The sequence below is a fragment of the Miniopterus schreibersii genome (genome assembly GCF_964146895.1).
Source record: "Miniopterus schreibersii genome assembly, chromosome: 9".
In the NCBI taxonomy this organism is placed as follows: Eukaryota; Metazoa; Chordata; class Mammalia; order Chiroptera; family Miniopteridae; genus Miniopterus; species Miniopterus schreibersii.
In genome coordinates this window covers 68,941,796-69,013,884 of record NC_138118.1, presented here as the reverse complement: position 1 = coordinate 69,013,884, position 72,089 = coordinate 68,941,796, and the positions used below count along the sequence as shown (strand labels likewise).

Here is a 72,089-nt window from a genome sequence, read left to right as displayed (position 1 = left end):
TGCTATTGTATTAACCTGGATATTATTTAACAGAAAAGGAGGAAAGGAAAGGCTAGATATAGGCCATTTATACAGCTTTGTAAAAAAGCTGCATTTAACATTCTCCAAGTCTGTTCTGCTGATTGATGGGGGAAGAGACTAGACAAAGTCAGTTTAGACGTATGTCCAGTGAAGGTCTAAGTGACCTGGGAAGGTACCTGTCTGCCCACCAATCACACCGGAAAGCAAGTCAGTGGCCAGAATGGGTGCAGGACACCTAAATATTTAATCTTCCGAACAAATCAAGCTCCCTCGCCTTTCTTCTCCCTCTCATGTGCCAGGTTCCTGGCTCTCCTGTGGCACCGGATACACTCCCCTGTGTTCATATGGCACATGGCCGTGCTGGACTCCACACATTGACTAGTAGACTTGAATTAGCTTGGATGCTGAACTATACTCAGCTGCAACATGGAACAGAAGCCCTGGACACTGGCCCTGCTTCTGGCTCTGCTGAACTCCCAGCTGCCCCTCTTTCAGGACTGGCTTGGGGGAAATGGGACTCCATGCCAATAAAGCCACCTTCCACATCCCATTCTCCCATGGGGGATTCTGAAAATGCTTATTTCAGCAGCGCCCCAAGAACCTCCACCTCATTCCCATGAGCGACAGGGGAGTTTAATTTTCCAGTAACACTTCCATGTACAATCTTTTACAGGGAGTCAGTGATCAGCTCCTTTCCAGTGCCTTTTTTTTTTTTTTTTTTAAACCAAGTCAATGAATTATTGAGCAACACTCTGGATCCACAAGAAGGGCTCGTTTAATCCATCCCATTCTGTTTCTGTTCAGGTCATTCAGAAAATAGACTTTTCTCACTTAACCCATGTGATTTTCAGATGTTCTTAGTGTTTCTGCAATTCTTATGCAGAGTTTTAGATTTAGCAATTATTTCCAAATACCATAGCCAAGCCATTTTTTAAAATTTGGCCTAAGATTTATTTCTCCTTATTTTTCAATGCGAATAAAAATAATGAGATCTATATTTAGAACACTACTGAATTTAAATGCATTGGGTAATATTTACAATTTAAAGCAGTTCATTTGGAGACAGTTAAATTCGGCTTCAGTTTTACAACCAGGAAAGGAGAATGGACCTCTTCTTGGTTTTACTCAGTGTTTAGTAGGAGGATGCTCAGTTAAAGGCATGTCATGATGAATGTCCCAAGAAGCAAAACTGAGACTTCCTTCTGTTCACTTTTCTTCAGCGCTACCTTGACCATAAGCATGTACATGATATGTCTGTGACTTCTACTCAGTTTTTCTGTTAAAAATAGCACTGACAAAGATTTTTAATTGTCAGTGCTCAGAGACTGGCAAGGGTGTAGTAAATGAGCACTTTCCTAATATGGCTAGTGAGAGTGTTGATTGGTTCCACATTTCTGCAGCATAATTTAATACATATTGTCAGAGGCCTTAAAAATACACACTGTTTAATATAGCCATCCTACTTCTAGGAAATTTTCCTAAGGAATTAATCTTGGATGTGCACACATATTCAGCCATTGACCTGCTTATCTCACTGCATGATTGGCATAGTGAAAAATTGGAAAATACCAACATGTCCTGCAGTTTTAGAAGAATTGATAAAAATAATTTATGTCACACATAACCACTGGATATAGCCATCCCCATGATGTTCTGGAGAAATCTTTTCTGACATGGAAAAATGTTCATGGTATTGCCAGTTCCAATTAATAGACGAACAAATACTTACTGAAAAACAAATGTGCCTGACACTGGTTATAGGCTCTGGGGATGACAGTTGACATAAACGTGGCCAGAAACATAATGCAACCACTAACCAACGAATTCCAGGTGCTGCTGAGGACTATAAAGAAGGTAAAGGGGGGTGATGTGATAGTGACTGGGAGGCTGGGAGGGCTGCTCTACAGAGGTGACATCTGAATGAGGCAGGCGCATGTAGACCTGGGAGAGAACATTCTAAGCTGAAGAAATAACAATGAAAGACCTGAAGACAAGGATGAGCTTATAATGTCTGGAAATATGTGTATCAGAATGCTAAGGAATACTAGTTATTTGCTACTGGTTGAGATTACAGATCAGTTTTTATTTTATATTTGCTTACCTGTAATGTTTTTCTATAATTGACAGAGGTTAATTTTATTAAGAAAAAGGTAATATAATAATAAAGTACTACTTTCATCTGCGTTTTTAAGTGGCAGTTGCCCAAAACGATTGCTTATAGTAACAAAGATAAAGCCTTAATCTGAAAACAAGGAGGGCGTGCTTTGCCAACTGTATAACTGAAACAGCCTCTTTCATAGGTCATTCTTATCTTGCCTTGCTGTTTTCTTTGATTGGGAAGTAATTCACTTAACTTGAGTGAAATCGTTTATAGAAGCATAAGGATAATTTAAAATCGCACGTTTGCTAAAGAAACTAGGTCTAGACTACCATGATGGCCCTGCGCAGATTGGGGCAAATTTATTTTGGTTCAAAGTTACGATAAACGAAATACAGCCCACTTAGGGTTAAAATCAAATGGGAGTGGGGCAGCAATCCATAACCTGACTTCCAATAACACAAATCCAAATTTAGATGCAAACATGCTATACATGATCTTACAGACAGCACCGATTGCCAGGCAGGAAAAATAAACCATCTGCCCTCTATTGATTCTGCAGGGAGCAACTCACTGAATCATCACATTTCTTTCCAGTGAAATAAGAACTTTGGTCTTTGGTCCATTTTCTGATAAGAGGTTAATAACTGATCCAAGGGAAAACATGCATTTGAAATCACGCTATATAGCTATTCTCAGTTTCTTTTTATTTAAATCAATTTGATTTAATCTCCAAACACTGGCTGTTTGCTGTGGCAGTGGAGAGAAATGTGATTAGAACCACACAGCTGGTTAATTCACTAAAGATGCAGAAGGTCTACGGAAAAAGGAGCTATTCCTTTGCAAATAATGAAAAGTTAACAATTCAAACTTTCTTTTGGCAAAAGGAGGAAGAGACTTTGAACTCTACCGGGCTAAATTTTTATGAGCACTTGCACCACAAAATTGAAATTAAGTATGTGTGGGATTTGGATTAAGTACACCTTTGGGGATATAGAAGGAGGAGGTTTGAATGTTTTGGAGAAAGACCAGCAGAGAAAAATCACTTTCTGCAAAATTGTGCTTTAGCTCGGCTTTGCCTAAGGGATTTTTAGGATTTATCTGATCTCTGAAGTTCTATCAGACCTCACCTTTTAATGAAAAGCAGGACAGATTTAGAGTCATAAGGGGCTCACTTGGCTGAAGCTTTAATTAAAATTGAAGGTTTGTAAGCACATTTATATTAAACATTTCAGTCCACTCAGTTTTCTTTCAGATGCATCTATTGTTACGAGAATAGTTTTTAAACTTCTCTGAAGATACTGAATCTGTGGTTTAAAGCAGTTTATAAAGCAGACAGGTCTGTGTGCTTTCTGCAGATCAGAGGACCTCACAAAGTCTTGGTAGGATGAATAATCAAGAATACCGTTCGCTTGGATTACATGTAAATCAAATAAAAATGCATCAGACTAACATCTTGAATATTAGAAGAGACAAAGCATTTGGTATTATTTTGAGTGCTAACAGGGGTCATTTCAGTTATTACATTTATAAATGAAAAAGGTTTGCCCTTCACAGAGCATGATACAAATATGATGTTCTTTGAATAATGGAAAGTTTATAGAAATCATAGAATCATTAAATAAATTGATGGTTCAGATCTATTTTTACAAAGGTTTCTGGGGAAAAGTCAGGATTCAAAAAACAATCGTTTATCAAAAAATGTAATTTATCAAAATGGAAAACAACAAAATGAAGTAGTAAATGGAATAGATTAATTAAACATCAAATACAGGTCCATGGTTGCAGATTCTGCCCTGGATGTGACAAGCACCAGTCAAATGGTGATTATTGTGTGTAGTTATTAAAACAGATAATACTGATTTTTAACTTTTTTTGCCAACGAAAAACCTATCTGCATATGACTTAACAGAGAGGCTCTGTACCGTTGCACCCTGCCATTGAACAACTGGTGACAGTTATAATTAATTAGTCTTTTGATTGTATAGCTGTAATGAAAAGTACAGATAGTATTCTTTTAAATACACATTATAAATAGAATATGTCTATGAGAAGCTCATTCTCTAAATCTCATGTTGGAAGAATCACCTCATGGAAAACCTGAAGTTGTGGACTATTTACATATTTTTATAAGTTACATATTCTTTTGAACTTTGTCTTAAAAAATGGAGTATTTTAATAACACACAAGCCAAATTGGATTTTCCTTTAGACAATCTAAATATAACAAGATGGTCTTCCCGTTGAAAAAGTTGTTCAGGCCTTGGGAGATGGTACAATAAAATATATATTTTTAATTGAGATGTAATTGACATTACATATTAGTTTCAGGTGTACAACATGATTCAATATATGGATATATTGCAAAATAACCGGCATAGTAAGTCTAGTTAACATCCATCACCACATATAATTTTTTTTCTGATGAGAACTTTTGAGGCAGGAAGAGATTAATGATAGAACTTATATGCACATATGCATAACCCATGGACACAGACAACAATGTGGTGAAAGCCTGGGGGTGGGAATGGGGTGGAGGGGGCCAATGAGGGAAAACAGACATCTGTAAATACTTTCAACAATAAAGATAAATAAAATTTTTAAAAACACAGAAGAAAATCTCAAACTCAAGATATAACATTTATTTAAAAGCTGATGAAGCTCAAATACACCATTTTAAACTGCATATTGTAAAAGTATTTTGGAACCTTTCAGTAAAACAAATGCAAGACTACAGATTTTTTTATTATTGCTTTTTAGAGAGAGGAAGGGAGAGAAAGAGAAACATGGATTGGTTGCCTCCTGTATGCACCCTAACTGGGGATTGAACCCAAAACCTAGGTATATGCCCTGACCAGGAATCGACCCCTCAACCTTTTGATGTGCTGGATGATGCTCCAACCTACTGAGCCACCCAGCCAGAGCAAAACTACAGATTTTTTTTTGAACTATCTTAACTTGTCATTGTCAGATTTATTTATTAAGGAGTTAAGGTAGATAAAGTTATTAGAACATAAAAGCAATAAAGTCTATTAGTAAAACCAAAGTAAATGATTCTGACATCTGGAATAATATCTTACCAAAAAATGTTCTATAAGTAAACTGCAATACATCTCTAAATTCTAACAGGCAGTGAATGACTAAGAGGAGAGCCCTGCCAAGCCCTTGGGACAGTCACATGCTGCCCATGACTTGTGACTTCAAAAATGCTCTAAGAACCATGACATCAGTGTTGAGCAGTGGATCAAATATTAGTAAAGTGTAGCTTGTTTTCTGTTCATGTAAAAAGTAACTTTTAAATCTAAATTCTGGTAATAACTCCCCGGCCCACTGGGTCCTTTGGTGCTTTTCCTGGGAGGCATGGACAGAACTTTAGAGACTAATGCTCTTAGGTGTTTTCATGTTTTAAAATCCTAAGATCCAAGATCAGGTTACTATAACTCTTCAGTCCATGACTAATTTATTAGGCTTTGACCCAAATAATGTTAATTATTCACCTAATATTCCTTCTGTGAATAACTCTGCCTTAATATGAATATGTTAGCAGTTTAACATACCCATATTAATGCTTTGGTCTCTGGGAAAGAAACTAAAGATGCCTGACTATTTGGTATGTAATTTGCCTAAATATTCTCCCCAGGTTTAAAGTATTTGTGGATATATATGCTAACATAATTCGTAGAAAGACATCATTAATGGAATATACTATCCATTGAATATTAACATACTAATTGCTGCATTGGAAGAAAAGGGCTTTTGGACAAATCTTAGAATTTATCATCAAACCTCCAACCTAAGAGCTGTGTTATTAAAATAGTAAAACACAGTCTGTCAGATGTGCTGCCCAACAGTTCTGAGAACCCTATAGTATGACCAATAGGACTATAGTGTTGGAGCTGAGAGACTGGCACTTATCCAGATGAACTTCGTGATTCAACTTGATATGGTTACATAAATTATATTTCTACAACTTTCCTTTTCAGTTTGCCATGGTCACTAAGATAGGCAGTGTGGATGCAAATAGAGATGTAGAGAGTGTATGAGCCTTAATGTTTGGTAGAGAGAAGGTAGGGTTGCTTCATTATTTGGTAATTTTGGGTAACTTTCTTTTAAGTTACAATTTTAAACTTGATAGTCTCTGTTCCAAGGTCCTATAGGTGCCTATTCTTGGTCCAAATTCCATGATATTTTAAACAAACTAAAAATTATACATTTCTACAGATGTACCTGATTAATTTAATGGCCATTAGATAAAATCTTTTGCCTTAAATACTTTCCAGTTTGAGTACAATTTTCATTTTGAGTGCACCTCAAAGAATTCCACACCCATCACCAGGACCATTCCTCCTTTCCTCCAATAAGTTTCCTTTTCTATGAGAGTCATAGAAAATCTCAGGTAACATGTTATTTGTAATGCTTGGCTGCAGAAGGGGTAGAACTTCAACTCTTCCCATAATATTTATCAGTTTTCATTGCTCAATGTTAAATCTACCTGTCAGTTTAAGGAGATCTATTACTTTATGCAGTTAATCCCCTAAGTGGAGAATTATTTCCTTTATAGTTTGAGGCATGATCTAGAAATTTTAAAAAAGCCCATGAAGAGGGAGATTATGCTGTACCAAGGATGCCCTGTTATATATTTTACTTTGGGAAAAATCTGAAATGTTCCTAGAAATATTAAAGAACAGTGAATATCAGCTTAGGAAACACCCTTTGAACTATAAGGCACTGATATAAAAATGAAAGTTGTGTCAATTCTAGAAATGGCAACCAAATGGAAGGTATTGCCAGGTCCTTGCAAGAGCAATCCCATGAGATGGAGAGGAAGAAAATCATCTTCTGGGGGAAAACACGTGCACATCCACATATACGTTGAGAGCTACACAAACACTAACCCTTGATAATCCACTCGTGTCTCTCCGCATATGTGGACGTCTGGAGACCTCTGAATGCTCTCATTGCTAAGTTTAGCTGTGTGTTTCCTATGGCCTGCTCATTCAGCTATTTTTTCTGTGTCAACTTACACAGAGCTCTGCTCTTTGTCTAAAACATACGGGCCACAGCTCTAGGACACAGACTGTTCACAATTCATAGGCCACATGTTCTTTTGTCTCCACCAATTGTTGTCTTGACTGAGATTCATTTTTGTCCCAAACTTGTAATTATAAATATTACAAATGAAATAAGCATAACAAAGATGAAATTGGCCATGCCTATGAAAATTCAGTTAAAAGTTTTAATGTTTTGAGAAAGGAAGTCATTAAAAAAACACTTTTGAGTTAGGTGTGGGCAAGAAACTTGTAAGAGGTTAGAGAGGAAAATATTAACATTCTATAGAGACTCTGTACATTTCTTTCTTCATAAGTGTCTCTGAGTTCTCATTCCATTTTAAAAAAAAAATGTCTAGTGGCTAATTACAAATATGACAGATACAAGAAAGACAGTGACAAGCTCCATGGGTAGCTCTATTTCTAAGGACAAGGGTATGGCTCTATAGCAAAAGATCAATTAAATGATGCATACTTGCATGTCTTAAGTTAAAAAATTTTAGGGTGTATACATCATGTTTTTAAGACTCCCTACACTTAACTGCATTTTTTTCAATTAATTATCAGTCTAGATTTTATCATAGAAAAGAGCTTCTAATGTAATTAACTTATGCTGGTCCCATTCCACAAAGTACTTGAGTCGCCTTACAAAAACCCAGATGTTCCTGTAAAAGTGCATAAAATGTTATGTATGTAAAACACACATGTTACATGAAAGTTTAAAGTCAAAGCTAAGATTCTAAGGAGAAAATAGGGAAAGGGGAGAGAGGATAATAAAGTTAGCTGTATTTGGTTCTGAGGTTTGTGCTGCATTCGTTTTGTAGCCCCCAAAGCAAAGAGAGAAATTGACCACAAAGTTCATAGCATCCAAGTTAAAATAAAAGTAATATGAAAACAGACTAGATGCTCAGGCAAAGCACAGCTTTTCCTGATATTGAGAAAAATCTGATAAATAGGGCAGTCTGGTATGGTTGGCTGGATACTAAAATATAGCTGAAATAAAATGCATTTATAAAATGCGTAAAAAACTAAAATGACTTAATTCCATGGTAGTATTTCAGTGTAAATTTCCAAGATAACCTTATACTAATAGCATTCTGGTGCAAACATCAGTGTTCTTACTCAAACCTAGGTGGTATTGACTACGGCACATGTAGGCCATGTGATAAGCCAATTGCTCCCAGGCTACGAACCTGTAAAGCATGTTACTGCACTAAACGCTGTGGGCAATTGTAACACAATCGTTAAGTATTTGTAGATCTAAACACAGAAAAGGTGCAGTAAAAATATGGTATAAAAGATTTAAAATGCTATACATTTGAATGTTGGTTGCAGGACTGGAAGCTGCAAAGTGGTTTAGGCCATTGCGTGCTGGAGCAGCGGTCAGGTTAAGGAACTTTGTGGTGGTCACAGTAGAGTGTTGAACACGGAGAGGGTGTAGAACTGAGGACTCAGTTTTGACTTCGGAGTTTTGTTTTTGGTTCCATTGCCTCATCTTGCACAACGGGCTCTCTCTGGCATTGAACTGATGGGTGAAATAAAATGTATCTATACTTTACATCATTACAATCTGAAAATATTTCCAAAGTACAAGGCAGGCTGAGTTCACACTACCATAGAAAGCTTTTACTAAAGTGGCAGTGGCACTTAATACTCGTTAAGGTAACTCCTAAGGACCTGTGTCCTTATACAAGATCGGCAAATAATTTACATCAGTGTACCCTGAAGACCGTCAGGCTAGACCTGGGAGGGCTGTAGTGCCCTCTGAATGTGGAGCACAGGCCAGTGGCTGAGTGACTGGAATGTAATCTCTACACTCAGAATTGAGGCCCTAAGGTCCAGCTCGCACAGCTCAGTGAGCATCAACCTAGGACCCAGGAGATCTCCGTTTGATTACTGGTTGGGGCACATGCCCGGGTTTCAGGCTCGATCCCCAGCATGGGGCGTGCAGGAGGCAGCCCATCAATGACTCTCATCATTGGTGTTTCTCTCTCTCTCCCTCTCCCTGAAATCAATAAAACACATCTAAAAAAAATTGAGGTGCTGTGAGTGCAAATCAATTGCCAAGCCCCACAGATATCGCTTCCATTAGAGGGGGGAAAAATTCCTTGTGAACCACATATCTTTCCATTTCTTGTAGGAAATTCAGCTCCACTAGGATCTTGTGGGACCACCGTGGTATACCCGGCCTGTCCTTGACTGAAGTGTCATTCTGCAGCATATGACAGTATAACAGTGGGAGTCCCAGGTTTATATTAGTGCACTGGGTTAAAATTCATCACTCAGTGAAGTTTTTCCAGATCTATTTTTTTTCTTTCTTTTTTTTAATATATCTTTATTAATTTCAGAGAGAGGAAAGGAGAGGGAGGGAGAGAGACAGAAACATCAATGATGACAGAGTCGTTGATTGAGCCGCAACCCGGGCATGTGCCCTGACCGGGAATCGAACCCTGATCGCCTGGATCCTAGGTCGATGCTCAACCGCTGAGCCACACCCGGCTGGGCCAGATCTATTTCTTATTTTACTTAAACAGTTGAAGTAATTAGTTGGCTCTCTTTTACTAAGTTTAGTTTGAGGTTTGTTTCAGAATTTTGATGCCCAAGCCCTCAGCTCCAGAACCTGCATATATATTACTTCCCATGATAAAAGAGACTTTTCAGATGTGATTAAGTCTAGGGTCTTGAAATGGGGAGATTAGCCTGGATTATCTGGATGGGCCCCATGTGATCACAAGAGTCCTTATAAGAGGCAGGCAGGAGATCAGATGTGTAGACAGAAGCAAGAGGTTGGAGAGGTGGAAAGGAGTCAGGAGACAAGGAATGCAGGTGGCCTCTAGAAACTGACAGTCAAGGAAATAAATTCTTCAGTTCCAGTAGGAACCAGCCTGATTTTGGATCTCTGACCTCCAGAACTGTTAGATAAGAAATTTATTTAAAGTTACTAGGTTTCTGGCAATTTGTTTCAGTAGCAATAGGAAACTAATAACATTCATGATATGTAGCTGTAACTTCCATTAGATTGGTCTTAATATTGGGGAGATGATTTTATTGCTACCCCAAGTATCTAAGTTTATTGCATCACTGTAAAAATAAGTTGCTGGTTTAGATTTCATTGATGACTTGAGAAAATATTATATATATCCATCTTTGAGAAAACTCCAAAGTGAAAATTCAGAATTAAAAGTCAGATAAAGGGATGGCTAGCCGTTTTACCCAAAGATGTTTTGTTTATCAAAGGCAAATGAATCTTAAATAATTGAGCCACACTAAAACATTTCAAAAGTGAGTTAACTCAGAAAATTGCAAATTGCTTCCAAATTTTGGGATCACATCTATTGCGTAAGAAAATCAAGGAAATAAGTGATTGATAAATAAAAGTAAATAAAACAGAAATTTTAAACATGAATGTAATTTTATTTGAGCACAGAACTCTAAAATGGGCTTGGTATTATTAGCCTTAATGGTTTTCCTTATATTTCAATAGTGCCCAAATGTACTGAGTTGTAAAAGTTAAGTATGATAAGTTATGCAGAAGTACCTGAATTAGTATCTGGCACATGGTAAGTGTACAAGAAATATTAGCTGAGTGAGAACAGCAGTGGTGGTTGCAGTTGTTTTTTGGAAGCCAATGGGTGTCACCCCAGCTTAGTTTAGAGACTGGCTTTTCCTTTTCTTCAGTAAAGGAGGGGGGCAAAAGGGGCCCCTTCATTCTGGCCCTTTGTCAGGGCCTCAAACTATTAATATTAGCTACCATAAATCACTTGTGTTGACACTGACACACTCTAGACCATCATATTTTAATAAAGTCATAGAATCTATGAACATGAGATGAGTTTTTAAGTACATGTGTTGTCCTTCCAAGTTCTCTTAACAGTGAGACAACAAATCTAATAACAAGTGGTTGCTCTAGTAGATCACTGTTGTTTAGCATTTGCCAAAAGGCGAATCGCTGATTAATTGCTCTTCCCACTCTCTCTGTTGTCAAAGGAGTATTAGTAAAAGGTTTTTCACTAACCCTGCAGTGAAACAGCCTCTCTGAAAACCATGTAGGGCATATTGTAAGCTGACCTACTGTCACTGAATGTCAACACAAGCTGCTCCAGAAGTTAGCTGGCTAATTAGATGGCCAAGCCGCAGTGCGTAGGGGTTGGGGAATTTATCTTGAAGTGATGTTTGTACGTTTGCACTTTACATAAGACTAAAGGCATTTCACAACCCTGGTCCCTGATTGGGGATGTGTGGGAGCCTCCATACAGCTGTGGTTTCACCTTTTCTAAGCCTGTGCGACAATGGAGAAAAGTGCTGATTCCTTCCCACTCCTCGCCACGCCAGCAAAGACTCAATCTCAACATGAGATCTGAGATTTTGCTTAACTGAAGTTTTTGCTGTTGAATTCACCATTTGTACAGAAAGCATCATGCCCAATAGTAATAATGGTCTTTCTAACCTAAATTCACTGTGTGACCCCAAAATGTAGATAAGCTCTCAGATCCCTTTCAGATCTAAAATTATGTAATTGTGTGTTTTAAACTAGCTGTCTTTTCCAAAATAGTGTCAGATTTTTAAGCAGTGGTTTCCAACCGGGGGCAAATTTCCTCCGGGGACATTTGGCAGTATCTTGGGACATTTATTGTTGTCACAACTGGTGGTGGGTGCTACTGGCATCTAGTGGGTTGCTGCAGACTGAACATGTCTCCCCCAACTTCATATATTCACATATGTCTCTCATTCACATGCCTAATGTGATGGTATTTGGAGGTGGGGCCTTTGGGAGATAATTAGGTCATGAACCCCTATGATGGGATTAGTCCCCTTATGAGAAGAGAGGGAGCTCTTGCTCCCACCAGGTGAGGATACAATGGGAAGACAGATGTGTCTGAGCCAGGAAAGGGGCCTTTACCCAGAACTCAGCCATGCTAGCACCCCTTCCAGCCTTCAGAACTGTGAGAAATAAATGCACGGTGTGTGAGCCACCCTATCTATGGTATCCTGCTCTAGCACCCAGTCCAAGACATGACTGGAGTGCAGAGATGCTGCTGAACATCCTACCCTGCGCAGGACAGCTCCCCACAACAAAGAATGGTTGGTCCAAAAACGTCAGTAGTATTGAGGTTGAGAAACCCATGAATGAGCACATGCCGTAGAGATCAATGTGGGTTTGGGAAGGGAACTTCTTATGAGCAAAAGCCAGCAGTTGTATTTCCTGGGAACGTTTTGCTAGTTGCCTGGTTGCAATTTTGCAATGTTGATGATTACTTAAGAGGAAGCAAAGTCTTCTCAGACTGAGTGGGAGACACAGATGTGAACCTTCCTAATTATGAGAAAGTTTCTCTGCCAAGGACACTCAGGAATACAATTTGTGCACTTACACAAATAGAGGACATTTAAATTATCCATCCACTCAGGTTTCCTTTTTTTCCTGAAACACAACAAATTCCATTTTCCTTAGGCATAGCAAGAGAACCCTCGATGGGAACTCCTTGCCATTCCAGGAAAGAATGAATTCTCTGTGGAAAGTCTTGCATACCTTCTGCTGGAGGCTCAGGCCACACACCTCAGGCCAGGGTGTTGCCTATAAGTGCTTGGTATTCAAAAGCATAGGCCAGCAGCTTGGGCGCCACCTGGGAGCTTGTTAGAAATGCAGAATCTTGGGCCCAGCCCAGACCTTCTAAATCAGAACCTGCATTGTAACAAGATGGGGGTGGGTGGGGAAATTGCTAGGCACGTTAAAGATAAAGAAGCCCTTCCTGATGATCTTCATTCTATGGTAATAGAGCCCTAATTTTTGCGACTGTGAGTAAACTGGACTTAACTCTTATTAAAATAGGCATTTGTTTGTGACTAGTTATGTTGTATTGGGCAACTTGGTTCATGTTTTGGGCTTCAGTATTCTCATTTGTAGAAAAAGAGTAAAGACGAGAGGATCTCTTAAGTTCTTTTAACCACTTTTAACATTGTGGGAAATATATTTGTTTTCCTCCAGTGTAAACATGATTTATAACTGTCTGAGTTGTCTTGGTGAGGGTAAACATCAGAAAAACAGGGTCTCTGGCCAGTCCATACCATAGATATACAGACCCATGTTGTCACTGATTTCTTATGCAAACTATCCCACCTCCAACCTTGAATCTGACATCAGGGGTGTGCCTCTTAGTTGGCACTCGGGTCTACTCTTTGCAGTGATGTTCTTTGCCTCCCTAGTGGCCTGAACATCATGGATTATTAACCCATTATCAAGCACCAGCCTTGTCTGTTCAAGCAGGCTCTGCCCAGGTATGCTAAGGTGGGCTCCTGTGCAATGCTTGCTTGCTCCTGGTCACCCCACTTCAGTCCCAAAGGAGAGGCTGTCCAGCTAGCGTCTTCTAGCCAATAGTATTTGAAAACAGAAAGGCTGGGTGTAGGAAGATCTTTCAGCACAACTCACAAAGATGAAAAGTGCCTGCAATTCAGCTTCCTCCAAGAGCTACCTCTGGAGAGTGATGGGGGAGGTGGTACTTTGGCTTTTTTTTTGCACAATTCAAGAGACTGCAAGATCACAACTGTGAGCCAAGTCACAGAACTGCCACGTGGGCCTCTCCCCGTGAAGTATGGGAGAGACCCTCCAAGTGATTTTTCCTCTGGAAAAGATGGAATAATTAAAGCAGAAAAGTGAAATTTATTTTTACTATAAACCAGGGCATAAAAAATAATAGTTTATTATTGTATAGGTAGCCAGTGTAAATTGCTCTGTGTTCTAGAAGTGAAATAATGTCACCTTTCTTCATTTCCCAAATCAAATTAGAACCAGGCTCAGCTGCCAACCACCAGAAGAGCAAAAAGTCCAGCATTACTTCCTCGCCCCAGGTCGTTCAGGACCTCAGAGGGCTTGTGCCTGGTTTCTCCGCAGGTGGTGAGGTGGGAGGCTTGGGTGGCGTCCAGGTTGGTGGCTCCTGTGGAGCTGGCACTGTTCCCCACACCGGCTCCACTCTCACATGTGCTGGCTGGCCCGGCAGCCCCAGACACAGTCGGCTTCCTGCAGGCCAGTGGGGCTCTCACAGATGGGCTGGTTCGCTCCCACTGTCCCAGCAGGAGGAGGCTGGACCTTAGAAATAGAGAAGAATAGCCCTTCCACCCCCACAAGAAGGAGAAAGTGTATCTTTCTTTCATTCCTTGCTAAGGAGGCACAATGCCACCTCCCCAAGCCCCTCCATGAATAAGGCACAGAGATGGGCACACACAGAAAGGCCAAATAAATGGGGGCTAATCTCTCAATGGGTCAGTCTGCTCCACTTGGAATGTTAACTTTCGAATCCTCTCCACAACTGTCCATGTGAGTCAACCGGAGAACTTCACACACACAGATCCATCTGTGGGGGAGCTAACCTGTATTTTGTCAGAGCTCCACGGGTGTTTCAGATGCTTGGCCTGGCTTGGGAATCACTGGGGAAGGAGAAAAGCATGAATTTGCAAAGCAGCCCAGGGTTGCTCTTCAGCTCTGCCTCTTACTAGCCACTAACTATCCCTATGAACTCGGGCAAATAACTCTGTTTTTCTGAGACTATTTCTTTTTTAAAATATGTGCCATGTGTTGGGGGGAAAAAACCCAGTCTGTCTTCTATCATCATGGTAAAAATTGTAAAACAATTAATACTTCAGTATTAATCTTTCAGTATTTTAGATGTACATATCCTTCAATGCTGATATTCCAATACTAGAAATTTATCAAACAGAAATCTTTCCAGAAGTGCACAAGATGTACCTATAGAGGTGATTATTTCCTCATTGTTTGTAAAACAGTAAAAAAAAATTGTAAACAAACTAAATTCCCATCAATAGGGGATAGGTTGGTGTGAGTTGTATGAATATAGTAAACCACTACCCAAATCCTAGAAAGGAAAAATTCAACTATATGTACAACAGGCAGCTGTTGGGGAGTGAGAGAGGCTTCTCCACTCTACCCTTCCGTAGCTCTTCTGGCTGGACTAGTTATAAAATAATATAATAGACAAACGTCTAGATTAGCAGGAGAGAAAAACAGGACGTGCACATGGGGGAATCTCAATATAATGAGGCTCAAAGAAATCAAACGGCATCTTTTTATACTTTTTAGATGAAGAAACAATTTTGGAAAAATTGACAGGACAAAGTTAGTGCTCATTAGAAAGGAATCTAACGTTTGGGTATTTGTTAGTGAGAAATCTAAATGAAGTTTGGGCTTGGGTAGTAAATTAGTGGACAGCATGAGGCTTGTTCACACATGCTTTTGCCTGTAGACTTTTTCATTCTTGGGATAAGGTTGTGTCTCGGTCCTTCAGGAGTGGGGAGGGCCCCTACCATGGATATTTATTTCCTGCTTTTAAGGGGGACAGAGAAGCATCAGAGAGCTCTTCGCTCTTGCTGCTGCTTAGGTGATTTTATTTCAAAATAATCAACATGCCATTCTGGGATGTCTTGAGGCAGCCTGCCCTGGGTTCCGACACAGTGGACACTATATTGACTGAAAAAGCTTTATACACACATGCTTGCACACACACACACACACACACACACACACACACACACAATACATGGAAATGATTGCATATGAGAAGAATATAAAAGTGTACATCACTACACCAGGCCATTGGTTTGGGGAGATATGTTCGTTTTTGTTTTATGCATTCCTTTACTGTGAATGTTTTGCAATAGCAAGTAACTACTTTTGCAAACATGTTCAATGTCTGAGTTTTTACATTGGACATATATTACTTCTATAAGCTAAAATGAAGGTGAAAATTTTTTAATTACATAATTATCAGCCATCCAACTACTGTTTTGTAATCAACATATTATCAAGCCTTACTCATCTTGCATAATTTATTACATCAAAGGCCTCTCTTCTTGGTCTCTGTATGAATAATTGGTTCCCTTCTAATTGACTCTCTCTGCCAGGTGATCTTCTAGGTAGGTTCCACAGCACAAAGGGCTATTGACTAATTTCATGGGGGAGTTGGTAACGAGAAAGATACAGGAGTAGGTAGGACCTCTTAGAAAACCACCATTTAACTCCATTTCCTGGATCATCTCCAACACATAAAACTGTTCCTTTGGAAATGTTCCTTTTTCTATTAATGGTTTTCATACAAGGGCAATACCCCCCAATCCCCAATGCCAAGGGGGCATTTGGCAATATCTAGAGAAATTTGGGGTTGTCACCCCTGGAGATAGGGCTATTACTGGCATCTGTTGGGTAGAGGCCAAGGATGCTGCTAAGTATCCTACAAGGGAAATTGTAACTGCTTGATGCATGTAAACCAATGATGCAACTCGCTGTAGCCTCCAGAAGACCATCCTGAAATACTAAAAGATGTTTGAACTTGGAAGTCGGGTGACTTGAGTGCCACCAGTTATTAGTGATGTCGCGTAGAACAACCTTCCGGACTCTTCCTTTTCCATAAAAACTCATCTTATAGTGTAGTAGTCGGAATCAGTTCCAGTCACGGATGTGAACTGTGCAAACAAAGCAGTGAACAAATGGATGCTGCCCTGTGTTCAGGCAAGAAAAGCATTTCTGACAGTTTTGGGTCACGTATTCCCTTTGAATGGCCTTTTTGTAGAACCTACTAGGTGATAACATCATAGTATAGGTAAAAATTTATTATTTTCTTTCATGCACATGCATTTAGATGCATAGCTGCGAAAAGCGTCTTAAATAGCTTTGTTAAAGTGCAGGACAAACACTTAAAGATGTATTACTGACACTGCTTGTGTAATATCTAACTTACTGTAGTAAAGCCCTTTCTACCCTAGGAATCACTTTTTTCCTGAAAAAAGAAAATCATTTATGAAGACCCTTCTTCAGAAGCACGTGAGGCTGTAAGCGATGTATTTCCTGGCTTCTGACACAATCTAAACATCTGGCAAAGGCAGTGTAACGAAACTGTGACTTGGCTGTGTTCCTCCACATTGGTTTGCAAAGCCACGGCGAGACTGCAGCCCATCGGGCACCACTGTCATCTCATAGAGTGGGGGGAGGATCTTTTGCAGGCCCAGATGTAGCTGGGGGTAAAGGGGGGGGGGATTTGGGAATACCGCAGACTTTCCCGGGCCTCCCTCACAGAAGGGCCAGGGAGAGGTAGAGGGCAGCTTTTGTATTCTTTAGAAATGATTATAATGGAATAAATGTTTTCTTCCCGAATGCCTCCCTTCTCTTCTTAAAATCTGTAACCACTGTATTAGTTTCCTATTGCTGCTGTAACAAGTTACCACAAACTTAGTGGCTTAAAACAATACAAATTTATCATCTCACAATATTGGAGGTCAGGAGCACTAAGACTGAGGTGTTGGCAGAGCCGTGCTCCCTCTGAAGGCTCTAGGGGACAATTAGTGCCTGTGCTTTCCAGCTTGTAGAGGCTGCCCGCATTCCTCGGCCTGTGGCCCTCCATCTCCAAAGCCAGCAGCCAAGCATATTCAAATCAAGCTCTCTCTGTGTGTGACCCCTACTTCTGTTATCACGGCCTCTTCTCTGCCTCTGACCCTCTTTCTCTAGTGTGTCACTTGAGTTTTCTTACGGCCTATGAAAATTGGTAGCAATGTCTTAAGTGTCCCTATGACCCCACCTACAAAAGAAAGGACCTTCCATCTCCACAGGCCAAAGAGACAAGGTGGCCTGTTCAGGTCACAGGCAGCCGCAGGGACGGAATCTAGATTTGCACCCGAGTGAAGAGCACTTCCAAAGAGTCGGTCTTCCAGCAGCCACCACGCAGGTGCTTTGCTGTGTTGCTTCACGCAGCTTATCTCGAGGGGCAGCAGAAAGTGAACCTTGTTAAGCAACCTCTACAAAGTATCACACACAGTTTGCTTTCGTATCTTTGGCCAAAACTGTATTAGCTACACCTGTTCCACAAGAGATGATGGAAAATGTAGTCTTTTTATCAGACTGACCCGAGAAAAGTTAGGGTTCTCTAGCTGAAGAGAGGAGATGCTGGTGGAGGTAAGGCTGCCACACACGGACAAGGTTTGTGGGGAGGCTCGTTATTTCACTTTTGTCACTTTTTCTAGCGAGACTGCTTATCAGAAAGAGTTTGGCCAGAGCTGTGGATTTAGAGTGGGCAATTCCAGAACACACGCAAAAGCAGTGCTGAAGCCCTGAAACCGAGGTCTAGGCTCATGGAGCAGGAGCAGTGGTGCTCAGGGCCTGGGGGCTGACGGGGAAGGAAGGGCTGGGGCGGGGAGGCTGGGACCAGGGGACCTCAGGCCGGCAGGAGTGAGGCGTCACCAGTGCTCAGTCTGAGCGTGGCGTCCTCAGCTGGCCTGGACAATAGGTTGTTATGGCTGATGGAGAGGAGCTATGGAAGCAAGGTCATTGGAAAGGGGGCCAGGGGATCACCCTGTCAGTGGGAAGGGCCACTGAGCTGGGGACTAAAAGCCACGATTCTCATCAACAGTAAACAGAATGAGGACTGGTGTCAGCACACGATTTACCTCCAGCTGAATAGAGGTTGTTTAGCTCTCAGGGAGGCTGCGATGTGACAATCAACAGACTTTTAAATTTAATAATGATTTTTCTTTTTATTATTTTTTATCCCTTTATCCCTCCACTTTGGTAACCATCAGCTTGCTCTCTGAGTCTATTTTGTTTTAGATTCCACATTTAAGTGTAATCATACAGTATTTGTCCTCTGACTTATTTTACTACCCTCTGGGTCCATCCATGTGACAAATGGCAGGATTTCACTCTTTTTTATTGCTGAATACTATTCCCTTGTGTATATATACGGCATCATCTTTACATTCATCTACTGCTAGACATCTAGGTTGTTTCCAGGTGTCGTCTATTATTACTAGTAATGTTGCAATGAACATAGGGATGTATCTAGTGTTTTTGTTTTCTTTGGATAAATACCCAGAAGTGGAATTGCTGGATCATATGGCAGTTCTATTTTTAATTTTTTGAGGAATCTCCATACTGTGTTCTGTAGTGGCTGCACTAATTTACAATAGTGTACAAGGGTTCCCTTTTCTCTCTATCCTTGCCAGCCCTTGTTGATTTATTGATAGCCATTCTGTCGGGTGTGTGATATCTCGTTGTGATTTTGATTTGCATTTCCCTGATGATTAGTGATGTTGAGCATCTTTTCATATGTCTGTTGGCCGTCTGTCCTCTTGGGACAAACGTCTATTCAGGTTCTCTGCCTAGGATGTTATGGGTTTTTATTTGATGGTCCTTTCTTACATTAGTAAACTGGAAGCAAGGTCACCTGCACACACTGGGAGAAAACTCAGCGAGGTATTACCTGCTCCTGGAGGTAGCTAACGTCCCTGGGTCAGTGCTGGGCAGGTTTGGCGAAAAGGGGCAGCTGACGCCATTCATGCTGCCAGAAGCCATTTGAGTGAAAGAAGAGATCAGAAATCTGATTATCTGGATTTTTACTTGAAAAAAGACTTAGTATTCATTTTTCTAAAATGCTCGAAATTAATTATAATGCTAACTCAGTATGTCTATATATTAGGTTGTTGAGAAAAATGATTGTAAAGGATAAGCATAAAACAAATACAATTGCTGCTAGAATAAAACACTTTTTCTCAGGAATTTTTCTTCAGACAATTTCAATTACAGAATTCTTGGCGAGTGTTTAGGAGTTATAAATTTAACACCAAAGGCTTATATTCCATTTGTGTGTGAGAGTGTGTAGGGCCATATTTTCTAATCTAGGCACAAAATATAACTAACATGGGTTAGGGTTAGAATCGTCCATTTCCAAAGCAGTTTAAATCGATAGTGTTACTGGAAGTTTTAATATTCAGATCAAAACCAATACATGTAGGGGCAAAACTCTATAAGAAATTTATGAATTACTGACTTAACATATCCTTAAATATTATAGTTTGCCTTTAACATAGTTATAATACTATACTATAAATACTAATATCCTTTATATGAACCAGAAAGAATTTACATTAAAACATATTAATACTTGATTATTTTATTACCATATATTATTATATACAATTTTATTTGATAACAGTAAGGATATTATAAATCATATTTTAAACAAAAATGTATGCATGGCATATGTAAAGCAGTAACATTTAGGAGCAAAGAGAAAAGCCATGAAAACATTTACCTACAAGTTAGTAATACTGAAAAACACTAGGTTTGTGCATAGTAATGACTGAAGGCGTCCTACTCCATCAGAAAACTGGTGCATTCTCAGGCACTGTCAGAACCACTTGGTGTAGGAAAAGTTCAATCAGACGCATCCAGTTCCGCAGACGTGCACACCACCTAAAATCTCTCAACACGGCAGTACCCAGAGCCTTCTCTCCTTGTTTTGGCACACTCAGCAATGCAGACAAAGGCGTGTTTGGTTTGATGTATTTTATTATTCTCAGATAAGCTTTAGTTATTTTATAGAGATAAGAATATACAATAGTGCTTTAAAAATTTTTAATTTTATAAGTGTATAATTGATCGTAGTCATATTCACAATTTAATAAGCCTATTTTCCACTAAACAATTCACCCTGTAACATAAGGGGAGACGAACAAAAATGGCTTAATGATTTATATGTAAAACTGGATTATTAATCTAGACCACTGGTCTAAATCTTTGGTGACACCTCAGGCTGGAAACAAATTATGAAATGTTTTAGGCAAATGTTGTTTTCAACACTTACATTGATTCTACAGATTCAAAATTTTGACTAGAAAATGCATACAACTGACATACATACTGTCTGAAGCCACTTTATGTACATTAACTTACAAAAACAAAAGAAAAATGTATTTTAATACTACATCTCAGCTTGGGATTCCATCATGTTTTTATACAATACATGCAAAAGACATCACGTTGAATAAAAAAATGGCAGGTGGTGGCACTTCTTTTCAATCACCTGAGGACAGTAGTTAGTAGGGAGATTAATTTGCCTTACTGATAATAAAGGTCATCCTATCATAGAAACAACCTAATGTTTGAAATTAATAAAACTGCAGTTTTCTTTTTCGTAATACCAATTTAAAAGCAGTTGCATTCACAATTTAAGACTGATAAAATATGTAAAACCCAAATTACTTATGTGCATATAAAATATGGAATATTTTTAAATGAAAAATTCAAAATATTTTACAAATAATTTTGTTCATTATAAAGCATACAATGCACCATTCATTTCATTCATAACAATACTTTGCACCAAACATTGCTATAGTCAATCTTAACACTCCTCAAATATGAGAAAAACAGTTTCCACTGTACTAAGAAGTGAAATTTGTAAAGTCAACATACTATTATCTTAAAATATTACAGATCTAAAACACTCTGTAAAAAATTTATACACAGTGAAATGGGTGCTTTGCCTTAATTTACAGAACGACTGAGAAACAAAGCTCCTGCTTGTCATCGCAGGTAGATAAACGTGGTTGCTTTACTTCAGCACTTTTCTCACACCGCACCATTCCCCTCGACCACCAGGGTGCAGGTTTAGGAGAGGTAAACGGTGGCATATCGCTTTCTTCTGAAAACACTGTGGACGTTTTAGTGCTGCTGTTTATGCATATTTATATAGTAATTAAGAAGTAATTTGAAAAGACATTTTACTTTCAAAATTTTTCAACATAAGGCACATGGCAACATTTAAAGTCTAGAAGCAACTAGATTATATAATAAATCTCTTTTCAAATCATTATTTGTTCTTTACCTGAAGAAAGTAGGTGAGTAGTGCAGTTAAAACATGCCTGGATTAATAAAGAGGACTGAGTCTAAGAAATGCAAATAATATTTGTGCATAGAATGTTATTAATCTGAAAAAGAAAAAGCGTATTTTATATAAAATATACGTCCTACAGTGTTATAGGTAGAAAAAACTGGGAGGCACTTACATTAACTTTGAGATTATCTTTCTACAAAAGCACCGAACCATTTATTTTAACATCTGAGATACATGCAGAACCTAAAAACATTAGGAACAGTTTAGTTGGCAACTTTGTACTTTGAGAATGGAGGATTCAGAAGTTGAAAACTCAAAGCATTTCTTTATTCCAAGAGAAATAACTCCGAGAGTCTTAAATTTTGTAGTCTGTGGCGCTCAGGATGTGAAATGTAGATAGTATCTCACCAGTCTGTGACAGCACACTTTTCATTTGAATGACTATAGTATATGTAATCTTGATATGTTTTTAACTTTTCTTTAAAAATCATTAAAATGTGGTTTGGTATTAACAACATATATCAATGCCTCCGTGTGAACTTGCTGATGTCCAGCACTGACAGTTTCAGTAACTGTAATCTTTCACCAACAAAATCTAAACCAAAGCCAAGGTAAAAATTGGGCTTGGAATTACAGAAATCGACTGGATGTCAAATCAGGGAAAGGTCTGGCTTCTGATGTGTGATGAAGGGACTGAAGATGTGTGGTAGTCGGAGTATTTTTTATAGTATTTAACTCAGCTGGATAGATTTCATTTAAAACTCCATTCTGAAACTGAAAACAAAAATAGCAACACAATTTATTATTAAGAATGGATCTTTAAAGTATTTTTAAAATCTTCACTCTACATGATGTTAAACTTCAAATAACTTGGTTGCTGCTAAATTTTAAATCACTCGATGAAAACATACTGAGCACATACATTAGCACATTTATAACCTTTTGGTTTCTCCAATAGCTGACACAGATGAGTAACATGACTGTTTCACGTGAGATTCGGCATTCCACGAACCAGGAGGGCATCTGATCAATGGGTTGCCTTAGAAGGGAAGCAGTCATAAATCACACTTACACAGTGTGGGGCAAAAGGAGGTTTACAGTTGTGAGTCCACGATACACGAATTTATTCTTGCATTATTTTCCATACAAACAATTGTAAACCTACTTTTTCCCCCTACCCTGTATATTTGCTTTTCAAATTCTGTGAACCAGGGAACTTATTACATTTGAGATTACTCCACTAAAACTGCAGATGACCTAATAAGACTTTACTAAAAGGGGCTAGTTCTGATTTGCTAGAGGTTTCTAATATTCCTAAAATATTATACCATGGGTATGAATTCCTAAACTAATTTCTTGTACCATCCTTTTAATTAGTAAATACCACTATAATTACTGTCCTAATTACAGAATCAAGTTATTCTTTCTTGCCATCTTAAAATGAAATTATCTGGTTTCCGTAACTGCTACTGGAGAAATGGGAAGGACACAGAGATAGTTCTGTAGGGTTTTATAGATGACAGAGCCTTTAGAGTATATAGTTAATGAGAGCTGCAGACACTTTCAAACATTAAATTCATATCCTTAATTCCTTCAAATAAAATCTACCTTTCTAAAGCCTATGTAACATTAGGCTTCACTTATCAAAATGATGATTATTTCAAAGGTCCTCCAAAACACACATTAAAAACCACATAATTAGACCTTCAGTAAATGGCACCTTTGTCGAGTCTTCAAAAGGAAGGTAGTATTATTTGCCTAGAGAATGTTGTGTTTTATATAAATCACTCTCATCAGTCATAACGTGGGCCAGCAATTCTCTTTAAACATTGTCCAGAGCAGTGCTGTTCAACAGAAGTGAGCCACATATGTAATTTTAATTTTTCCAGTAGCCACATTGAAAAGTAAAATGTTAATATATTTTACTTGCCCGGGCAGGCGTGGCTCAGCAGTTGAGCATCGACCTAGGATCCAGGAAATTGTGGTTCGATTCCCCATCAGGGCACATGCCCGGGTTGTGGGCTCCATCCCCAGCAGGGGGTGTGCAGGAGGCAGCCGATCAATGACTCTCATCATTGATGTTTCAACTCTCTCTCTCCCTCTCTCTGAAATCAAAGATATATTTAAAATATATATATATGTAAATATATATTTTTTACTTAACCGAATATAGCTGTAATTTATTTCAACATGAAAATAATAAAAGATTCTTTTTTCAAATTAAATCTCCAAAATTGGCATGTATTTTACACTTACAGCTCACCTGGGACTAGCCACATATAGAGTAGTTCCCCTGCAGAGAGGGGAGAGGAAGGTCTACACAATTCTTATTATTCACAAAGAACTAACACACAATAGTGAAGGGATCACTATCAAGGACTCAGGAGCCCTGTTCAAAATGTAAAATTACATAAATAAGTTCTCTAACAATTTACTCAAGAGTATATAAACCTACCCATGCTTAACTTCATGGCAATGTTGTGAAACAGACTGTAACTGAATATTAAATTTTAATACAATTAAAGGATGTCAGGAATGAAAAGAAGAACCTTCACTGCCCTTTTCTGCCATTTCTCATATACAATCAGACTAAATCAAATGTATGAAAGAAAAAACCATCAGGGACAAAGATCCAGTAACACTGTGAAATGACTATACTCTAATACACAGTCCATAGAGAACAACTTAATTTTAGTCAAAACTAAACTTTTAAATACATTTTAAAATGAACGATTTTTTTAATGGAAAATCATAAAAGCAAACATGCTCAATTCCTGGGTGGCCAAAGAGAGCACATATAATCAGGTTAACTTTTTTTAAGTGATTGTTTTTCGATTTAAAGTGTGCTTGCTGCTGGGAGGGTCCTGATGACACATTTAAGCAATAAAAATACAGTATCAACCTCAAGTCCCATGACAGAAAGACAGCCAAGTTACCCCATTTTTAAGAACGTCAGAAAAAACATTTCACCTTAAGGCGTAAAAGGTGGCGGATAAGACAGAGAGGTTGCTAGAGAGGAAGAAGGTGCCTGGGCCTAAATTCCAGGCATCATCAGGGCAAAGGCATGCGAAGAAACACACCTACATTGCTTTTCACTTAATTAAGCTATATATTAAAACGCTGAGAAATTATTTTTAAAAATTCAAATATATTTTTGAAGTTTGAATTTTTAAGATGTAATTTTAAAGCAGCAAGCTAAATCAAAATCTCTATTTTAAACAATATACTTTGAACTAATGTCACCTGGTAACTTAAGGATACATTCACGTCACTTTAGCCCTTGATTTCTTTTTCCTTTACAATTCAGGTCAATATGATAACCTGTGTCCGTAACATCCTGGAAAAGTACTGGCTTATAAAAAAAAGTAGTCCCAGACATAATTAGAAATGCTCTCTGACATAAACAATTTAGATAAGATTTCAACTCATGTATTTATAATGTAAGAAGAATCACTGAAAGGGTTTAGTTTGATAACATCCTTACCTTGGTCAAAAATGCCTGTGGGCCTGGCTGGGTTGGATTGTACTGCATCTGAGCCACACTGCTTTGCTGAGGCTCCAGCTGACAGGGGTACATGGACACAGCCCCGGCATAACATGTCTGCGAAGTTACCACAGGTGACTGTGGATTTAATTCATGCTTTTGGTTTTCAGGAACTTGCAAGCATGTGACGAAATCTTCTAAATTAGCAGTAGTAGTAGGGTATGGGGATGGTTCAAAATTCCCCATGGGAAAGTCTAGCTGTGTCCCCTTGGGCTGTTGTGGTAACACAGACTGATTACAGGCAATAAAGTTCTGTGTATAAGGCACAGTATCCACCTCAGATTTGTAGGGAAACCCTTGATTAGTCCCAGGTAAGTCTGAAAAGACATTATACTGTTGTATACTGTCTTGCTGAGGACAACCAAAAGGCACGGACTGGTTGGAGCTCCAGTTTGCAAACATGCCATTGACTTGCATGTGCTTCATTTTGTGGCACAGTTGCTGCTGCTGTAGCTGCAGCTGCTGCTGCTCTAACTGCAGGTGCTCCTGGACCATACAGCTTGAGTTTAGCGCTGTGGGCGGCTGCTGCTGGTAACCCTGACAAACGAAGGTAGACTTATTTAAAGAATCTTGGACGAACGTCAGGATTTCATCTGTTATGTCAACGTCTCTGAAGTCATCCTCACCAGAAAAGTCAGTTCTGAAAAATTCCTCATTCTGCTGCATGTGTTTAATGTCTTCAAAATCGATGCCGAGGTGTTTCATAATGCTGTACAAGTCACAATTTTTGTTGTCTGGGAAGAGGCCTCCATGACCTTCAGAGAGTGTCAGGTTCATTTCCTGAGACTGACCCATCTGTTCATGTTTCAGGATATCATTCCCCATTGATGCAATACTGTCTTGCCAATCACTGCATTTGTTCATGGATTCATTAAAAAAGTTTCTGTCGAAAGATGCACTATTTGAAGCAGGGCAGAGATAAATAGACTCATCTTGTTGCATGATGGCACTCAAGAGAGAACTGGGATGGGGAGAGTCCTTATTCAGAGTTGACTGGGTAGCAGAATCTTTTCCACCAGCCCCATTTTTAGTCCTCACTGGTAAGGGATCCATCATGGGAGGAAAGGGGTTGGTTATCTCATACAGCAGAGCTTCTCCAGTGGCAAACATGAAAGGCAGCTTCACATCGCGTTTCTTCAGATGCTCTGTTCCTTCTTCATCTCTAAAAGCAGCAAGCAAAATAGATTGTCATTGACAGCAGGGAACAAAAACTTTATTTTGACATACATTTTCTGATGACTAGTGCTATGAAATTGTTTTTAAAAAAATATTTAAATGATTTAGAATTTGTCCAAAAACAGTACAGTCATTAATTCCACACTCAGGTATACCCCTACCTGATATCCTACCAAAAAAATCCCATGTGGAATAAAGATCCAAATATAAAAACAAACTACGATATTGGGACTCCTGAGTGGGAGAGGTATCTAAATAAAATGCAAAGCCCAGAAGCTATAAAAGGAAAAGATTAGCATAATTTACAATATGAAAATTATGTATGTGTACATATACACAAACATCATTTAAAACAGCACTGCAAAAACTTCAAATATCTAGGAATAGAATCATCAATAAAAGAGGTCCCAGACTCACCTAAGAAAAATACAACCCATTATTGAGATAAAGACAGGGGTACATGGTTATGTAGTATTTACCTAAGTATTCACCATGTTCATGGGTAGGAATATTAAGTATTATAAAGATGTTAATTCTCCCAAGACGAGCTATAGTTTCAGTGTAATCCCATGTATAGATTTGGGATTACACTGTAATCCCTTTAGATATTCTAGTGGGAACTGATAACTGATTTCTAAAATGTATATGAAAGCATAAAGGGGTCAGGAAGAGCCAACGTGATCTTGAAGGAAAACAAAAAAATCTCAAACGAAGTGAAGGGCATATACTCAGATATCAAGACTTAATAAAACAATGTGTTCTTAGTGCAAAAATAGCCAACTAGACCAATGAACATAACAGAGTCCAGAAAGAGAACCATCTGATCAAAACACAGTGCAGTGGAGAAAAGATGGCTTTTTCAATATATGTTACTGGTCAACTGGACATACATATCCAACTTTTTTTTAAATTGTTAAAATAGTAGATAAGCTTTCATTTTAATCTAAAAATGCACCCTTATCCATTAATACACTCACCATGGATGATCTGGGATGTTTATGATTCCCCACCCGCCCCTGCAAAAATTACAACCTAAAATATAAACATAAAACTTTATGGCACTATAAATTATGGCTAGAGGCACTGCTTCATAAATACTGTAGGGTTTTAATAGATATAAGGAGAAAAAAATGATCTCGATTCTTACTTCGAAGCCACATACAAAAAATCAATTCTCTAGAAAAAACTTACAATGCATGTATTTGACAAAACACTCATTTCCAGAATATGTAACTTAAAAATCACTGCTTGCTTAGAAAACATATGCTAAGCAAAGTACTGTTGTCTTTTTATTTTACAGATGGCACTAGCTTTTCATATTTCCTGCACATACCCAGGATAAAACCCTAACGTTTCCTTTCACTGTTCTCCTCCCAAAGCTCTAAATATTTAGCTGTTTAATAAAGTCTGTTAATTCTATCTTCTCAATGCCCTTCACCTATGCCTTCTTATTTCTATACGTATTATTTAAGTTTTCAGGAGCATTTATAAACCAAAGTGTTACTAAAATAAAAAACAATTAACAGCAAGCATTCTGTCTTTGTACTTACGTCAGAGGTCTCTGAGTTGCAATGATATAATCTGGTCTTCCATTTTTATAAACCAAGCGGGCGTTAGACTGGACCCAGGTCCACCGATTGTCTTTGGTAAGAAGCCTGAACACTATCATGCCACTCTCTCCGGTCTTAATCACTAAAATAAAATAAAAAATTATCAAACCCCAAATCAACATATTAAAGAAAATCTCTGAAACAAAGCCCCCCTAACATATTTCCAGGCATATTTATCACCAAAGATGATAAATATCTTGACAACTTTTTAACAGTACATTAAAAATGCATGGATATAGTTCTTGGGAGTTATTTTTCCTATTTCAGACTAAATTTATAATTTAAAAGGTTAAGGGGAAGATTATATAACAGACAATTCTAGGAACACATGACATTATAGAGTACAGTTTTGGGGGAAAAAGATAAAAATTGTTTTAATTCTAAATAGGGAATGTTTATGAATGAATAATTATACCATCAAAAAAACTCCTGAGAAAAACATGGTACAAAATAGTCATTTTCATAGTAAAACTACTATATATTCCTGTGTGGCAGCTGCAGAGCAGTTAAGAGTATAACTCAGGTTAATCATAAAGGCATGATTCTGAGTAGAAGATCATCCAGTTTCTTTATGTAATAATTTGAAGCATGCACTAGAGTATATGCCCTTTTTTATGGACATGTTCCCGAGGAACTACAACTCACTCCGGATATGGTACTCGGCACAATAAAGCATGTCAGCAGCATGAACAAATTGGTATCCTGATCCTCTCATGCACAGCTCTGCTTCAGTGTAGCCTAAAACGAGTTTTCCTCTGTTAAAAAATAAAATTTAACATAAATGAAGGAACCAACATAATTTCATCAGCTATATGCTATTTTCGGCGATAGGTTTTACTAATTAGCAGAATGTAAAATTTTACATGAGCAGGTAGAAAAAATTAACCAAATTTATGTAACTGTTCTCTTTTGCTTATAGCATTTTCTTCTCCTGAATAAAGATAAATCCAACAGAGTAGATTGCATAGAAAACACAATCTTTAGTAAAAAATCTAGAATGCTTATATTCCATTTTTGAGGGGCAGGGTTTTTCAAACCTCTCTGTATTTCCATATTAGAAAGGAGAAAAGCAATTATATGCTTTTTAAATGAGAGGGAAAGGAAAAGAGACAGAAACATTGGCCAGATGCCTCCTGCATGCCCCCTACCAGGGACCGAGCCTGAAACCTGGGCATGTGCCCTGGAATCAACCCCAGCAACTTCTTGGTTCATGAGTCGACGACCAACCATGGAGCCACACCGGCCGGGCATGATAAGTTTTGATATACATGAATGCTTAATATCATACTCCTGATATTAAGTTACTAAACTTCTAGGGCTAAGAATCAAATAAAGTTTATGCAATTTAAAAATGTAAAACAATCTTATTAAGCACATCATCTTTTTTATATAGAAACTGGGGCAAGTATTGTAAAAAATTATGATTTTGTGAGCCTGATAAATTATTTTAAAAGAAAGATGATACTGAAAGAGTATAAATAATAGCTACTATAATAATATACAATGTTATAATCTATACTATGTTTTACATGCTAAGAGAGACTTACTGCATTGTACAGTATATACACCTGATAAAAATGAAGCTGAAAACGTTTTACTTACTTGGCATCACAACCAATAGGTGTAAAGTCTAGTTTGTGCTTTGTTCTAAAGATGAAGTTTTTGGTTCGAATTTCAAGTATGGATGGTGGCTGAAGTGGAGCAGCTATGGCAAACAGCGCTAGCTGAGGGGGAAGCACTGACCCATCTTTCCCTTTCTTGTTCTGGCCATGAAGATACTTTAACCTCCCTTGGAAATTCATTGCCTTAAAAAACCAAAAACAGTTCATTAAAATCAACAGTTTAAAATTGTTCCTTTTAAAAGGCTCAGTCATGGTAACATCCAGGGTTCCTGAGGCTGACAACTGCTACTTTCTTTCATTCCTTTCTCCACAGAAAGCCTGTTAAAACGATCCCAAAATGTAGGATGAGGACCATCTTGAAGGACAGAGAAGTGAACTACTCCTGGCTTTTTAATGGTCACAAGAACACCTGTATCATTTTCTAGGCGTGAAAATGCCCCATCACTGACACCTAGTAGAGCTCCTTGCACCCATGCACTCAATACATATTTCCTCACTGAGAATGGTGACCAAGTCATCAAGTACAGATTAATTTTCAAACACATATTAGCTATATTCCACAGCTCATATTGTATTTCATAGCTCATGGTAATCTTTCATCTAAAGATAAAATACAACTTTATTAAGATTTGATTATCTGTTTCAAATTCCTGATATTTCACAAAAGTAATATACAACACACCTTCTAGTCTCTTTCTCCTGTGCTGGTGGAGTGTGCTATCTTTTCTGGGGGGCTGGGGGTACACTGGGATAGCTATGCTGCCTTCTGTTTTCTAAATAAAAAAAGAGGGCAAGTTTTGACAAAGATTTTCATGCCTCTTCCATGTATGAGAGGCAGCCTAGGAAGATGAATTTTGCAACTTGATGAACTCTAAGATGAATGGAACTAGACCGTCTAACAAAGGGTTCAATGATCCTCTGCACTGGGGATGACAGCATAATATGTGCCTTTCATAAAGGCTCTGAAAAGTCCTGCAGTAAGAAAACCTGTTTAAATATGAGAACTAATTGTCCCAAACTTATTTGGGCACTTTTTTTTTAGAGTGTGCCATCTTAAGAGTACAGATGATGGAGAAGACAGACCATCTGCATTCTTAGTATCCTGCCTCAGCCACTCGGTGGTGATACTACCCAGGTGTTCAGACGACGCAACAGCATCTCATGCCACACGATGATTCTGCAATCATGAATAAACCACCACTTTTCTACATGGCAGTTACTCTACCCATATGGAAAAGGCCAGGATAATTTCTCTGTCTAGAAGGCATTACATCCAAGGAGGGTAAACATTCTGCTATTAAAGAAAGGATACATAATTCTTCATCATATACCTAAAAAGTCATAAAAACAGGGAAAATACAAGGTTCTATGTTATTTCCCTCAATCTTTGACGGCACCCTAAAGGATAGGGTTTTGGAGTTACAGAAAAGATTCAAAAATCAGAAATAATGATATTTTAAAAGTTACTTTTTTTTTCAATATATTTTTATTGGTTTCAGAGAGAGAGAAACATCAATGATGAGAGGGAGTCATTGATCAGCTGCCTCCTGCAAGCAATCTGGGCATGTGCCCTGGCTGGGAATCGAACCACGATCTCCTAGATCACAGGTCAATGCTCAACAGCTAAGCCATGCCACCCGGGCGAAGTTACTTTTCTTTATCAAATTATTTGATGAAGTAGATTTTTAAAACAGAACTCAAATATAACCAAAGAATACTGGTTTCATTTAATCTTTTAGTTCTATAAAATAATAGCGAACGCCAGGATCATAAGATTTTGTACCTTACCAGAAAACCAGATGAATTATCCAGGAGACACCTTAGTCGGCATATGAAGCACCTCTCCATAAACAAAGAGTTTTCTGGGGGAAGCTGGTCTGGGCTATAGTACACTGCTGGCTGTGGGAGGCCATTAGCTTCTGTAAAAAGAACAGCAACACAAAATTTTTATTTTCCATTTTGCTGTAAAGTGTTTGCATAGTTGAAATTTGTGTTAATTTCTAAATTAGAGTCTGTACAAAAAGATAATCATTTTCAGAAGAGCTAATGAAAAGAAACTAAAACTTACTGAAAATCACTTTTATCTCATAGAACAACTTGACCTCAGTTTTGTTATTTCTATTGGCTTATCACTGCCAACAATTTCCACATTTTTAACACCAATGCCATTTTTTTTTTTTCTATTTAACACTTCCATGAACTTCTGAAAACACTGTTTGCACTGGGAAAAATTTTTTTATACTTGGATGTGCTAGTTTTCTTTTTGATTTTGTGCCTTTTAAACACAGAACAATTTACACACACTCCAGTATCGGCCTTGTACATTCCTTCCCATCTTCCACAACAGCATGAGTAATTTTATAAATTTATGAATGAGTATGCAACACTTTCCCACTTGATAGTCTTCAATGGCTGTCACAATATTCCTTAGATTTATTCATTTTTGATTAATATAAAATACTATATAAATCAAATCAAACAAGATAAAAAATAAAATCATTCATTTTTTGGAGGAAGAAACAATATCCCTTAGTTCACCAATCTCTTTGTGACCTGCAACTAGAGACACACGGCTTTCTACTACTTTCCTACCTTCACCAAGGAGTTCTATGCCCCTATAGGTTCTCTACCTCCTTCCATAGAATTATATTAAAAACATCACAGCTATCTTTTTTTAAATTTACTTATTTTAGAGAGTGGGAGGGAGATGGAGGGAGAGAAAGAAATATCGATTTGTTGTTCCACTTATTTATGCATTCCTTGATTAGTGTATGTACCCTGACTGGAAATCAAACCTACAACCTTGGTGTATCTGGATGATGCTCTAACCAACTGAGCTACCTGGCCAGAGTCCAAAGCTATTTTTCGATAAAACATTCTTACCATCAATTCTTTGTCCAGAGTCTATACACTGTGAAGGGTTTAATGCCCAGTGTAGCTGACGCTGAAATTCAGCTCTGTCTTCAGTATGGATAAGTTCATACACACTCTGATGTATGACATCAGACTAAGGGGGAAAAAATACAAAGAAATAAAACAACAGTACTGATTTAAAAAATAAATGACTTACTAAGGTAATTTCAGAACGTAGCTAGATTAGCGAGTGCTTGTTAGTGATGATGAAAGAACCAAATGGATTGCAAAGCTCTCCAGTCATCCAAGACAGGAAAAGCTAGAAATAGACTAGCACTGTAATTGATAAGCCGAAAGTTATTTGCCACATGAAGGTTTTTCAAGTAAGTCACTTCGCCACTCCTTAATTGCATCATATTAAGTTCTGCTTATTTTTATGCCTTTTTGATCTTTTAAGTCCTATTTTTTCACAAAACCTCATCTGAGCACCCAGTTGTCTGACTTCTCTAAGCTAAATAGTTCATTATGTATTTTCTGCACTGTTCTCTAACAGTTTTCTGAAGACTGAATTACTCCAAGTAGACTCCGGAGGGTAAGGGATAGAGATATGCCTTTACGAGGCCAGAATCCTTCCTCTGCCTCTTGCCCCTCAGCACTAACTACAGTGCTGAGCCCTTAAGCATTTTTCTACCTTTTTTTTTTACTGCAACTCTTGGTACTGGAAACATTTTCTATCTGTCACATGTGTACATATACATACATGGAAAAATGCTTCACAAAACACTGTGTGTGATAACATTGTGTATTCTATTTAATTCCATTCTAAGCAACTAAAAGGGTTGATGGTGATGCACTAAACAATGTTATTACCCACAAAGGAGTGACCACTTGAAGTTCAATGGTACCTAAACCACCACCCATGTCGGGCACAAACGTTTTCGTAAAGAGCTTCTAGGCTAATGTGTACATATGAGAAAAAAATCGATTGGGAAATAGTGAATCTCTTTGATTTCTTGACTGTTAGGGATCGCATTATCAAATCATTAAGATAACTAGGTAATTAAGTTTCAAACAGACATTAGTGTATTTTTTTTTTTAATTTAAAAAGTCTGAAAGCAATTCTAACTCTGGGTCAGCAAAATTAGCTTCAGGAATACCTTCAGAAACTGCGGTAGTAGCCAGATTCCACTACTTTAGCTATCTAGAGAAATCTCCCTATGAACTTGACCTTCTAACAAACTGTCTCTGTGGCAGCCATTACACACTTGCTGGAGTTACCATATGAAACACAGACTGGAGCACACACACTCCCTTTAACACAAACCTTTAGTGGCTTCCACTGTGTATAAATCATAGATTAATCTTCATTTTCTATAATAGTGTAAACAGTGCTCCTCAAACCAGCAGTCTTAACATCACCTGTGAGCTTGTTAGAAATGCAAATTCATAGGCCCCACTCTGATCTACTGAGTCAGAATACCCGGGTTTGAGGCCAAAGATTTTATAAAATTTTATCGAGTTCTTCAGGTGAGTCTTATGCAGGTTAGAATTTAGGAACTATTGATACATACATATAGCTAGCATTCAAGTACACTTACCAACTGTGCTCAAATCAATCACATCTTATATTCTTTTTCCCCAAGTACACCAAACACCTTATTTACTAGTCCACTTATTCACTACTCACTCAGTAGCAACACACCAGACACGTTCACCTCCTTGAAGGACTTCCAGTACTTCTGTCTTGTCTTCTGTGTTCCCTCCACAACTGTGAACCCACCTGAATCCTACACTTTAAGTTAGCTTAAATATCATTTCCTTCAGGAAAGCTTTCATAATCCCCACAAATCAGAATGAAAGGTCTAAGCCATGGAATTTTGCTTGTCCCTTTACATATCACCTCATTCATCTCATCGCTGTCCTATGTCCTCTACTTCCCATACTAGTTATTTGGCAAATATCCTCTTGCCTGCCCCATTCAAACCCCATCTGCCCCTTACCTGAACATTTCTTTTATATGAGAGTTCCTTAGTAAGTGAAAGAAGAAACACAATATCCATAAAGCCCATAAACATTTAAGGAAATTATAATGTAGTAAATTATTAATAGTATATATTAGCTGAAAATTATACAAATTATCAATTGTGTCCCTAAAGTATAAGACAGATAAAAAGAAAATTTAAAAAAAGTTTTTAGTGACCTAAAAAAAAGTATTTACCTGCTGAAATCCCAGGTAGTCTTGTATAGTAGAAGAAGCATAAAAGACCAGAGCATCTGTAGTGACAACCAACACAAAGCCATTCAGAGCCTGCAAGGAAAGAAGTTATAAAATTAGTAATGTGACTAACTGATAATATTGTCACTCATAAATACTGACTTCAAGTAAAGCTGTTACTTTTATTGCTGAAAAAAATCACTTTAAAATGGCTAAAATGATGACAGCTCACAAACACAGACACACCGCACACCCACGGAAGGCAGCGCTACACACTGCCGCAGTTCAGGCGAAAGTGGCATCAACCCTGGGTGACTTCTAACTTTAAATGAACTGGAAATAATTAAATGAGCAGTAAATGAATTCTCCATTTGCAACTGTCATCCTAATTATAAGGAACTATATTTACTAAAATTTACCTGTAATAAGAATTCTCCTTCATTAAAGTGCAGGTCTTCCCCCAAATTTGTTCTATAGTTATCCTGGACTCCATTTCTGTCAGCTGGGGACGATTTTAATGCAACTATGGGAAAAAAGGGAAAAACAATGGCATATTAAGTAGTTTTAAAAGTAAGTGGCTTCCAAGGGCTATATGAGGGAAAACCTCTCTATACACCAAACAGAAACAATAGGAAATACTGGTGTGTATTGGCACTGTAATGACAGTGAATAATCCTTTGCCAGTGGCTGATTTCCAACACAGATGACAGATTCTTAAAAATGATTTTTGATGAGTTCACTATATGATTTTGGGCATAATTTAGAAGTTTCAAAGAATTGTATGGTGCTGCTATAAATACCCCTCCCATTCCTATTTACTTACTTATGAGAATAAAGTTTATCAGAACATAATGATTTTAATACCTCTATATACTTATCTTAAACATCAATGAACTAGTGGTGAGGAGAATCATCCATACACCTTGTTACAAAATATATTTCCATTAATTTTACAATCATCTTGTCTAGTTTTAGGGTAAAAAACTATTATTATTAGGCACATGTTAAATCTATAAATCAACTCATGAAGAATTACCCTATTTATGATGTTGAATCATTCTATCCAAGAACATACATGTTTTTCCATTGGCTCAAGTCTGTACTTTTTGTCCCACTGGAGTGTGTTGAAGTTATCCACAAAAAAATTCACAAATTTTTTATGGTTAATCCTAAGTAGCAGACATCTTATAGAGTGGGTTTCTCCTTCATTACTATCTTCTAACTGCTGTGGGTAATATATATGAAGGAAAGGCTGATGGCATGATGGAATCTTACTACTAGAGGTGGCATATTGTAATGCTCTCTCTCCTATTCTCTCCCCCCCCCCCCATCTTGTGTGTGCACCTGCACGTGTGTGTGTGTGTCTATGTCTGGGAGGCAACACAGCTGAACGGAAGTAATAACTACCATTTACTTATTTAGAATTTTCCCAAGCTCAAATATTATCTTATTTAAAAACATGTGAATGGCCTGGCCAGTGTGGCTCAGCAGTTGAGCATCGACCTAGGATCCAGATCGGGGTTCGATTCCCTCTCAGGGCACATGCCCGGGGTTGCGGGCTTGATCCCCAGTTGGGGGCGTGCAGAGGGCGGACGATCAGTGACTCTCTCCTCATTGATGTTTCTATCTCTCCTTCTCCCTTCCTCTCTCTGAAACCAATAAAGACATTAATTTTTTTTAAAAAGAATTATAAATAAAAAACATGTGAATGTTGGTACGTGACAGAATTAAGTTCAAACCTCAGCTCCGCCACTTAATGTGTGAGCTCCTGCAGCTTGTCTCCTACTATGGAAGCAGGAATTGAAACCAACCAACCAACCATCCTGCAGGATTGCTGTGAAGAATAATGAGGATGTAAAGTTCCTGGCACACGGCGGCTCAAGAGTTCAATAAATGAAGCTTTAATGATTAGCCGCATTTCCCAGAGCTTATGACTGACTAGTCACAAAGTATAGCCTTTTAGGTATAGCCACAGTCTCCATTTTTCTATTTTAATCTGATGTTAAAGTAAGATAAACCATTAAACAAAACCGACTTTGACAAACTTTTAAGACTTCTTATTTCATGAGACTTTTATGTGAGAAAGATAATGAATGGGGCTTGGTGAAAAACTGGAGGCCTCAGTCTGAGCAAAGCATCGCATATAAAACCATTTCTTGTTTGAAGTATATATTCTGGTAAATCATCAAGTGCATGTGTCACACTGGACTCTTGTGCCAAGTTCTTGCCTTTGCAGAACTTGAAACATATCTCTTTCAAAGAAGCGGCCAAAAGTCTGGCCTCTGAATACAACAATTTCAAAAGGCCAGAGAACAGATTTCCTTAGGCCAAAAAAATAGTTTGAGGTAAATTAATTGATCTAACAGTTAATCAAGACCAAAGGAAATGTTTAATCTTTTCTCATTGAAAACCAGAAGAGAGAAAGGCCTTTTCTATTCTGTAGGTTTCGTTGTTGCTGCTGGGCTTCTAATGGCCAAATCTACTTAAATGCATTAAAACCTCACAATGTCAGGGTTAACTCCACTCCACTCCACTCCACTCCACTCCACTCCACTCCACTCCACTCCACTCCTTTTCCCAAATCTCCAGTATGTGGCACAATTTAAGAGTTATGCTGAGTATCAGTAAGATTTGCTATTAAAATGACAACAAAACCAAAACCCTCACATTATGAAACAAGCAAAGTAATCTTGAAAATGGATAGATACTAACAGCATCAAACTTAAACTGTCTAAATAATCTTAGTAGGAATCTTTCAAAATTAATTTTTAATCAATGGAACTGATGTCAGTTACTGGGCCACTGAGAAGATAAGTAAGAAATGAAAGAGACCATTCATCTCAGAGTCATTTACAATTTGTTTCTGGCCTTGTACTGGGGATATTAGCCAATGTAATTAGACATTACACGGACTGCCTTTAAGTAGGGACTCTAAGCTATGGAAATAAAGAACTAGAAAAGAATGTCAAAAATATTAAGTACCAGAATGAGATTTAATTAAAGTATTGCAGAAACTTGAGAGAGAAAAATAAGAACAAATTCATTATAAACAACGCCTACGATTCTAAATGTTGGGAGGATGTTTAATAAGTGACAAGTGCATTTTGGGGAAGGATCACTGGAGGGTTCTTCCAAAAACAAATATTTCTGTTGTTCTCATGTTTAAGATTAATAATCAGTAAAGGATTTAAGTAAATATTTTGCATTCTCATTTTCTTTAAAAATACAATGTGACTTTTTGGAAAAATTATTTTTATGTCCTGGAATCTCAACCCAACCTGTGTGATTTATGACTTCCATGAAGTCTGATCTTTCTTGATATCGTCTGCCTTGATTAGAAAGCAACAGAAGAGTAAGAAAGTGACCTAGGGTACTGTTACACTGGTCACTTCTTCCTAGCATCTGAGTGGCCTTCAGTAATTTCCTTAGCAATTCACACAATATGTGATGCCTACTGAGCACACATTGTATGCCAAGCAGTTTCCACGAATTGTATCTTATTTAATCTTCCTAACAGTCCTATGAGAGTGGACATTCTTGACCTTTCAATATATTAGGAAGCTGAGACTTAGGGAGGTTAAGAAACTTTCCCAAGGTCATAGAGCTTCAAGTGGCAGAGCTGGGATTAAACACCCAGGTAGCCTGACCCTAAGTGAGTGTGCTAGTATCAATCACCTACCAGACTTCTCCCCCTGCTAACTACCTTTGACCTTTAGTTTCCTCATCTTTAAATGACAGTGATAACTCTGGAGACAAATTCTTTTGAGGGCTAAAATAACATGTAGAGTACCTGGGTAATAACACCTGGAATCTATAACTCACAGCTATATGCTGAGTTTATACACTCTCAAACCACTATGGAAAGCAGACACTAAGTGCACTTCAGAAATAATTGAGTATTTTCTCATCTCTAAACAGGGAGCATTAATGAGCATCCAGTAGGACTGCTGTGATGCCTACACTATATCTACAATAAAGATTTGAAAATACTTCTAAACAGTAAATTATTATAAAAATTTTATGTCTGATCAGATGCATAGGACACTTCTAACATTATACCACTGGCATTAAATACATGACAGTTCATAGAAACAAAATGTAATCTCTGAAAAAAAGTGTCCAGTTGATTCTGCTACTTGGGGAGCATTTGCTATTCTGAACAGATACTTGTTAAAATCTCATCTGTGGGAATAGCACACCTTCCAAAGTGTACAGATATGATACTGAACATTCAGAGGAATGTTAAGATCATAAACTGTCAAAAATTTTCAACTGTCTCTTCATTGAGAGGTTGTTGAAGCAATGACACAAGTAAACATTTAATTGATGATGGATTTTAAGTGTAAATATATTATGGCATTATCAAATTGTCACATTACAAACTGATCCAAGTCTTACTCCCATGTGCATTTAACCATATCCATGTTTCCTAATATGGCACTTTTCTTCCTTATACATCTGAGCTCAGATTTCCATTTCTCCCTACAAGCCAAATATTTCCTCCTCAATAAATATGCTCTGAATTGTTAGAGAAATTCACAAGGAAGAAATATTGGCATGTGGTGAACTGCATCTTGTATTTTGTTACCACAGTTTTCATTTAAACAGAATGATGACACGATAAATGTCTTGCCAGGGAAAAGCAAAAGCCTTTTCAATATCTAATTGTTGATATAAATTCAATTTATTTTATAATAATATTTATCATCTCCTTTATTACTTCTGGAAGGAACAGTTAAATTCCATTCCCACACTGATACAAGCATGAAAGAGAGCAAAGCTATCACATATTATAAAATTCAACCAACCACATAAACTTTTATAAATTAGATAGGGTTAAGTAATGGATGCAGTATTTCTTAACTATAAAGAAAACATGTTTAGATGAGCAAGCACACTGTATCCATAGTTTCTACCCTCATCAGAACAAACTATGTCACCTCTCCCTGAACAAACTGTCTAGAGTTGAGTGTGTGCCACTTATGGAAAAAAATAGGGGGAAATAAATTATTACAGATTATATCAAAAGGCTAAAAAGAGTTTATTAGCAAATTTCTCTCTCTAAATCAAAATACAACATTAATTCAACAAAGGGATTCTCAGATGATAGCAATACCAGGTCTATAAAGGCCTCTATGCATCTTCAAGAAATCATTATCATTTATATAACAATTTTAATTCCTTCACAAATCTCTTAGTTTCAGGACAAATCCACTACCAGCTTAAAGCATCAGGCAGGCAAGCATTCTACTGTCCACGCTGAGAAGATGAAGACAAGACGGAACAGGGAGGTTAAAGGTCTTACCTAAGGCCACGAGATTCGTTAACTGACCTCCCCTCCGTGTCTCCTGCCTGCCAGTGCTTTGGGTACAGGACACGCTGAGATCAAGAGAGGGAATGCGGTCTCTACAACGCACAGAATAGAAGCCTGAAGCTAGACACTGTCAAGAATCCAGCTGACACTGAAATAGTCTCTAAAGCTGACCACAAAGGGCACCCCCGCATCATGTGGGCAAATTTAAGGCTGGAAGAAATGGAAAGGATTCAATACAGACAATTTTAGTTTGATTGGATCCAGTTTGACTGCTTATCTCCCTCCTGACCACCCGCTGCTGATACCTGAATAGTTTGATGGCTTCTATAGACAACCAAGAGGCAAAAATTACCTCTAGTATTATTTTTCTGTATGGACGTAAATGTCATTTTTGTTTACATTTTCATGTGCAGTTCTCTCTCTGGCCCTCTAGTTTAAGAACCTGAAACACCACATGAAGGCATCTCTACGTGAACTCTTGACCACTTTACCATGGTTTCATATTCCACACACACACATTTGCTTTCCTCTACCTCTGCCCATCCTTAAAACATCTCGTCTTTGGTATTTTTCCTCTTATTCCATATACTTTCCCCAGGAAAATTTTATTTGCTTCCGTGGTTTAAAACACTATTACAACTATAGAATGACTGCAAAATCTAAATCTTAGCCATGAACTAATAAATGATTAAAAGGCTTTAAGAGCAGGATTTTAAAATAACACATAAAAAGATTAGTAAGTAAAAATGATTAGTCATAATGTGTCTCATTACAGACCTTAATGTGATTAATGTTATATTAGTGAACACAGTTTCTAAAACCCTATAACGTGAAGATGTAATTTTCCATTAACCAGGTTACAAAGCATGGCAAAAAAAAATCAAATGATTTAATTATAGACACTTAAAACCTATATTTGGAAAAAAATTAAAAGGAAAAATTACCTACTAAAGTTGGCTGGCTTTTACTATTACTCCCTCTGCCCCCCCGCCCAAAAAGCTAAAGGATAAATTTATGACCAACTGGACCTATTCATGGCCAAGCAATTAAAGATCCTAGAGTCATAAAACACTTGGTAATGATCAAAGAGAAAACCCATTAAAGCAGTAAATTTAAAAGGCAGAAAAGAAGCAAAACATGTACTAAAGGATGTAACGAGTTTGAATTATAGTTTGAATCTTTGATACATATTTGTCACTGTTTGTTTTTTTTTTAAATACTTGTCAAAGCAAACACACACACTCAGAGATGAAAGTGTCCTATACAAAATCATGAAATATTAAATTTATTCACAGAATCTAATGAACCTCACACTGTAACTTGGACTATGTGATGAAAAAGAGATTAAACTGTTGATCCAAAGAGGTTATACTGTTAAATGTAAGAGTCCAGATTTGACTGCCAGTTCGACTTCACTCAGTAAGAATTGTACTGATTCATCTACTTTATTCATGTGTTTCAATTTGCATGAATGTGATTATAGAAAGATCAAATGTGATCTTTTTTTTTTTAAAATATATCTTTATTGATTTCAGAGAGAGGAAGGGAGAGGGAGAGAGAAACATCAATGATGAGAGAGTCATTGACCAGCTGCCTTCTGCACGCCCCCAACTGGGGATCGAGCCCGCAACCTGGGCACATGCCCTGACCTCCTGGATCCTAGGTCAACGCTCAACTGCTGAGCCATGCCTGGCTGGCTGATCTTTTAGGCAAACAAATATTTTGAACATTTCTAGAATTAAGAGGGTAAGAGATACAAACTTCCCATTATAAAATAAGTTATCGGGATGTAATGCACAACAGATAATATAGTTAATATGGTAATAATTTTGTACAGTGACAGACACAAACCCATTTAACTTTATAAAATATCAACCTTTAAAAGGGCTTTACATTCATTTTTACCGCTTGTTCAAGCTCATTGGCATTCATACATGCATATATATCTGCTTTTCAAGATCACGTTCTTGCTACACAGATACCAGAACAGGACTGAAATACAGAGAAACATGCAAGCTAAAGATGAATAACCACAATAGCTCTCTTTAAAAACCTAATGAACTGGAAGTGATTTGTTAAAGCATCTAACCAAAGGAAGACTAAGAGAGCACATAAAATTTTTATTTAAAATAAAGTCAACAAAGGTCCACGGTAAACAGCGAGGTAGAGTAAGTGTTAGATCATCCCATAATGTTAACTGTTCTCATCCTCTCCTCACCCAGCATTTTTTGACTTCATGAGATTTAAATGTGTGCAGACAGAACTTTATAAAATGGTGATGATTTTAAGCAAGACTCAAGATTTTCCCCTATATTACCTAGTTTTCAAAATAACCAGAAAACTATTCCCTATGACATTTGCAAACGCAGGATTTTGGAATTAGAAACTCAGATCCCCAAACTTACTTTTATCAGACTTAAAGTAACTTACAGAAAAATATCTTTTGGTTTCTTGCAGAAAGGAAAACTTAAACATCTCAATATTTTAAGTCTCATAGAATAGCCCATGACTCAGAGAGCATGGAGGAGGAAAGATTTCACGGTTAATGGTAGTTTATTTATTTAAAATATATCTTTATTGATTTCAGAGAGAGGAAAGGAGAGGGGGAGAGAGAGAGAGAAACATCAATGATGAGAGAGTCATTGATCAGCTGCCTCCTGCACGCCCCTGACTGGGGATTGAGCCCGTAACCTGGGCCTGTGCCCTGACCAGGAATCAAACCATAATCTCCTGGATCCTAGGTCGATGCTCAACCTCTGAGCCACGCCCGGTGGGCTTAATGATATTTTAAATGATGCAACACTTACTATGAATATTTTACTAAATTATCACATACTATATGCCACTGACCCCAACTACTGTCTCAGAGAAAGAAAACTTTTCTGTCTTTTTACACCTCATTAGATATTTGTGTCTCAACAGAGAACATGGATTAGTTATTCCCAAATTTTTAATTCTGGGTGTTGCTGTTCAAAAGGAGAATAATTTAAACACAATACTTATATGATGATGAGTATTTTAAAAGGTGATGATGAAATCTAATTCAAATTTTTCTATGCTGAAATTACTATTACTAAGAATGAAACATCACACCCAGCTGGGCATGGCTCAGAGGTTGAGCGTCGACCTAGGATCCAGTTGATCGGGGTTCAAGTCCTGGTCAGGGCACATGCCCGGGTTGCGGGCTTGATCTCCAGCAGGGGGCGTGCATGAGGCAGCCGACCAATGACTCTCATCACTGATGTTTCTATCTCTCTCCCTCTCCCTCTCTTTTCCTCTCTCTGAAATCAATAAAGATAAATTTACAAAAAGAAAAAAAAAAGAATGAAACATCACCATACCTACTCATATTGGTCAACAAGCTCAATGCCCACTGTTTGATCCTGGCATAAGAGGCAGAATATGTGGGAGGAAAGCAACCCTTTCTCTTAAGATCAACCAATTTCAAAGGTTGGACTGTAACCACCCACATCCCAGTCTCCCTTAATAAACTACTATTAATCACAGTCATTTAAGTTATTTCAACTTGGTAAATGTTTTCCATCTCAGAGGCAACATGGTATTTGAGTTTAATACTTATTTTCTAATTTATGTTCCACTTTTTTTTTTTAATTAAAGTCACAGACATCTCACAAAGGGGAATTTTCACTGATACATCTCCTAGGGCAAGAGAAACAAAAGAAAAATAAACAAATGGGACTACATCAAACTAAAAAGCTTCTGCACAGCAAAAGAAATCAGCCTCAAATTACAAAGGAACCCCACGGTATGGGAAAACATATTTGCCAAGTATGTATCTGATAAGGGGCTAATTTCCAAACTGCACAAAGAACTCATAAACTCAACAAGAGGAAGACAATCCAATTAAAAAATGGGCAAAGGAACTGAACAGACACTTCTCCAAAGAGGACATACAGACGGTCAAGAGACATGTGAAAAAATGCTCAACATCGCTAATCATCAGAGAGATGCAAATTAAAACCACAGTGAGGTATCACTTCACACCTGTCAGAATGTCTACCATCAACAAATCAACAAATGATACATGCTGGCGAGGGTGTGGAGAAAGGGGAACCCCGGTATGCTATTGGTGGGAATGCAAACTGGTGCAGCCACTATGGAAAACAGTATGGAGGTTCCTCAAAAAATTAAAAATGGAGCTGTCTTTTGACCCAATTATCCCACTTCTAGGAATATATCCTAAGAATCCTGAAACACTAATCAGAAAGAATATATGCACCCCTACGTTCATAGCAGCGCCATTTACAATAGCTAAGATCTGGAAACAGCCCAAGTGCCCATCAGTAGATGAGTGGATAAAAAGCTGTGGGACATTTACACCATGGAGTACTATGCAGCTGGAAAGAACACGGATTTCGTGACCTTTGGGACAGTATGGATGGACCTGGAGAATATTATGCTAAGTGAAGTAAGCCAGGCAGAGAAAGACAAACATCACATGATCTCACCTTTATGTAGAATCTAAAGAACTTAATTAACTGATGAACAGAATAGATTCAGTAACATGGAAGCATGGATCAGACTGATGAATCTCAGAGGGATGGAGGAGGGCAGGTGGGTGGAGGGGGAGACAGTAACCAAAGAATTTATATGCATATATGCACACATGGACATAGACAATAGTGTGGTGAAGGCCTGAGGGGAGGGGGGAGTGGGTACGGGGTAAAGGGGGTTAATGAGGGGGAAAAGGGACATCTGTAATATTTCGAACAATAAAATAATAATGATGATAATAAAAATAATAAAGCCATTTACTGAAAGAGCATGTTTGAACACGTATTACAGTCTGGATTTTCATGTATTACATGTAGCTTGTGCTAAAAATCAGTGTTCCGAACACTCTATACGACATTCTAAGAAAGTACATAAACTTTGGTAGAGGTTTAAACAATGCAAAACAAACAAAAAACAAAAACAACAAAACAAAAAGGATAGTGTCAACCATAGAGATGGAAGCATGCAACAGGCTGAGGAATCTCAGGGGGAAGGCAGGGGTGGGGAAGTGGGTGGGGAGAGATTAACCTAAGAACTTGTATGCATATATGCATAACCCGTGGACACAGACAGTGTGGTGAGGGACTGGGGGGGGGGGTCAATGGGGGAAAAATGGGAGACATCTGTAATACGTTCAACATTAAAGATAAATTACAAAAAGAAAAAAAAGGAAAGTGTCATCTTAAATTTCTGGAATTTGGTGGAAAGGTTTGAAGATGTTAAGGGTTTTAGGGGCTCTTCCAGTCTGCATCTCCAGCACGTAAGTGTACACACTCGTCAGGTCACAGCTCCACTTGACCACTTAGCTGTCCTCAGGCTCCCTGCTGGCCAGATTTAATCTATCTTGAGAGGTGAAAAATTGCACTTGACCATGTTTAATTGCCAACATCAGAAAACAGCAAATTTTAGATTTCTGTTATTTGCTAAAAAAACAGAAAAGGCTCTCCAGAAATACTTCGAAGATACAATAATTTAGAGGAGTCTTTAAAAAAATAAAAATAAGCAGGCAAAAATAGAAGGCAACACAGAAGAGCAGTGCTACTTAAGAAAACTGAACAGAACTTAAGCAGCTTCTAATATTTTAATCTATTATTTGTTATTAATATATTATTAATCCTAAAACATGTCTAAATGTGTCCATTGTGCAGAAATAAAAAATAAACTACCACCTTATTCTGGAATTTCTCATCTCTCAAATTTGCAAAGGGGGTGATATTTTAAATCCAGAGGCCTATTTGTACATCACATTGATGCTAACAAAAATAAAAAATGTAACAGGATTGCCAGACTGCTGGGAAGTACAAAAGGAACATCAAGCAAAGAAGAAAAGGTGCAGTGGCCCAGGAACAAGATGATAAATATAAAGCGATGGCCAAGGAGCAAAGAGTGTGGCTAAAGAATGCAAAGCGAGGTACTGAAAGCACCGAGAAAGGATACAGTGATACTAGTCTGTTCAAGAAAGACTACAGAGCTTTGACATTTGAGTCCTTAAATATTCCTACGTTTCACCACCTGATACAGCCAATCATAGACCATGTAAAGACTTCTGACTGCAACAATTCAATAAAGCAAATTATTTCTTGCATCTGGATATTTACAGAGAGAGAATAAACTAATTGATACAACCAATAATGGCAAATTGACCACTAACAGAAAGATTACCTGGAAATAGTAAAAAAATTAACATCTTAAACAAGCCCCAGAAATATATTTCTAAACACATCTAGAATATTCAATAGGAATTTTACATTGTTTTCCAGACATAAGTTAGTGAAATTAAGTTAATAAATATTTACTGAATGCCTACTATGGGGTAGGCATTGTTTCAAGTGGTAGCAACAGGCACTATACGGAATGTTTAAGTGCACCCCACAAAATAAAGCACTCTATAAAAATTTTCATAATGATTATTTTATCTGTAGCATCAATAGACAGTACACACTGAAAGACAATTCTATGAGCTTTACTGTCTATATATACATATAGTTCAAGACTTTTCAAGGATTAAATATTCAAACTTTCCTTCATTTATGTCTTTAGTTGAAACCCAAACTAATAACTAACATTTATTAAGCAGCATTTTACTTCTCTTGAAAATGCTCCTTAAATGATTCATTACAAATACTTAATGCATATTTTTAAAGGATCTCACATACTATATGTTGGTTTCTGAGACACTGCACCCTGAGCTATTAGAGAGCAGAAATGCCCCCCCTCGTTTCTTCTTTGTGAATTAAGAACCTGCACAGTATTTATAGTAAAACACAATCTTGAATTACAAAATTTATTATAAAATCATTTCAATTCAATAGTGTCAAAGAAACTGCTTCTAATTTAACATAATTCAAGCATGACTAAGATTGTTCAAGCCCTTAAAGGTCATATTTCGGAAGGTCTTGAATACATATAAATATCAGTGTCGTACTTAAAAACTTAAGTATTGCTTAAGCAGGATAGTCATGGCTCCAAAGTTTAAGAAGATCCATTCAAGTTGGATTATTTAAACTTGCAATAAATAGGCGTATTTTCTTGGAAAAGTATCTATTGTTACAGTAAAACCTGAGTTTCCTCTCTAACTAGATTGTATGATTACTCGTTTATATTGTCCTTTCCGCAGGAATTCACACCCCCCGGGTACATCCTGTTATTCACTTAGAGCTCCCCTCAACCTCACTATACTGCTTCCCTAACAGTGGTTTAAGCGCACAAAATCCTGACCGCTACCGACAGTCTGCGCGCCGCGCGCCTTCAGGTCATGAGGGTTACCTTAAAATTTTTACTCCGCGTTCTCTCAGAAGACGGCATTGCTGTCCTAACCACTGGTGGCCTGGACAAGCCTTTGGGATCTTTTTCACTGATTATGTCCCTCGCCTTCCACCTAACTGTTTTTGTATTTGCACAACCTAAGAAAGTGCTTAAGAGTGTGCTTCCCACTGAAACCAGAGCACATTCTTCCTAAAATTTTGTACGCTTGGATTTGTCTTTCTGAAGGCAAAGCAAACAATATTTTTAAAAAGGAATTAGGGGTATAATCAAGGCCAGATTAAATCACTGCCTCGGATTCATCTAGGATGCTTATTAAAAACACAGATTCCTGGGTTCTACGTAGAACCTACATAGAATCAGCAAAAAGGGGGCATGCCGTAGAATGTGCATTTTAAATAAGCTCTCTAGGTTATTCTGATGCACACTAAAATTTAAAAACCAGTAATGCGAAGGACCTAAAATTCAAGATAACATAATGGAAAAAGGAATTATGCAAATGGGGGAATAAGGCCTACTGTCAAATACAAAGAACTAGAAAAAAAATTAAAAAACTCATTAGTGAAGAGCTAATAAAATACTTTGCAACTACTATGAACTCCATAATGAGCCAGCTAAACTATGACATTCTTTGGAAACTCCTTTACTTGAGGCACTGAACAGGGCATACGTGCCTAATGAAAAAAAAAGTATATATATTTATATACTAAATACACATACAGAGTGTCCCCAAAAAATGTACAGGGAATTTAACAGCTGATAGCTTAATTTTAAAAATGAAATGTACCTTAATAAACACTGCCTTTATAATTATCCAAAGTGCGTGTATACATTTTGGGGACACCCTGCATATATTAAAGCGTGTATTTAGGGATGTGTGTGCATACGCATACACACACAGCCTAGAAAGCAGTAACTGTGTTAGTATTAAGTGGCACACTGCTACCCACTCACCAGCAGCTTCCGTTCTGCTGCACTACTTCTGAACAGGGAACCACCTATACATTTTTTTTTCTCTTTCTAACATAAAGTTTGCTTTCTTGTTGTAGAGCAGCAGGAAATGAAAAGGCAAAGTGACTCACATCAATACATCTTTGCCGGAGTTAAGGAGTAATGCCCCTCTGGCTTCTAGACTGTTAGCTAACTCTCTAAAGGCAGAGACCACATCCTCCATGCCATGGAACCCTCCCCACCACCAAGGTCAAGCAGTAAGCACAGCAAGTGAATAAATGCTGGGAATCAGGACAGCATTCCATGAAGCTGGGAATGGTCTTGGGTTAGGGTCAACCACAAGGGCTCCTAAACTTCCACATGCAGATCTAGACTCACCACCAGAGTAGTGTATGATGCCCTACGTCTGGGATGGGGCCCAAGATCTGGCACTTCTCACAGTTCCCAGGTGATGTTAAAGCTGCTTCTCTGCAGACTAGACTTTGAGCACTATGGATTGAGGGGAAAATTCTCGGGTTTTTGCCATGTAAATGGTCCCCCAAAAAGAGAATTGAGACATGGTCAGGAAAAACAATATAGGGAATCTGGAAACCTAGGTTCTAGTTCCAACTCTATCATAAAATGGCTATATAGCTGATAAACACACACACACACACACCCCCCTCAATGACTATCACATAAGTCATCTAGAAGATGAAGGGTCTGATATAGATGAAAACTGAAAATTCAAAGACTTTTTATGTAGATCAGAGAAAATTTAAGTGTCTAATATGAACCCTGAAATGATTACCCTCAAACCAGTGCTTATTGCCCAGATCACAACTATTAAACTGTATAGCTATCCAAAATAAAGAACATACAGCAAGCAAACAAAAAATAAAAAGATGCTCAGACTAAACACATCAAATCATCTAAATATAAACCTAAAGGGAAATAACTGTTTTGCAATATTCCAAACACAAATTACAAATTCAAGTATCTGTAAATGTGTCTAGGGCAGCAGGATCAGCACCATCTGAGAGCATATTGGAAATGCAAAATCTCTGGCACACCTAAGCCGGCTGCATAAAAACCTTCATCTGAACCAGATCCCTAGGTGATCTGTACGCACACTGAAGTGTGAGAAACACTGACCTAGGCCACTGAGGTTTTACCCTTCATTCTCTACTACTATTTGTAAAATAACATGATATATTTAAAAGACTGAGCATTTCCTGAAAAAAAAATCTATTTCTGACATATGAACAGATAAAAAGAAATCAAGAAATGGTTTTAAATGAAAGGACACATTGAGACATTTTCAAACAAAAACTTCCATTTAAAATGCTTCCAGACTAGGAAATACTGTATGATTAAAAAGTAACGAATATCACCTAGCTCAAATCCCTAACTTATACAGCTGAGTAAAGTGAGGGACAGGGATGTTAACTGGTTTGGTTAGTCAAACAGTTTGTCAATAGCACAATAGAGACTGAAATCCAATTCTACTGACTCCTATAATACAATGCCCTTTTCGGTAGAAAAGAAGAGTTTTAATCACATTTTCTGAGATGCACATACAGTTAATATAAAGCAGAAGTATATGTAATTTTGAAAGGATAAATGAAATGACATATCTATAAAAACATACGAAGGAAATCCATAGTAGTTAATATGTGTTTTATTCTTTCCATTAAAAAAAAGAGAGATTTTAAAAAAATAAATTGGAAAAAGAAGTGGAACTGGAAACTGACATACTTAATATGAGCATAAGTTCCAAATACATAATTTTCAAAGAATGACACCACATTATCATTTAGTGGCAGCATCTGTTTAATGAATAAATCTGGAAAACTGACTTTTGGAAATATGAGAAATTTGGCTCTGCTACTTAAGTTTTACTATACAGCAATAAACAAAACTTTTTCACATGTGGCTAATTTTTGCAGTTCTCAACACAGCAGCAGCCAAATTCAACATAAGTATTTTATAAGCAACGACAGAAAAATTAAACCCTTTTGTCTCACCATCAAAGAAGCTCTTGGCTCTTAGGTAACTGACACTGAGCCTCAGAACGGAAAGCTTGTCCAGCTTATTAATAACATCTTGTGGAAAAGGCAGCAGGTTCGCCAAACGGTCCAGCTCTGTATTGAGTCGGTCTCTATGTCGCTTGGAAGGATTTGACTTGATTCCTTCAGCGGGGACTGGCTTGATGCTGAAAAACAAACAAAATGCTGTGAAATACTCTAAAATCTATAAAGCAAACATTTCCACTGCCTTATAGCATCTCCTCAAATATTTCTCTCATAAAACAAACATCTGAAATCTTTCAGTTTACATAAATCCTTTCAAAATGCGCCTTTTATATCTTAATTAAGCAAAAGGAGAGAATGGGCAAAATTCTTCATAATGTTTTTATTAAAAGCTTATGAACCCATGATAGGAAATCACTAAGTATATCTTATATATTTCATATGAATGTGGTATAGTGATTTCCAATGAACAAATCTACTAGAATTTTCCCCTCTTTAAATACAACCATTGTTAGGGAAAGGGTGGGGGGAAGAAATCTGTAATAAATTATGTGAAAATCATGCTTCCTTTGCAATTTTCTAGAAGCATCGTGGCATCATTTATGTTGTACATAAATAAGAGCCACCCTAAATAAAAAGCTCACATTCATCACCCCAGCTTCCTAAATTTAACAATTTCATCCTGTTAGTGGTAATTTCTCGAAGCCCTCTGGGACCTCCAGATGGTCCAAACACCATCTAATGGGGTCCTCCAATATTAAAACAAGAAAAAATTTGACTTTAGATATTTATATTTGTTGAATGACAAATATTAGAGGTTAACTGTGATTACTGGCAAATTTTGCTTTTATGACTGGTCAGTACTTCTACTTTATTAGCATCCATAGTTTGTGCTTCAATTAGAAAATCCAATGAAACCCCAACATTTAGTATGATTTTCATCTTAGAGAAAAGACACTTATGGTTAAGAGAACTTGAGTTTAGAAATAAGAAGTTAAACTAGTTTACACAAAGGCCTTAGCTAGGATTCACAGCAGAAATTCACTATGTAAAGTGAATTTACAGATCATTAGACACTCATTCTGAAATATAGAGAAGCTATTAGAAAACCAAACAAAGTAATTTTAAGATCATGCCTGCACCTTTCCATTTGACAGAAAAATAAAGAATTATCTGGAGTATCTTCTAACGAAGTCTTTTTTTCTAGTTTTATTGAGAAAACAAAGACATTTTTTGACAATTCAAATAACAGTACCTTAAAAAGCAGAAACTGACATGAGTATAGTGCTATTAATTTGATGCAATCAAAACATTTCTAGATAATATGTTTTTGATGTTATATGTGGGGAATACTTTACGCAAAAAGATAAAAAGTAATATGAAATTTTAACAGTTTTTACACTGTCCCTAACAAGAAATTTCTTCTGAACTTGCCTATTTCTAGTTTTTTCTATTATAGTTCATGTTATTTCTACAAAAATGATTAATTGGTAAAATGGCACACATACAAAGTAAGTCAGTAAAACTACTTCCAGACTGTTTATGTAACTGTATAATTAATGGTGACTGTTTCTCTAGCTAGTTTCCCTTAATCATATTGCATTATAATCAAATTCAAGTAACACCTAATTACTACATTTCTCCAATTAATCAACTGAATTTCAACTTTTACCTATAATGCATGTCTACCTCACTGAGTAATGCTCTCTTGTCAATACAAATATTCATTTGCACCTATCATGTCTTGGGCAGGCCAGAATAATACTATTCTACATATTCCTCCCATACTAATTCTGTACCTGATGCATCTTATGCAAATGTCTTACACAACCATTCCATTAAGGAATATTCTCTTCAGATAACATTTCCAAAAATTAAAAATCAAATCCAGCCCTGCATGCTTGGTAGCTTTCCAATAAAGATTATAAAACACTGGGAAGAAGAGAGTAAAGCTAACACTGAAGCAAGACAAGCTGATAGGACACAGGGAGAAATAACAGTTCAAGAAAGAGGCGTAGCGGTATTCCTCCAAGTGTTATGGGAGCTAAGTACTGGGAGCAACTACTTGAAAAAAGATTTTTACAGAAAAGATGGTATATGAAATGGATCATGAAAGACAAACAGGATTTCAGGAGGAGACATGACTGAGGAGGGGTGAGCTGTGAGAAGCCCCGTATGAAGTGTGACACACAGGGTGCAAGAGAGAGGAGAATGGGGAAGCGGGTTGTGATTCCAGGCAAAGTGGGGGGTGCTCTTCCCCACTGGGTGCTGCTGGGCGTGGAGTTCTTAACAGCAGCCCAAGAAAAACAATTTTCTGAGACTAGCACGAGTGATTTTTATTTGTATGAAATTAAATGCCTGCGTTTCTAAAGTCCCATTTCCTTTAGTCCTGTCATAGAAGTGTAGCTGGGGTTTCAGTAAAGCTAGAAGCAAAGGCAGGGTCTGGATTTCCTTTCCCTGCTGGAGCTGGGGCCAGTTCAGCATCAGGCTAGCTGCAGTCCACCAGTCCACTGGGTGTGGGGTCCTGTGAGTGAAAGCATGGAAGCAGGGGCCAAAGAGCCCCACAAGCCCCAGGCACACGAGTCCCAAGAGAGCCAAGAGCCTAACAGACTGAACTCCTTTCTTTAGGGGGTTACGTATCCCAAATCTTTGAGCCCTTGCAGTGGCCACACCCATGCTGGCCCACCATCTCTGCTCCCAGGTGTGACTGACAGCAAGCACCTTCGCTAGTCCCCCCCACCTTTACTGAGCTTGTGTGTATCTTCCCTGTGTCCAGTCCCCTTCCTCCAATGTTTTACAGGGCACATGCCTATGATGTGTGGCCTTCCCCTTGCTTGCTTGCTGTTATTAATAACTAGCTAACTACAATGGTACCAGTTGGGACCACATTCTTTCAACAAATATTGACCACCCAGCATGTGGCAAGCACAGAACGCTCAGCAGTGAACGAAAGCCACGAGAGCTCCTGCTCTCATGAAGCTTACATCCCAGTGGGAAGATACACACACCAACACAGAGCTTTGTCTGTAAGCATCAGGAAGAAACATAAAGCAAGGTAAGGAACGAAGGAGTGACAGGGGCGCTAGTTTTGACAGCCAGGGAAGGTCTCTCTGCTGTGATGTTTCAGCACAGACATGAAGACAACCAGGGAGTGAGCCCTGTGGGTGTCTGATGGGAAAATATTCAAGGCAGAGAGTGCAGCAACTCTCCTCACAGAAATGGTGCCAAACTGTGGACTTTGGTATCTGAAGTCATCTTAAGCTTTCAGCTCAGGTTTGCATGACCAGTCTTGTGTTTTCACTCAGCTGACTGGTGACGGAGAGCACACAATGCGGGGCAGATCTCACTGAGGTGAGCGCCTCTTTCTAAAATGTAACTCCAGGTCACTCCTCTGATGCAAACTTTCAGTGGCTCCCCACAGTCCACATTCCTCAGCCTAGCAAACAAAATGCTCCTTGATCTTCCTATGGCCCCTAACTATTCCTCTGGCCTCATTGTTTCCAGCCAAGGCCTTCCTTGTCCATTATATTCCAGAGCTAAGAAATGACCTACAGTTGCCAATACGTGCTCTGGTGCTTTCATAGGCACTACTCCCCTGCTCTGTCTCACCAGCTTCAAAGCCCTGCGCAATTAGATCACTTTCGTCAAGTCTTCCCTGACCCACTCACAGGGGATCCCTCCCCCACTACTTCTATACCTGATGCATCTTATGCAAATGTCTTACACAACCACTCCACTAAGAAAATATTCTGTGCAGATAACATTTCCCCTAAATTAAAAATCAAATCCGGCCCTGCACTCTTGGTAACTTTCCAGTAAAGATAATAAAACACTGGGAAGAAGAGACTAAAACAAACACTGAAGCAAGACAAGCTGACACGACACAGGGAGAAATAACAACAGTACAAGAAAGAGGCGTACAGGTATTCCTCCAAGTAGTGCTGCCTTTCTTGCCCTGGCTCTTTGCAGAATTCAGCTCTGCCCTAGGAGAGACTGCTTCTTTACACAATGCAAACTTGTTCACAGCTCTAATGTAGTACTATGCACAAGATGGAATATTTAGCATGAGTTCACATTTCCTAAGTCTAGTGTTATGTAACCTATATTGTATATACTTGTTTGTTGCTCTTACTACTATGAAAACTTAATTATTTCTGTATCCCCACTGCTCAGCATAGTATTTGACAGAGAGTGATCTTTCAATTAATGTTTGCTGATCAGAAATGTGCAGAAATGATAGGAGCCTGACCAAAGGCAGTAACAGTAGGATAGTAAGTATAGACTGGCTTGAGATATTTAAACACACACTTTGCGCCTATCACAAAGCTGGGTACATAGCCAGACTCAGATGTTCACTGAATTAAACTCACTTGCTAACCAACTTAGGTATAGGAAGGGAGAGGAAAACATTGAGTAAGGAGAGGCTGCAAATGACTAGAGTTTGTAGCTTTGGATAACAACTATATTTCCCAATACAAGGCATATCAAACACAGAGAAGAACACACACTTGAATAATACCAACATTTAGGTGTAAGGTTGAGGAAGAAGCACAGACAAAGATGACAGAGGAGGAATGATAAGACAGAAAGGATAAGAAACAGAATAGACTACTTTGGAGATTACAGAACAAAGTTAAATGCACAGAGGAATTAAATAATTAAGGATTGAGACGTACTCACTGGACTTGGCATCTCAAACCCAATGTTGTTAAAGCTAAAGTAATGGCTTTGACACACTTTTTCACTGACTTTGTGAGAAATATCCAGAACTACTTTGTGAAAATATTTCATACGTATCCATACATATTGAAGATATACAGAATAATTAAAAATAGAAATCTTACATCGATTACATTTGACTTGCGTTATGCTAGTAACTTTTACTTTTGTTTTGTCTTTAAATCTATGCCAAAATATACTGCCAACCACCTATTTAAATTAAAGGCTATATCTGAAATATAAATGTCCCAGTACGATGGGACTTGGGACACCTAGAGTTCAGAAGTCTGCTGAAATAGACTGTAGGATGTTGATCAGGCAAAGAAAAAATTTATTACTTTTTAAACCTTAACCTCAAAAATCTTGTCCCAACCTGTAACCAAAATAGTTGTGAAATCAAGACTCCAGCTGACTGCATGCCATGCTTCTGTTCTAGAAGCCTGCACGCTACAAGTACTGGTGGTGACAGGCCCAACAGCATGTCCAATGCCAGTTTGAATGTTATCTTGAAAGCCTTAATTTTTCACATCCCAGTCTAAAACGTCTGTTAGGCCCATCTCTTGTGCCCAGTGTCTGAAACTAAGCTGAAAAATTTAGCAACCCAGTGTAAGTTACTGTAATTATGTTTTTATACAACATTTATCATAAAATCTCAAATGACGTGCAAAGATATAGTTTCAGTTATCCCATGAGAATAAAGTGACATTTTCTAACAAGAGATTACCTATCACAGCACCAAGTTTGCTTTATCAGCTTTTTCCTCTGGGTGGTTTAATCCACTCCCACTGCTTCAGGTTACTTACCAATAACTTGTTTATCTTAATTTCCAGCCCCTGTACCTGGATGTCCTCTCATTCATATTTCCCAGAATGTAAGCACCTCCTTCTCTGCATCTGCTTTCCATCCAACAAATAAGTAAATCTCTCTGCCACACCAACTATACCCAATTAAGCCCAACTTTTAAACCTGTCCATTCTTCATTTCTTCCCCATGGTTTCAGTGCATACTTATTTATCTCTGAATATAAATGTTGAATGTTTATAGTTATAAATTACATGCTTCATATAATATTGGGAAGGTGATCTGTGGCACAAATAACATTAAATTCCATTATAAGGCTGGATACAACTGGATATTTTGCTTCCCCATATGAGGCAAAAACCATTTACAACGTCTGAGAATCCTGGCTGGATGTCACGTGTAATGAGTCAGAACTCTGCAGTCATTCTCCTGCTGCTGGCTCCACAGTTGTGATGAGTTAGCCCCGTTCCCTCTTTTCTACCTAAGGAGGGCAATGAGGTGCAAACAACATATGGTCTCTTGCATAGGCTTTAACAATGAAAACTTGGAACATGAAACATGCCTTAGAAATCAGTCACTTCCATAATCCTGAAAAGAATTCATTAGGAATATTCCCTTAAAACTCTTCTATGAATATTTCTTTTTTTTTTTTAGTATTTCCCTTTAAACCCACATACTCCCTTTAAATTCACCTACTATACCGAAATCACTGAAACATTAGCAGAAAAGTCCTAAGTGTGTTGGTCAGCTGTTAAAGGAGTGAATAAAATGAATAATTCTCCAATACCTACTTATGTGCATGGAACTGGAAAGCCCTGGTAGATACAAACACAGAAGATAGGCCTACCTTTAAGGAGCTTATCTTTTGTACTAAGAGGAGAGACATTCTATAACAAGGCAAAATCAAGCATAATGTATTGCTCAATATTGTAGGTACTATAAAAGTGATGCTCAAGAGTTCAGGAAAGTAAGAGCTCAGGTAGAGTACTGAGGGAAGGTTTCATGGAGATGTGGCATCTAAATCAGGTCTTAAAGACAGGTAAATCAAGTCTGATTTCATGATGTCAGAGTACACAGCTTTTTGCAAGTACCCTTCTCTTAGAAAAATCGCAAGGAAAGCAAGAGACAGAAACAGTCTGCCTCCAGTAAACCTAAGAGAAAACTAAACTCAGATGCAAATAAATATGAAGATGGAAAATAGGTAGAAAAGAAATCAGTGACAACACAGAACAAGAAGAAAAGGTGTAATCCTAGCACATTACTTAGCTGAGCAGTAAACAATGCTTACAGTTAAAAAAAATTGTGAAACACTAAAAGTAGATTTAATCTAAAATTGTGATTAACATTATATTGGAAGAATGAAGAAAGGTGGAGAGAGGAAATAGCACTAATAATCTTAACTATCTTAATAAAGGTCAACAGATCACACCAAGCATGCTAAACTGAAGACTGCATATACGTATTACTGAATTTCTTAAATGTGCATGCATTGTTTAATAGGAATATTTTCAAAACAATCGCTCAAAAAACAAGAAAGGAGCAAAGTAAAAATTACTAAAAAATATAAGACAAAGCAATTCAGTATCAAAAGGCCATCTCAAGTAGAAAAATCTTTAAACACCACACTACTACTCCACACACACATAATCCCAACAATAAATTCAATTACCTACCCCACCAGTGTTTGTCTATGAAAGCCAATTGTCAAAATTAATATTTTTAAGCAAATATGCAAGGAAAGACCACCAATGGGAACATAAACTTTTTGCAGAGCAATCCGACACTTTTCTCGGAGCATAGTATTTGGCTCAACATTAAAAGTATGCATACCTTTGTACCCCAAAATTCCATGTATAGGAATTTTCCCTAAGGAAATAACTAAGAATTTGCATAGAAATTCACATAACTCAAAGGTATTCTCTGAAAAACTAGTTAAAATATTTATAAGTTGGAAAAAAATAGACCCCCCCCCCCCAAAAAAAAGAAAAACAGTTAAATTATGGAATACTAAGAGAATGGAGTGCTATGCAGCTATTAAAAGCAATGTTTTAAAGGAGGGGAGGGAGGGAACAAATCACTAAAATAGGAGAAGACTCTTAAGAGGGAAGGGTATGAATGCAAATATGGATTTAAGTATGGAAATCTGGTGTGGGAAATAGTAGATAACTTATTTCAGAAAGTTAACTATTTGAGAACACTGGACAATAAGGAAATACCTAGGATACAGATGTACCATATGCACGGCTGAACTTATTCACCTGGGTAGTATTGTGAAGTTGGTAAAAACATAAGTTTTGGGATCGGATATTCAAACTCCACTGTTTCGTTTCCTACCTGACAATTTTAAATCTGAACCTCAGGTCCCTATCTATAAAACTAAAATATTACCTTTTCATAGTACTATTATAAACTGGTGGTGGGGGGGGAATTATGTATACAAAACACAGTGCATGTTTGTATCAGAGTAAATACTATCAAACAGTTGTTTGTTATATTAAACCACGATATAGATAAAAGCAATTTTACAGAAGTGTGGAAGTAAAAAAGTACTGTTGTTAGAGATTTATTTGTGTGGTACTTATTTCTAAGTAACTGTCTTAATTCTTTTCATCAATAAGCATGTACTATGTGAGTTTATTCAGAGTGAGGCAGCACATTTCAGCCATACCCAGAACTGAGAACATAATCATATACTGCCTCTTACTGTTTCACAGGAGAATTGATTGTTATGCGATAATGTAAGCTAAAATTATTTAAAAAACAGAATTTATGTTTCTCTTTCATTTATATCTCTAGCAGTCTTTAGTTTATTAAATGCTTTTGTTCTACTCATTTTAGTTGTGACAGTGGCATTTTAGCTGTAGGTTTTGACTATCCTGCTATATTGGTCAAGAATGTGCCCAGATCTACAAAAGCAAGAAAACAAGACCTTGTCTTTTAGTTTAGACCTAGTACTCTTTCCATTTATATCTCACTGTTTCCTCCTTTTCCCCCCTTTTTTAAAGAAATGTTACCGATAAGTAAATATTTTCACTTACTCATTTCATAGTTCCAATATGTAAGAGCCTCTACAGTCACTATGTATAAGTTATCTAAATAAAGCTATTTGAAAGAAAAATGATGGTAGAGAAATAATTATGTAACTGAAAAGACTTACCCTTTAATTTTACAGGCTATTTGGAAAATGGTATCATACTACATTTATATGAAACATTTTTCAGGAAAACATTGCACAATTTTATTCTACTAAGTGGGTATTATCCAAATGAGGTTCCTGAGATTTAAATAGAATGAACAGCAACTCAGCAAAAGCAGGAAAGAATACAATGCTTTTGTATTCTAGTAACATTACAAGAATGTTAAGTGAAAAGGAGAGGCTAAAGCTCAGAAGTTATTTCCAGTTCTGACACTTCTTGATGGCTGGCTTGATCACCACTACTGCTGACATCACTTTTAAAGGTAGAAGTCATGTACTCAGGATCCATTATTTGCCAACAGTCAGTACTAGAAGTACAGTAATTGAAATACCACTAAAACTTTTTCTGTATTAACAAAACTTCAAAACTACAAAAACATATCCGAAATTATCATCACTAGAGAAAAACAGATTCTACTTAATGGTACACTTTTCACTTATCTCCATGAGACAACGTAACTCAACAAACTGACCAAAAACAGTTATAATCTCCAAAGAAAATGAAACAAGATTTAAGTAAAAAACAATGTTTTTTTTTGTTTTGAGGAGTGTTGTTAAGTATGGAACAACATTTTAAGGTAACTTATAGAATATATGCCTGAAGTTGTCATGAAAATGTTTTCCTGAAGTAGAAACCTGGATCAGATAGATACAAGGCTGCTTCAGTCCTTTAATTTCATAACTTTTACTACACAGAAAAGGAAGGAAACATTAACTGAGCATCTACTATGTACAACATACTTCAGTGGGATTGAAACGAACACATTTCAGATCTATTTCCTACAAATAAAGGTAAATTTCAACGACAGACTGGCCACTAGAGGGAGTTTATCTTGTTTAATTAATTCAATTGAAGGTGGACTAGAAGAGCTTCAGGTTAAAATTCTGTATCTTTAAATGGGCATCTCATCAAAAGTCTTACACTTATGCTACAACATTTTCTCTTCAAGTAGATTAAAATAGCTTTCACTTAAAGGATCAAAGTGAAATCTCAATAGTATTTTCAGCTCAAACAAGATATATTTTTCTGACAATGTTGACATATTTTAGACCTCATTAGCTACAAACTACTAATTTAACTAAAAAAAAAAATCCATATTAAATATAGTATTAGGTTTAATGGCCACATTCCTTAAATGAACTTTGATTAACTGCATTATGAACCTAACCATTTTTCATGCAGGTGAAAATAATTTATAAACAATTTCATGTGACTCTGTAAATGCCAGCACTAGGCTTTTCCTATGGAGCAATGTAGTGTCACTTAAGGTATTTATATGACCAGAAGCAATGCATGGTGCTCAATAGAGATCTGACAAATATCTATACTAACTAAATAAAATAAAACAAGGGTAATGTGGAAATGCTTTGGCAACACTGTATTACAAGAGATCATTAAATGCAAATATGTTAAAGTCTTAGGAAGTTTATTAAAATATTCAGATAAATAATAAAAAGTACAACTTATATAAATAGAAGGAAAATGTAATATGTTTAAAAGGGGAAGATCTTTAATAAAATAAAATGTTAACTAAAAGCCCAGAATGTTAAACTTTATAATGAATATAAACATAAGGCATTTGACTTTTTTTTTTTTTTAAGTCATGTAGGTTCTTATGTAACACACTGACAGGAACTCAGTAACTTAAAAATCCATTAGGGAGATCTTCAAGTTTTATGACTATACACATAAAACCCATAATACCTGTATTATAAATTATCCTAAGTGTACAATAAATACATAAAATAGGCATTTGGGATGCCTCTCAATTTTACCCTTCAAGAACAAAGTCAAACTAGACAAGCACGTTTTCATATAAGAAATCACTCTACAAAATACAAGTTTGTAAATCAATGTCATAGAACCGACAAGACAGAAAATCGCTAACTCACCAGTATTGCTAATGTTAGACACACTGCAAGACAAGACTTCCAAATTATAATCAGTTGATTTATATATATATATGAATATTCTTTGTTAACACCAAGTCTAGATCTAAAGAACTATGACCTTCAGATTGAAATCCTAAAAAAGGAAATTAAAACTCCAGAATGAAACTTTTGAACTAGTTAGTGCTTTTAAATATAAATCTTAAACTGTTATTTTCCTTATTTCAATTTGTGACCTAAATTAAGTTTTAGGCAGAGTGCATACTTCTGATTGGCTCTGAATAAACCTTTAATGTGTTCTTAGAATTGTTTAAGAAAATCTGAAAAATGTGAAGCAAAGTAACTCAGAGATGATAGAAATAAACACAGGAATACAGCCGGCTCACAGAAGGAAACCTGTCTCAAACACGGATTTGTTTTTCTGAAAAAACTGTAAGGTTATTTGCCATCTCATGCAAATATCCCACCAAAACAAACAAAAAATCTGTTAGTAAACACTCTATCAGGATTGACAAAGCTTTGGAGGAGGGAGAAAAGGGAATTAGAGAAAGTTACCGAGAATGAAAATGTCTGTTTCACTAATTTCCAGGTTCAAATCTGCCACTTCCCAGAGAAACTAAAACTACCGCAAAAGTCTCCAAAACTAAAACTCTCCAAAAGGGTAGCTCAAAAAACAAACCCCCCACTGCACCTTGCCCATCACACTCACTCTGCCTGCTACAATCTACATACATTTTACCGACGTGGTCACGTTGAGCACTTCAAAATTACTTCCAAATAAGTAAGTAAGGGCGCAACAAAAAGCCAATTGCACTAGACCAAAAAATACCTGCAGAGGCACTCAGCCCCTTCCTGCAGGTGATGCGTGTTTAGCTCTGAAACACCTCGCCCTGCCAGGAATGAGAACTCTGCCCGTCCTCTACACTAACCTAAGAGGATATTAAAAGTGGAGGGGGGTTTCAAGGCGGGTTTACGTTAACTAATCCACCAGCCCCACAGGCGGACCAGAGCTGTCAACAAATCAGGACCACAGAAGAGCGCACAGCTGCAAACGGGTGGGGGGGTGAGAGGGTGCCTGCGCGCTGGGGACCGGGGCAATTTTTCAATGCAGTAATTAACCATGGAAAACTGCGAGGCCTGGGTGCCTCGATGCGGCCCCGCACCTCGATTCCACTGGGTCGGGGAAGAGACCTCGTTCCATCGAGCGGGGATCTGGGGACCGAGTGGGGAGCGCCCAGCCCCCGCACCGAAGATGCGCTTCGGTCACTCACGTTTTCTGCACGGGCTTCCGCCGCTTGCGACTGGCGTAGGTGATGTTGGCGCTGCTGCCGTTCATGGTGCCCAGCGGCCGGCGACTCCTCCCCGGGCGCGGGCACCGACCGCCCGGTCTCAGGGACCGGCGGCAGCTGGGACGCGGGCGGCAGCGGCGGGCCGGCGTCCACGAAACCGCGTCCGCTCCACCTGCGTCCTCCGGACCCCGGCTCCCGCAGCCCCGCGCGTCCAGGTGCGCTTCCCGGGCCTGGCGCCGGAGGGGGGCGGGGGAGAGGGCGACGGGCGGGGACCGGTGAGCTGGCGGCGCAGGTGCCGTCTACGCGGGCGGAGGCTCCGCCGCGCAGTCCGCAGGTGAGGCGGCCCGGGGAGAGGAGGAGTCCGAGCCGCCTCTTCGGAATCCTCAGCCTGGGTCCCGCGCGGTGCCGCCGCGCCCCGTGACCGTCGCCGCGGCCCCTTGGATAAGGGAGGCGCCGCCGCGCCGCTCCAGGGGCTTCCCCAAATCTGGGTGCTTCCCGCCGCTCAAGCTCGGGCTGTGGCCGCCACTCCCGGTGCCGCCGGCTTCCGCTCGGCTACGCGGCTGCCCCTGGTCGTGCTCCCGGACCGAGCGTCGAGCGGACCCTCCCGGCGCCGCCTCGCCCCGCGCGCGCACCAGCCGAGTCGCAGAAGCGCCCCCGAGCCCCTCCGGCCCCGCCCCGCCCTCACAGCCCCGCCCCGTCCCACTTGGCCCCGCCCCCGCCAGCTCCCAGGAGGGCCCCGCCTTCCCCGCGCGTGATGACGGAAGACGTACCGACGCCCCGCAGTAGCCATCTTCTTGAGGTCAAGGAGGGGGCGGTGTCTTCTGTGGCCGAGGTTCCAGCCCGGAGAGAGGTGCGACGGGTGACTAGCTGACGGTCCCCGGGACAGACGCGCCAAGTGGTGAGCGCGTCGCCACCGGCGCGAGGGGCCGAGACCCGCCTGCCTCCGCCCGAGGACTCGCGGCCGCGGCGGGCGGGCCACCCGGGGCTTCCCGACCTCCCCGCAGGGGCCGGCCGCGGGGCGCCGCCGCCCAGCTGGGATTTAAAAGCTAGGACTCGCCGCGGCTTTTTTTTTTTTTTTTTGTCTCTCTACTAGATAATATCTTCTCCCCAACTAGAATAACTTGCTATTCTTAGATTTCAACTAGGTCGAAGGGAAGGGAGCGAAGAAGAGGGAAGCGGGAGACGCCAGGGGATGGTCAGTGGGCTGAGACCCGCGGACAGAGGACCTGGCAGTGACGTTCGGGAGTTTTAGGGTCGAATCGTGAAGCTTCGGTAAAGGGCCCAGGTGGGAAAGGTGTTCAGCAGGAGGGGGACAGTCCGGCGTCGTGGGAAGGGCGCCCTGGGAAGGCAGGGGACAGTGGTTCCCGGGAATCCAGGCCTCGGCCACCGGGGGGGAGCAGCGCGGGCGCTGCCGCCACGATGCGGGCGCAAGTCCCCGGGAGGGGCCGTGGGATGGAGAAAAGACGCGAGAGGCATGACAGGAGAGAATAGGAAACGGAGGGGACCGAGCCATCTGAGGTGGCCCCGAGGTTCCTGACGCTTTCTGGGCCGTTGGAGCGAGAGCGTGAGCGCGGGGGGCGTGCTGCCTGCCGGGGCCCCCGGGGCCGAGAGGGGGTGGCATCCCGCCCCAGGCGGACCCATCCCTGAACTTAAAGGCCTCCAAGCCCTTTCCGCCTAGCAAGCTTGTTACCTCAGATGCAGCGCAGCCCTCAATTAAACTCGTTCATCTTCTTTAGCTGAAACTTTTTCACCGGCTCTGCGAGTCTCCTGATCAACCTATGAATCATCTTCGGCTCCCCAATAACTTGCATCTAAATATCCCAGCAAATACTTATTCAGTGCTGTCCTTTGCCATAGTCGCACCGCAGTGTCAGAAAGGCCGCCCCACTCAGGATTCCCCAGCTGGGGCGATGCCCCCACACAGGAGGCAAATCCGGAGACGTTTGGGGAGGGTAACCCCAGTGTGCCAGGAGCTGTGCTGGTCCTGGGGAGACCCGCGGCGAGCAAAGAACAGAAAGGGACCGTGCTTTTGGCGAGTGCTGTAACCGAGAAGCACATGACTCAATACGATTTTCTAGTAGATAAATTTGACTTAGTTGTTGAGGTGAAAAGAGGCTCCCCCCCCCCCAAAAAAAAATGATGATTAAGCTGAGATCTGAAGGGTACAGGCTTAGCTAGAAGAAAGGAGGGGAAGAGTATTCCAAGCCAGTGACGCAGCACAAGCAATGGCCCTTGAGGGGGAAGGAGGCGGGCAGGGATCAGAGACTAGGACAAGTTCAGGATGATGGGGGGAGAAGGGCACAAGGGATCATACTTGTGTTTCAAAAGTAACAGCATATTCGGGGCAGACAGATGGAAGAGGGAGGAACAGAAGGCAATGGGTGGAAGTAATACTCCTCAGGAAATCATTTGCAGTAGCCCAGCCAAGACGTGGCAGTTACTGCCACCCCGGTGGAGGTGATTATGGAGAGGAGGAACGTGGAATAGATCCAGAGGTATTCGGGAGGCCTTGGAAGATGGGGTGGACATGTGAGCGTGAGGAAAGAAGGTGTGTCAAAAACATCATAGTTTTCGGGACTGTGTACCTACCTATGATGATGGCGCGTACTGGTGAGAAATTACTAATTTAGCTTTGGATCTCTTGGGTGTGAGGTACCTTTGGGACATCTAAGAGAAGATATCAAGTAGACCGTAGTGGGTACATGTTTGTAGTTCAAAGAAGATGTGTGAGCTGGAGGGAAATTCAGAGGTCATTTGCATTTAGGTGACCAGAGCATGGAGGTTATAGGGTGTGACTATATACTAGAAAAGAGACTAGGCCCCAAATAACATTAATAACTGCAGAACCGACTGAAAAGCAGTAATGGTGGAATGGTAACGAGAATAAGGGGACTATTGTGCATAGAGGGCAAGGTGGAGAAACGTCGGGAGTGGTTAACAGTATTGAATGCTGTTGAGAGGTTCAAACAAGATGAGAACTGAAAATGGGTTTTTTTTTACTTCTCAACATGGGGTCCTTGGTGACTTCTGTGACACTATGTTGGTGGGTTAGTGGACCTGCAATTCAGATTGAAGTGGAGATGAAATGACTGGCAAACACAATTAATGTTTTGAAAAGTTTGGCTGTGAAAGAGAGAGACCTAAAATGGTAGCTAGGGGGCGAAAAGAGTTAAATTGGTGTGTGTTTGTTTTTTAGTGGGTGATACTTAAACTGTTGAGAGAGAGGAGAGAAATTGATATTTGCTGCTTAAGAAAGACAAGGAGCAGTTACGGACCTTAGCTATTAAAAAGAGGGACTAGGTGCCAAAGCACAAACAGGGAATTAGGATTATAGTAGATTACATAATAGCAGAAATAGCTCATCTACTCCTTTACTCTTCAAAGTGGTCCACAGCTTCTCCTGGGAGTTATAAGAATCTCTGGGTGTCCTTACCCAGTTAGAGTCTAACTTTAACAAGGTCTGCCAGGTGAGTCAAATGCTCATAAAGTTTGAAGATCACTGCTCTACAGAAAAGGAGAGTGGTGGGTGAAACGTAGTCCACTGGTAAGGATCAGAAAGAGGGTGTGATGAGGAGGGCATTACAGCATGAGCTACAAAGACACAAGTGTGTTTTGTGGTTGATGGTTTTGTTATATATTTTAACTTTACAAGACTATCAAGTAAAAGTGATCTCTCATCACTGGTGTTTCTATCTCTCCCTCTCCCTCTCTCTGAAATCAATAAAAACATATAAAAATTATAAAAAGTAGATAAGCATTTTATCAAATAACATATATATGTATAAAATTTTTGTTAAAAGCCATTTAGCTTTCAAGATACAGGTGTTTGGAATCTATATAACAATACATATTTTATGCATTTTAAATCATGATATAGAAATGAAAATAAAGATCAAATATATTTATATTAAATTTTTAAAAAGAAAATTGTATTAATGTACTAAGAAAAACTTGAGGAAATGTACATTGTTGTAACACTGACTTAAAGTCTATAATTTAAATCTGTTAAACTCTAAAAGGCTAGCACATTCTTATGCACATTGAAAAATAAAAACAATGCATTCTTCCTGAAAATGTTCAACTTGAATTTAATCAATCTGTAGACAGTGGTTCTCAACTTTTGTTGTACATTGTAATCACCTGGGGGCTTTAAAAAATATTGATGCCTTTCAGAGATTTTGATTTAGTTGATATAGGTTGTGGCCTGGGTATCAGGATTTTGGGGGTAATAATTATATTGTGGTCATATAGGAGAAAAATCTTTATTCTCAGGAAATGCATACTGCAACATCTAAGTGTGAAATATCCTGATATTGGCAACTTACCTAAGAATGCTCTAGCAAAAAATGATGATAGATGACGATAGATAGATAGATAGATAGATAGATGATAGATGATAGATAGATAGATGATAGATGGAGATAGATGATTTAGATATATGGGTGCATAAACATATAGATATATAGATATATGCATACATATATATACACACACATATATATGTTTATACATTCCTACACAGTTGTGAAAGGTTTAGAGGTATTTATGGTATTATCCTTTCAACTTTTCTGTATGTTGAAAATTTTCCCAATAAAAGGAGAAAACAATAGGAGTGAAAACAGCCATTTACCTCCAGTTTAAAATTCAGAGACAAAATAATTATCTGAAGGCTGGTAACTGATTCAGTGAGCGGCGAGGCCAGGACTGGTATATTCATCACCCAGCTGTTACATGAGATGAAGCTTTAGAGCTTGCTCTAACCCCTGAGATTCCAGAAAACAGATAGATGACCAATGAGAGAGGACTCAGATGAAATTTCTGCCCTGTTCCAGGTTGAGAACAAACATAGAAGCCTGAACCCCCAACTTCAGCATCTGTAGGCTGAAGAATGTATGAGTAGTTAGTTGTGCTTTTCAAGAATTCAGCTGTTTTATGCTAACCACGAATTCCCCATTTTGTCGTACTCACTGGTCAGTTATATACACTAAAATGCTCATGGTTCCTGATACCTTACAAGCATTTCTCACTTGTTCTTATGATATAAGTTTGAAATTTCTTCTTCACCCACTTCCTTGCATATACTCCTTGACTTGTGTAAGACTTTACAGTGCATCAGTAACCAGGATTTATATCTGTAAGACAGACATGCTAAAAGAGTAGCTTTTTCAAAATCTTTGAAGTGCAATGTTTACTTGCACCCCAAGTGAAATCTGTTCACGTTAATGCTATGTAAAACAAGTATAAGAGGTGAGGGTCTCAGGACCCTCCTTCGTTAGGGCCTGTATTAAGCATTGGGAAAATCTGCCATTGCCTGATTGGTAAGTCGATAATGATAAATGAGATCTGGTTACATAATTAATCCAGGGGATGTAGCTGAGGGTGGAGTGTCCTGTCCTCCACCCTTCCCTCCTAAGGCAGGGTGGGAGAGTTTCCCTTGTAAAACTTTTAACTTGAGTTGAGCCTCTTTCCTGCATGAACACAGATTGACTTCCCATCTGCCTTTACAGAGGCAGGGAGTCCTGATGGAAATGGGTTGGAAGGATTCAATGTATTCCCAGTTTTTGGACAGATTTCTTACATTCTTCCAGTCCCTGCTTTGTGTTGAATCCATTCTGGTTATCTGAGTGTATAAGTAAAGAATCAGATAAAGTAAATGTGTTTCCTGAAAAACATGGAAGTCAAATAATTATTTTGGAGTACATTGGCATTTAAAGCAATACCAAGTAGATTATTTTACAATGTAAATAATTCAGGGTTTTCAAACATTTGTTAGATACTTCATTTTTTCCATACTATTTAAACTACAATGTTATAAGCACACAGATTTATGCCAGCTTTTTACACAATCCTTTGAAGCAAGTAATCGCCACCAACACCAAACAACAAGAGTCAACATACACCTAGATTGACAAAAATGCCAATCTCAATCTTGCTAGAGTGCTTGAGATTGTATATGGAAAATATATAAAATATTTAAATGCAAATTTTGACTCTCTTTAGCAATTCTTGAACAACTCAGAGTCAAATATTAACTTCAACAGGAATTGATTTTTTTTTATGCAGTAATGTGAATTTAACTCCTTTAATTGTAACATAGTATGGTTGATAAGTGTAAACATAAATGTATCCAATAATTTATATTCTTTTAATGTACAGATAAGGAATTTCTGTACTTAGACCATTGAATGTGCATATAACATGTGTTCACAAAGATTCTTTAGAAAGCATTTGGAATTAAAGTTATGATTTAATCGATATTAATGAGATTACTGGTGCAATTAAAATTTTTTCATTTACCCAAATATTTTATTTGCATATTCCATATTTTTAATATTAAAGTACAAACGTAGGCAGATTTCCCTAAGAGAATTTTCATTTTTCTATTTTTCTTTTATGTATGCTTAAAATTCAAGAGGATTTGACATCCCAACTCTTTCTTAATGTTTTTCTGTATATGGTTTGCAGAAAAGACAAATTAAAATAATGATAAGGTACAAATATTACCATATTGGCAGGTTTTATCCAGCAGGAAGAAAGCTACTAATGCAGTCTCTAATAATGTCCTTTCCCCCTTTTAACAAGAAGGTTTGTGCTGTTCTGACATTAAATGGATTAAGCAGCAAGCCTGCTGAGAAAAATACTCAAAGGTATTAAACCCTGGCAGTGTTGGTTTAACTGTAAGTACTGTAAAATAAGATTAAGTCTGAGTTTGGAAGGAGAACTAGATTTGACATAAGACTAAAAGGTAACAATATTCACAGATGCCTGAATTAATGGTTCAGTGAAAAATATAATTAGCACAAGATTTGAAAATATGTCTCCTTTGGCAAATGTCTTCAGAGAGTAATCAGTGCTGTAGACTGATGTAGTGGAAAGAGCACTGGGCAGGGAGCCAACATCTTTGAATTCAAGTCTGTTGCTCTAGCACTCGCTAGTTCTGTAACCTTGGATGAGAAATTTCTAGTCTCTGAATGGCAGTGTGGTGGATGTGGCCAACTGGCAACCATTCTTCTCTACAGAGTGCATTTCTGCACTGCAGAGGCTGGAGAGCTAAAAACTGCATTTCCCAGGCTCCTGTGCTATTTGAGTTGCAGATGCAAATTAGTTTCAACCAGTTAGATATGCTTGTTGAGATTTGGAAAGCAGAAGTCAAGTGGAGGTCATCTTCGTGCTGCTTGCATTGTTTTCTGCTAATAATTGAGATTGTGAAGATATGAGTTTTGTGTGATGGGTTCCAGCATCCAAGTTCAAGGGTTTTGAGAGGCTATTCCGGTGGCAGCAGTAGTGGTTTTCTGATCCCTTGTAGTGTAGCTACACTGGTGAAATTCTGTAGTTACAATGGATATTTTTTCCATTGCTCCTCAGAGAGAGTGGAAGTAGGGGGTGGGGAGAGAGAGAGAAACATCTGTGTGAGAGAGACACAACGACTGGTTGATCTGCAACCGAGGTACATGCCCTTGACTGGAATCGAACCCAAAAATGTTCAGTCTGCAGACCCGCGCCCTAACCACTGAGCCAAACCGGCTAGGGCTATTTTGTAAGCTTTTAATACTTAAAGTACCTGGAGCTTATTCTGTTTCTTGTACTGAGCCCTAAGTGATACATGTGTGCAAATTTTATTCACACCTCACAGGGTCATTGAGAAGACCAAACCCTACTACCTAAGTAGATTTAATACTGTTTCCTTTTTTTTGAAAAGGTGGGTGGCTATTCCTGATACAGGCAGCTGACAAAATTGCCTCATGGTATTTTCCTGTCATTAATTTTATTCAGATAATATTGGTCTAAACACATTTGTGAAGTACATATGGGTTCTATTCGGCAAATAACCCAGAAGGAGCAATTGCATATTCCGTAGGTACCTAGATATTACAAATCTCTAGCTCCTAGGAATGTCCACGAGTTAGAATGGACAGATGGATATAACTCCATATTGGTCAAGATTCTGAGCAGATTTGAAAAAATTTTGTGTTTTCTGACCTCATACTTTCTAAAGGAACAAAGTAATCCTTTCTAATTATCTGTTGTTTTGTTTTTTCATAAACATTTGTTGTTAGATCTGTGGAGCCAAGACACACTTTGCCTTTAAACCTGCCCATATGCCCAGTGCTCCTCAGATCAATTATTTCCTGACAGGGGTCTTCATTGCTCTTTGGTCTCAGCCTGGCTCCTGGCTGTCTCCATTTCTGTTTGTGTCTTCTTCTGTGACCTTTAGACCTGTCATGAGTCCTGTTCTGCTGCTCCTAAAAGAACTCATTCCACTGGCTTTTCTTCCTTGAGACTTTTAATTTTTTTCTAGTTTTGGGCCCTTGGGACTTAAATTCACTTGAACCTCAATTATGATAAACACCTTCCAGTTCCCCTCTGGAGAAGAATTCAGAAAATGAGAGAATTTCACTGAGTCTCTGTTACTGTCTTATATAATTTCAAATAGTGGGCAGAATAAACTATATCTAATTTTCTAGTGCTCTGTGGATAAAAGCTTATTTATTTACTTCCACATATATAAAATCCCATCATATAACCCTACTTTCATAATTTTATCTATCGTTTCTTTATAGGCCAATTCTAACCTTATTATATTAGTTCCTAATTTTCAGATTTACCTCGAATTTCCCCATCCCATCTGAAATGCTACCACAAGATTTGTCCTGAAAGTACTTTGTTCTGCATACACATGCCACTTCCCTTCTCAAGAGCCTGTCATCCTAAGATACCCCATCAACTACTATAACTTTACCTTCCTAATTGTATCTTCCCCATTCCCCAACACATGCCCTCCACCTCAATCAGACTAATTTCCTTTCTTGTTAATCCTCACCAAAGGATTTGTGTTTTTATTGATTTTTTTAAGAGTGAGGCAGAGAGAGAAACATTGATGTGAGAGAGAGCATGGATCGATTGCCTGCACCAGGAATAGAACCCTCAACCTTTTGGTGTACAGGTCGACACGCCAGCCAACTGAGCCACCCAGCCAGGGCTTTCTGAAAGCGTCAGATTCATGCTTCCCTCTTCATCATCACCTTTAGCTGAGAAACCTGCTCCCCTCTCACTCAAATTGAACCCACCAACCCCATAAAGTACTTGTTTGTGCCATGCGCTCTTCACATTAACTTACACTTTATCTTGTATTATTTATAATTTTTTCACTAATAAGCCATATAGCCCATGTAATTGAAGAACATGCTGGTGAAATATTAAGTGCTTGATCAATATATGTTGAGTTGAATTAATATTAAATATACCTGAAGATTTTATTGTTGAAGCAAAACATCCTAAAATTTACATTCATGTTATGTTTGTCAGTCTGGTCACTCATAAGTTTTCTCAACTATAGTGTCTGTTTTTTCCAAACGTCAGTAACAAGTTTGGTATATTGTAATTCAGATGAACTATGTAATTTAGTTTATATGCTGAAGCCAGGTCATTTCACTAGTGGTAGTGTAATACTCATCTGATAGTCATACAGGATGCGTTCATGCAGCCAATAAATGCTGAGCCATGGGGACAGCACAGAGAACAAGACAAGATCCTGGCCTCACGTTCAGAAAACCTACAGGGTCTGCAGGGTGAGGGGCCTGAGCAGAAACTGCACGGAGTGGATGAGTGTGAGGATTATGGTAAGTACGAGGTGCTCTGAACGCACACAAAGACAGAGAACACCAAATCTAACCTCAGGGGTGCTGAAGGGACAAGCTGACCCTGCAGAGTAGGCACCACCCCAGCGAACAAGGCCTGAGACGGTCAGAGGAAACCTGGGCAAGATCTGAAGGCAGCGGGGAAA

General features: G+C 38.6%; 2 protein-coding genes across 2 annotated transcripts in view; one reads left to right on the top strand and one right to left on the bottom strand.

The window, feature by feature from the left end:
* The window catches only part of LOC308561628 (endogenous Bornavirus-like nucleoprotein 1), a gene marked incomplete at both ends in the record, with an annotated part of 10,764 nt that extends 4,603 nt beyond the window's left edge, over nt 1-6,161 (top strand). Inside the window, one exon of the mRNA XM_081146981.1 lies at nt 6,102-6,161. Coding sequence (XP_081003107.1) covers nt 6,102-6,161 — 60 coding nt within the window. The remainder of the gene's footprint in view (nt 1-6,101) is intronic.
* Nucleotides 6,162-20,097: 13,936 nt separating this feature from the next.
* On the bottom strand, nt 20,098-62,935 carry AHR (aryl hydrocarbon receptor). Its single transcript, XM_081146450.1, has 11 exons — nt 62,288-62,935; nt 50,405-50,592; nt 35,275-35,378; nt 34,859-34,948; nt 32,671-32,794; nt 31,576-31,706; nt 29,768-29,970; nt 28,811-28,920; nt 28,106-28,247; nt 25,320-26,541; nt 20,098-22,609 (listed from the first exon to the last, which is right to left on the bottom strand). Exons 1-11 carry the CDS (start codon nt 62,350-62,352, stop codon nt 22,466-22,468), a joined length of 2,523 nt encoding a protein of 840 aa, XP_081002576.1. The 5' UTR covers nt 62,353-62,935; the 3' UTR covers nt 20,098-22,465.
* Between the last annotated feature and the right edge of the window lie 9,154 nt (nt 62,936-72,089).

Bases quoted from the DNA above. Each gene is read 5' to 3' on its own strand.
- AHR (XM_081146450.1), bottom strand. From the start codon at position 62,352: ATGAACGGCAGCAGCGCCAACATCACCTACGCCAGTCGCAAGCGGCGG. The intron at 29,971-31,575 runs GTAAGGTACAAA...TGGTTTTTTAAG, and splicing joins ATAATTCATCTGGTTTTCTG to GCAATGAATTTCCAAGGGAG. The intron at 28,921-29,767 runs GTAAGTAAAACG...ATTTTTTAACAG, and splicing joins CCTATTGGTTGTGATGCCAA to AGGAAAACTCGTTTTAGGCT.